Genomic DNA, 70,980 nt, shown 5'->3' on the forward strand with positions numbered 1-70,980 from the left:
TGGTTGCCTTGAGTTATATTTGAAGGATTTGTCCATAGGCATTTCTTGAAGTCCATGTGTTGGTTTCAAGGAGTTTATGTGGTGACCAAGGTGTTATTAAGGAATTATCCAAAGATTGGTCATGTGAGAGTTGAGCTTATTGTAAGCATGTCTTGAAGAAGAAGATTGTGTGATCATTCATGTTTACCTTCAAGACATCATCCAAATGAAGAGAGTTGGAAAGAGTCAAGGTTGATCAAGACTAAGTCAAGAGTGGATCAAGTTGATCAACACACAAAGCGCACAAGATGTATCGAGGGATCAAGCGATCCCATGGTATGGTAAGCATTGTCAATTACGCTTTGTGTACTAACCCATGGTCTTCGTGAGAGTTCTTTGTGGGGTTAGGTTGCGGTGTGCAAGTTCAAGTGAAGCGGGCAAGTTCAAGTAAAGCTTCACGAAGAGATCAAATGCTTGAAGCTTGCCATCCATTGTGGTGACAATTGACTTGTGAAGATGTGACTAAGGGTGGCTCACCCATAGTGGAGTATGGGGGAGCAATCAACTAGTCTTCATCGAGCGAACGCAATCAAGAAAGGTGGTCCATCTTGAGGGAGTCAAGATCGTCATCATCTAGCTCAAGTGGACCATGTGCAAGGCAAAGGTTTGCTCTTGATAGGTTTTCTATTTTACCGGTCTCATGATGGTAGTTGGGAGACCGGGTTATAGGACCGATTGCCGTACTATCAAGGGGGGCTCTCGATGAGTAGCTTGATCGTATCGTTCATAGAGAGCTCAAACCATTGCATCCTTGCATCATCTTTATTGGTTCTTCTCTTTGTTAGTTTTGGAGCTTATGGTCATCTTGATGACAAGCTCGAGTTCGTCGAAAACGGAGTTCACTCGCATCTTCTATGATGTTTTCGATGTTGGAGGTTATGCCGGTTCTTCTCGGTTGGAGCTTTCAATCCTCTATTTGTTAGGCATACCTCCCCTGCCTCCTCTTACTATAACCAGCCGCTGTTTTGATGCTACTCGTCGTCTTGTATCCAACAAGCTTGAGTTTGCTCAATTCGGAGCTCATATGAAGAAGTTTTGGCAGTTCTGTTTTCTCCCTGCGGTAGTACCGCGGTGGCAGCGGTAGTACCGCTTGTAGCGTCAAGCGGTAGTACCGCTCCAGTACCGCTCTACTACCGCCTCGATTTTGGGTCTGCTCTTTTCGTGTTGGGTTCAGCAGTAGTCGTGCGGCAGTAAGGCACGGTAGTACCGCCTATAAGCGGTAGTACCGCTCCGGTCGAGCGGTAGTACCGCTACTGCACTACTGCCACCGTACTCTGCTCTGTCCTGCCGCCTTTTGTCCCGTGTTCTGCTCCTCCAGCAGTAGTACCGCTGGGGTGAGCGGTAGTACCGCTTATCGGCGGTACTACCGCCCCAAGGTTCTTGTTTTGTTGCTCCTTTTCCCTCCTTCTTCCGCCCGAGCGGTAGTACCGCTCGTGTGCGGGCTGAGCACATAACGGTTGGATTTTCCCCTTCCTATAAAAGGGGGTCTTATTCCCCAATGAACCTTATCTCTTGAGCTCGTGTTCTTCCCCCATTGTTAAACTTCTTCGAGCTTGCTAACTCTCAATCCCTCCATGGATTCTTGCTAGTTTTTGAGGGAAAAGAGAGAGGAGATCTAGATCCACATTTCCACCAATCACTTTCTCCTCTATGTGAGGGGAACCCCTTGGATCTAGATCTTCGAGTTCTTGGTGTTCTCCTTCTTGTTCTTCCTCTCATTTTCCTACCTAGCATTAGTTGCTTCGGTGGGATTTGAGAGAGAAGGACTTGGGCACTCCGTGTGCCCTTGCCATTGCATTTGTGCATCGGTTTGAGTTCTCCACGGTGATACGTGGAAGTTACAAGTTGAGAAGCTTATTACTCTTGGGTGCTTGGTACCCGTGAGCTTGTTCCTCTTGGGTGCTTGGGCGCCCTAGATGGTTGGTGGGGTTCGGAGCTCAATCATTGTGGTGTAAAGCTCCGGGCAAGCGTCGGGGTCTCCAATTAGGTTGTGGAGATCGCCCCGAGCAATTTGACGGGTACCGGTGACCACCCCCAAGGGTTGCCAAAGTGTACGGGTTCGGTGACCGCCACCAAGGGTTGCCATTTGTACGGGTTCGGTGACCGCCCTCAAGGGTCCCTTAGTGGAATCACGGCATCTTGCATTATGCGAGGGCATGAGGAGATTACGGTGGCCCTAGTGGCTTCTTGGGGAGCATTGTGCCTCCACACCGCTCCAAACGGAGATTAGCATCCGCAAGAGTGTGAACTTCGGGATACATCGTCGTCTCCGCGTGCCTCGGTTATCTCTTACCCGAGCTCTTTACTTATGCACTTTACTTTGTGATAGCCATATTGTTTCTTGTCATATACCTTGCTATCACTTAGTTGTCTATCTTGCTTAGCATAAGTTGTTGGTGCACATAGGTGAGCCTAGTTGTTGTAGGTTTTGTGCATGACAAATTAACCGCTAGGTTTATTCCGCATTTGTTCAAGCCTAAACCGTAATTATTTTAAAGCGCCTATTCACCCCCTTCTAGGCGACATCCTCGATCTTTCAGAAGCATCAACCAAATGATCAATAAAAGGAAAATGTATCAAACTATGTACTCTACATATCTGCGCGCGCTCAATCTAGTTTCTATGATGTTCATGGTACATGAAATGATTAAATGTCCCTATTCGCCTCTAAATATATATTTGCCAAATCATGGAGTCTAGTAGTTGCCCTGAAACTCTGTAAGGATCAGGCACATGCTAAGGCATGAAGGCCACAACAGGTTGTGGCGGGAAGGATGACATGGATTTCTTTTACCAACAAGAAACTGAAAGATTTATTTATTCATATAAATATAAGTGAGCATCTTATTAAATGAAAAATACTCTTAAGGCAAGTATAACAGTTCATGATGCTCACCCGGTGTGCAGAAAACATAGCAGAGATTGGCCATGTTGTCTTCATTGCCTCATAGGTTATCAATTTTATTTTCCTTGTTTGGTGAAGATAATTGAGGTTTAAAATGATGGGTCACATATGTTATTTCAACAAATTATCCTGTAAAAATACAGTACAACACTAATTTCAGATTTCCACCACAATATTGGCAAACATCACTTGTAGCTTTGGGGTCATCGGTTACCGTATTTTAATTAGATGAACACAGATTAATTCCAAAGGAAGAATATAATGCACTAAAGCTCCTTCATGGTGGTTGACATGCCAAACCAGGTGGACCGATTATTTCGATGGCCATGAAATCATTCTCCATCAAATACTGCAAAAAGGAAGAAGTAAGAACACGAATTTGATTTTTCATGTGTGCCCTTTAGCAATCGGTAATTCTAAATTTCAGTTGATCGTATCGCAAGTATCTATCCGGTTTGTCTGCTACAGGGTATAGGTCGACAAATAATTCTCAAGAACTATTGTGGACTAAATAGCCCTTCTAAAATCCCTGGACCTGCGTGACATCGAATCCATGACAACATACACCAAAAATCCTGCAAACCTGGAAGGTTTGTGGGCACTGCTGAACCAAATCTTCAATTAAGAGAGGAGAACGAAGCAACAAATGACTCCATTAACATATATCCAAGGAGAACACTTGAGAAAATTAACGACTATGTATGCTTAATGCTGAATGAGACATCAATGTGTACACTGCTGAACCAAATCTTGAATTCAGAGAGGAGAATGAAGCAACAAAGCAACTCCATTAGCATATATCCAAGGAGAATACATGAGAAGATTAACGACTCTGTATGCTTGATGCCGAATGAGACATCAATGTGTGCACTGCCTCGAATCAATCATAATCACAACATCCCTCAAGCAGTATGTACATTTGCTAAGTTTTTGTAGCAGCAGAGAATAATAGCATGGATAGGCACGAAGGAAGGCGAAAGGGACATCTATAAGATGGCCAAGATCCGAGAGAGGAAGACGAGGGATATTGGCCAAGTCAAATGCATCAAGGACGGAGCAGACCAACTCTTGATGAAGGACGAGGAGATTAAGCATAGATGGCGGGAGTACTTTGACAAGTTGTTCAATGGGGAGAATGAGAGTTCTACCATTGAACTGGACGACTCCTTTGATGAGACCAGCATGCGTTTTGTGCGGCGAATCCAGGAGTCTGAGGTCAAGGAGGCTTTAAAAAGGATGAAAGGAGGCAAGGCGATGGGCCCTGATTGTATCCCCATTGAGGTGTGGAAAGGTCTCGGGGACATAGCGATAGTATGGCTAACCAAGCTTTTCAACCTCATTTTTCGGGCAAACAAGATGCCAGAAGAATGGAGACGGAGTATATTAGTACCAATCTTCAAGAACAAGGGGGGTGTTCAGAGTTGTACTAATTACCGTGGAATTAAGCTGATGAGCCATACAATGAAGCTATGTGAGAGAGTCATTGAGCACCGCTTAAGAAGAATGACAAGCTTGACCAAAAATCAGTTTGGTTTCATGCCTGGGAGGTTGACCATGGAAGCCATTTTCTTGGTACGACAACTTATGGAGAGATATAGGGAGCAAAGGAAGGACTTGCATATGGTGTTCATTGACTTAGAGAAGGCCTATGATAAGATACCGCGGAATGTCATGTGGTGGGCCTTGGAGAAACACAAAGTCCCAGCAAAGTACATTACCCTCATCAAGGACATGTACGATAATGTTGTTGAAAGAACATGCGGTGCCCCCATGTTTGGTTTTGGTAATTGATGACAATCTCTATGGACTAATGGTTGCCTTGAGTTATATTTGAAGGATTTGTCCATAGGCTTTTCTTGAAGTCCATGTGTTGGTTTCAAGGAGTTTATGTGGTGACCAAGGTGTTGTTAAGGAATTATCCAAAGATTGGTCATGTGAGAGTAGAGCTTATTGCAAGCATGTCTTGAAGAAGAAGATTGTGTGATCATTCATGTTTACCTTCAAGACATCATCCAAATGAAGAGAGTTGGAAAGAGTCAAGGTTGATCAAGACTAAGTCAAGAGTGAATCAAGTTGATCAACACACAAAGCGCACAAGATGTACCGAGAGGGATCAAGCGATCCCATGGTGTGGTAAGCATTGTCGATTACGCTTTGTGTACTAACCCATGATCTTTGTGAGAGTTCTTTGTGGGGTTAGGTTGCGGTGTGCAAGTTCAAGTGAAGCATCATGAAGAGATCAAATGCTTGAAGCTTGCCGTCCATTGTGGCGACAATGGACTTATGAAGATGTTGCGGTGCGCAAGTTCAAGTGAAGCATCATGAAGAGATCAAATGCTTGAAGCTTGCCGTCCATCGTGGTGACAATGGACTAGTGAAGATGTGCGGAAGAGTGGCTCACCCATAGTGGAGTATGGGGGAGCAATCAACTAGTCTTCATCGAGCCAACACAACCAAGAAAGGTGGTCCAACTTGAGGGAGTCAAGATCGTCATCATCTAGCTCAAGTGGACCATGTGCAAGGCAAAGGTTTGCTCTTGATAGGTTTTCTATTTTACCGGTCTCATGATGGTAGTTGGGAGACCGGGTTATAGGATCGATTGCCGTACTATCAAGGGGGGCTCTCGATGAGTAGCTTGATCGTATCGTTCATAGAGAGCTCAAACCATTGCATCCTTGCATCATCTTTGTTGGTTATTGTTTGGTTCTTCTCTTTGTGAGTTTTGGAGCTTATGGTCATCTTGATGACAAGCTCGAGTTCATCGAAAACGGAGTTCACTCGCATCTTCTATGATGTTTTCGATGTTGGAGGTTATGCCGGTTCTTCTCGGTTGGAGGTTTCACTCCTCTATTTTTTTGGCATACCTCCCCTGCCTCTTCTTACTATAACCAGTCGCTGTTTTGATGCTACTCGTCTTTCTCAATCCAACAAGCTTGAGTTTGCTCAATTCGGAGCTCATATGCAGAAGTTATGGCAGTTTTGGTTTCCTAGCGGTAGTACCGCGGCCAGAGCGGCAGTACCGCTTATCACCCCAAGCGGTAGTACCGCTGTCCAAAGCGGTAGTACCGCCTATGGCCATAAGCGGTAGTACGGCTACGGTTCCGCGCTGGTACCGCCTCGATTTTGGGTCTTGCATTTTTCGTGTCGAGTTTTGCAGTAGTTGCACGGCAGTAAGGCGCGGCAGTTCCACCTATAAGCGGTAGTACCGCCCTGATGGGCGGTAGTACCGCCTATAAGCGGTAGTACCGCTCCGGTCGGGCGGTAGTACCGCTACTATTTTTTGGTCCCGTGTTCTGCTCCTCCAGCGGTAGTACCGCTGGGGTGCGCGGTAGTACCGCTTATAAGCGGTACTACCGCCCCAAGGTTCATGTTTGGTTGCTCCTTTTTCCCTGCTTCTTCCGCCAGAGCGGTAGTACCGCTCGTGGAGCGGTAGTACCGCTCGTGTGCGGGCTGAGCACATAACGGTTGGATTTTTCCCCTTCTATAAAAGGGGGTCTTCTTCCCCAATGAACCTTATCCTTTGAGCTCGTGTTCTTCCCCCATTGTTGACCTTTTTCGAGCTTGCTATCTCTCAATTCCTCCATGGATTCTTGCTAGTTTGAGGGAAAAGAGAGAGGAGATCTAGATCCACATTTCCACCAATCACTTTCTCCTCTATGTGAGGGGAACCCATTGGATCTAGATCTTGGAGTTCTTGGTGTTCTCCTTCTTGTTCTTCCTCTCATTTTCCTCCCTAGCATTAGTTGCTTCGGTGGGATTTGAGAGAGAGGGACTTGGGCACTCCGTGTGCCCTTGCCATTGCATTTGGTGCATCGGTTTGAGTTCTCCACGGTGATACGTGGAAGTTACAAGTTGAGAAGCTTATTACTCTTGGGTGCTTGGTGCCCTTGAGCTTGTTCCTCTTGGGTGCTTGGGCGCCCTAGACGGTTGGTGGTGTTCGGAGCTCAATCATTGTGGTGTAAAGCTCCGGGCAAGCGTCGGGGTCTCCAATTAGGTTGTGGAGATCGCCCCGAGCAATTTGACGGGTACCGGTGACCGCCCCCAAGGGTTGCCAAAGTGTACGGGTTCGGTGACCGCCCCCAAGGGTTGCCATTTGTACGGGTTCGGTGACCGCCCTCAAGGGTCCCTTAGTGGAATCACGGCATCCTGCATTGTGCGAGGGCGTGAGGAGATTACGGTGGCCCTAGTGGCTTCTTGGGGAGCATTGTGCCTCCACACCGCTCCAAACGGAGATTAGCATCCGCAAGGGTGTGAACTTCGGGATACATCGTCGTCTCCACGTGCCTCGGTTATCTCTTAACCGAACCCTTTACTTACGCACTTTACTTTGTGATAGCCATATTGTTTCTTGTCATATATCTTGCTATCACTTAGTTGTTTATCTTGCTTAGCATAAGTTGTTGGTGCACATAGGTGAGCCTAGTTGTTGTAGGTTTTGTGCTTGTCAAATTAACCGCTAGGTTTATTCCGCATTTGTTCAAGCCTAAACCGTAATTATTTTAAAGCGCCTATTCACCCCCCCTCTAGGCGACATCCACGATCTTTCAGTTGTGACAAGTGTTCGAACAAGTGATGTCGACACTGATGACCTCCCGATTAAGATAGGACTGCATCAGGGCTCAGCTTTGAGCCCTTATCTTTTTGCATTGGTGATGGATGAGGTCACAAGGGATATACAAGGAGATATCCCATGGTGTATGCTCTTTGCGGATGATGTGGTGCTAGTTGACGATAGTCGGACAGGGGTAAATAGGAAGTTAGAGTTATGGAGACAAACCTTGGAATCGAAAGGGTTTAGGCTTAGTAGAACTAAAACCGAGTACATGATGTGCGGTTTCAGTACTACTAGGTGTGAGGAGGAGGAGGATAGCCTTGATGGCCAGGTGGTACCCCAGAAGGACACCTTTCGGTATTTGGGGTCAATGCTGCAGGAGGATGGGGTATTGATGAAGATGTGAACCATCGAATCAAAGCCGGATGGATGAAGTGGCGCCAAGCTTCTGGCATTCTCTGTGACAAGAGAGTGCCACAAAAGCTAAAAGGCAAGTTCTACAGGACGGCGGTTCGGCCCGCAATGTTGTATGGCGCTGAGTGTTGGCCAACTAAAAGGCGACATGTTCAACAGTTAGGTGTGGCGGAGATGCGTATGTTGAGATGGATGTGTGGCCACATGAGGAAGGATCGAGTCCGGAATGATGATATACGAGATAGAGTTGGGGTAGCACCTATTGAAGAGAAGCTTGTCCAACATCGTCTGAGATGGTTTGGGCATATTCAGCGCAGGCCTCTAGAAGCTCCAGTGCATAGCGGACGGCCAAAGTGTGCGGAGAATGTCAAGAGAGGGCGGGGTAGACCGAATTTGACATGGGAGGAGTCCGTTAAGAGAGACCTGAAGGATTGGAGTATCACCAAAGAGCTGGCTATGGACAGGGGTGCGTGGAAGCTTGCTATCCATATGCCAGAGCCATGAGTTGGTTGCGAGATCTTATGGGTTTCACCTCTAGCCTACCCCAACTTGTTTGGGACTAAAGGCTTTGTTGTTGTTGTTGTAGAGAATAATAGCATGACGTACACTCAAAACTCTACCAGTTCCCATTGCTACCATCCCCAAGGGAATTGTCAAAGATCTACTCATCCCAGATTACTTTGATCCCAGCATTATCAACGAAGCAGACACAGGCAAAATGTTAGATTTCTGGTTTTCTAGCGAACCTCTTTGACCACCAGGGTGCATCCATTTTGCAGACAACTAGGCCGAGCTCTCCCGTCGTCCATCCACGCCCGCCTGTTTCTGATAGTTCCGCACGTCTGCCCTAAAGGATGCCGGTGGCGGCTCTTCCATTTCCCTGAAAGACGTCGCCATCTGTTATCCAGCAGATCCATGGAGAGATGACTTCCATACACCTCCTCAACCAAAGGGGATCTGTGCACAAGAACACAAGCGGGAAGCAAATCAAGACCAAAGGCAACACCAGTTTCCACCGCTCCAGATTCATCAAAATTTCTTACCTTCTAGGAGTACTAATCAGCTGCAGAAGGAATTCCATAGCCGGCAATGGATTCGCCTGAATCGGGCGGCGGCGGCGTCTCCGCAACTCCCACCCACTGAATCCAGCAGGGTAAGGTAGGAGACGACAGTATCACGAATCCTGAGCCACGGATCAGGAAGGAGCCCCACGAGTTGAGCCACAGATCAGGAAGGAGCCCCACGAGTTGAGCCACGGCTCAACTTCGTGCCGTCTACGACCGCCGTTCCTTTGTCTCCGTCCTAGCGATAGCTCAGGTGTATTTCTTCTTTTTCGATACTAACAGACGCTCGCGTATCTCACCCACCTCTTTAATGCATCGCATCCCGAGACACCGCTCAACCGCCCAGATATAGAGCGCAGGTGTGCTTATGTTCAGAAACACCACTTCCGGACGGACGGCGAGTACATTGGCGGCAGTGTTTGACGATTGTTACGTTTTGGCTTGTGAATTTCCCATTACTAGATTCGAGCACTGTAATAGGGAAGCAAATAAGGTTGCCCATGAACTTGCTAAGTTAGCTAAATTTTCTTCAACTTTTGACTGGTTTGAGGAGTCTTTGAGTGAAATTGTATCACTCTTCATAAACGATGTAATTGTTATTGAAAATGAATAAAGATATGTGTTTTTTCGTTAAAAAAAGAAGTTGCATCCCAAGCCAACAAGATGTCTCCTCCTGCTTATCGTCAATGAAACCAGCCAAAGCTGGATCTTTAAAGAAAAAAATAATAATACACAAAGTAAGTGTATCCATCGAAACAAGAACACTGCACAATGCATGACTATGTATAAAAGGAAGCCAAAAACAAAACTGGTACAATATTATTCGGCACCCAGCCAAAAAAAAATTGGTCACAAGAACAATACAACAAAAAATGAAGACAAACTGGAGTGCTACGGTCGCTGTTAAAAACTCGACGCGATATTAGTTTCGAAAAAAAATTTCAACCAAGCATTAAGTAACTAGCCGAAGTATGGTAGTACGTCACTCGTTCCTTCTACAATCAAGGGAGAGAGTACCGAGAGGAAGAAGAAGAGTAATTCAAAGCGCAATTAATCAATTTGATGGAGACGCTGCTGGATGGAGGCCCACGTGCGTCGCCGGAGAGGTGGGCGGGACGACAGCTCGTAGTTACGTACGTACGCGGTGTAGTAGTGACGCGCTCACGCGCACTGCTTCTAGTCGCTGCGGAGCTTGTGCTTGCCGGACGCCTTCTTGTGGGGCTTCTCGGCCTTAGCGTCCGCGTTGCCGGCGGCGGCCTCCGGCTGTGCGTCCGCGTGCCCCTGCGAGACGATGCTTGACACCTGCTCCTGCTTGTTGCCGGCCGCCAAGCCATCCAGGACCTCGGGGTCGACGGAGCTGATCCGTATGACCGAGGGGCCGTCGCTGGACATGGGGTTGTTGAACTCGTTGCATGCCTTCCTGACCTCGCCGTCCTTGCCGGTGATGGCCTTGAGCACGGTGAGCTTCTCCATGGCCTTGCCGAATGCCGACATGAAGTCCTCTTTGGGCTTGTTGAGCATGTCCTTGAGCAGGGGCCCCGTCTTCTCGTCGATGGCGAGGAGGCGGTCGATGGTGAGCGGCATCTTCTCGGCGATGGCGTTGGCGAAGAAGGAGTTGTCAATGACGTTGGGGTTGGACTGGTCCATGTTGACGAAGCCCGTGTCCCGGTTGGGCCCGTCGCAGAGCTTGCTGATGCTGGCGCGATAGCCCGCCTCCATGGGCGAGGTGTCGGGCTCGATGAAGAGGCACCTGACCTTGCCGATGCTGTGGCCGCCGGCGAGCAGCAGCACCATCTCCTCGGCGGTGAAGCCGGCCTTCACGAAGTCGGCCGTGACCTGGGGCACGGGGATGTCCGGGCCGGGCAGGTTGTCGTCGGAATCCTCGCGGTTGGAGACGAGCGAGTCGCGGCGGCCCGTGGGGACCGCGTAGTCCGGGCCGCCGGCGAGTTTCACGGAGTCGCGGGTGGCGAGGGAGATGATGTCGGCGCAGGACACCGTGTTGGGGCACTTGGCCTCCAGCTCCTTCTTGGCCTCGTCGATGATGTCGTAGCCGCGCACCGAGATGTTGGGCCCGGCCTCCTTCTCGGAGCTTTGGTTGGACAGCGGGTCGACGAGGATGGACGCGTCGCACCCCTGACATAACATAACATCCATGCATGCAGAGGCGGCAGCAGATCAACCCACATTTTCTCTCCATCGAGGACGGATTCCAATTAAATCTCTACTAATCAAGAACCAAACGATACGTACATTGGCGAAGCAGTCGTGGAAGAGGAGGCGGAGGAGGCCGGCGGCGGTGCCGGGGTCGTCCTTCATTTTCTTCTCGATGACGCCGGCGACGATCTTCTCGGCGTCCGGGCAGGACTCCTTGTAGAAGTCGGGGGCGAGCTCGGCGGCGGCCAGCGGCGTGGCGGCCGCGAGGAGGACGAGGACCAGGCGACAGGCGTCCATGGTTGGATCCAATGCAAGCAAGGTGCGCGGGTCTGCAGCAAGGGCTTGCGGTGCTGGGGCGCGTCCGGCCCGCGCTTAATACCGGGGCGGTCAACGGAGGAGCCCCGCGCGCCGCGGCCAGGGCGCGCATCAGTGGGTGGCTGTGAATCACTTTCGACTTCCTTGTCTGTGTAATAATAGCAAGAGGCCGTGCCTTCCCTCCGTTTGCTCCTCTCTTCTCCATCACCATCGGCATGCCGCATACATATGCATGTAGTACCAGCTATAGATAAAATCTTGAAAAAGTAGTAATCCGGAAGCAATTATTTTTCTAGACAAAGGACGGATTTTATTGGCTCAAAATGAAGCAGCAAGGGAATACGAGAGAAAGGATTTTATAGCGGGACCTTTTTTTAATACGTCATAAATATTTTTTAAATGTGGCTAAACATTTTTTTAATACACAATGAACATTTCTTAAATACATGATAAATATTTTTATAATACACCACGAATTTTTTTCAAACGGATGAACATTTTAAAAATACATGAATATTTTTTAGTTTCTTTATGCGTGAACATTTTTTTACTACACATGCATATTTTAACACTTTAATTGATTATATATAAATTAATAAGATAAGTTGATTATGTATAACTAGAGTTAAAAAGTTTCATCGATTTCTAACTTATTAGTTATTTTCACAAAAAACAGAGAAATAGAAAAAAAAAGGTGAAATAAAAAAAAGAAAATGCTTTAAATCATCAGGGGGATCGCAGATCCGCGTTCGCTGCCTTATTTGCATGCCACGTGCCCCATGTCCACCACCACTAGTTTTTGCAGTTGGCTCGTTCTTGCAATCTCTTTCATTGCAACAAATGGGTCTAGTGTAGGATCCGGATCCTCAAGAGAAGTCGCCTCTCACGCTCTTCGTGTGCTTCCGTCGAGTAGCCGCATCCCCGCGCTGTTTCGATTGCGAGCTCCCGTCGAGTTGCCGCCTCCCTGCGCTGCTTCGATTGCCGCCACCTGCTAGCACGCCGACAAGCTTCCCTGGCGAGCTGCACGTTGTTGCAAGGCATGCAAGGCAGCAGCGCTCTTCCCAAGCTCCCATCGAGTCGCCGCCTCCCCACGCTCTCCGACTGCCCCGAGCTCCCGTCGAGTCGCCGCCGCGCTGCTCCGACTGCCCCAACCTTCCGTCGAGTCACCGCCTCCTCGCGCTGCTTGCCGCCACTGGCTCTTGTAGCTGACTAGCACGCCGATGAGCTTCTCTGGCGAGCTGCACTGTGTTGCAAGGTGTGCAAGCCCCGACACTTTGGCGCCGGCAAGCACGCTGACAAGCTTCTCTAGTGAGCTTCCTCTACGACGAGCTGCTCGCAACTACCACTAGAATGCCCTCTGCAACATGTTAGATGCTGCAAAAGCTTTTTCTGTAACATGAGCTCTATTGCAAAAATTACTGTAGTAAACAATCAACAAAAATGAACGCTTCGAGGTGATTGCAACAAGCATCCTGTTGCAGAGGGCCTTCTGCAACATCACTTTTGTTCAAAAGGGCGGGTGCCTACGTGGGTAGATCCAACGGCCATTAGCAGGCAGCGGATCTTTTCTCATTATCCGACTATCGCCCAATAATAAGAAAGGAAAGAGAAAATTAAGAAAATAAACGGCCGTACTTGTGCCGGCCCATGAGTGCGCGCGTTAGCAACCTGAGTGTACCGCTCGCAGCGGGTGCCACATAGCAGCTCTCCTCTACGACCCCCTAAAGAAGGCCTCTAGAAACCAAGCCGTCTCCCCCAAAGAGGTCGTGCAAACTGGTTGATGCACGGGGATCGTAATACATCGTTCTTCCACAACGCAGCCATGGCCAGGAAAAAGAGAAATAATATAAAGAAACTTTTAGATGATTCTGGGATTTGGAGAGAAGGTAAGGAGCTGAAGAATCACATTACTGATTATTTTTCAAAACTCTTCACGTCGGAAGTCCAGCATCCGAATCAAGAGGTTTTGTCCCTAGTTCGTAGGAGAGTGACGACTGAAATGAACAATGCTCTTCTTGCCCCTTATACTGCTGAAGATGTTCGCAAGGCGCTGTTTGAGATTGGGGACTTAAAAGCTCCAGGGCCAGATGGACTCCATGCTATCTTCTATAAAAGATTTTGGCCTATGTTAGGGGACGATCTAGTTGAGGAGGTCCTACAAGCCATCAATACGTGTACTATACCAGCTGGTTGGAACGATACGGCGATTGTGATGATCCAAAAGGTTAACACACCGGAAAAAGTAACCCAATTTAGGCCGATCAGCTTATGCAATGTGGTATATAAAATAATTGCAAAGATGGTGGCCCTTCGTTTGAAGGTTCTCCTGCCATATATTATAAGCCCGACTCAGAGTGCTTTTGTGCCTGGCAGACTGATAACGGATAATATATTGGTAGCTTATGAGTGTTTTCACACAATCAAGAATAAAAGAGAAGGTAGAGAGGGCTTGTGTGCTATTAAACTTGATATGCACAAAGCTTATGACAGAGTTGAGTGGCCTTTTTTCAAGGAGATTATGCTGAGACTGGGCTTCCGTCAAGATTGGGTGAAATTAATTATGCAATGCGTCTCAACTATCGAATACAGAGTAAGGATTAACGCGGAGGATAGTGAGAGTTTTCAGCCTACAAGGGGTTTGAGGCAAGGTGACCCATTGTCACCATACCTTTTCTTGTTGTGCACGGAGGGATTGAATGCTCTACTTACACGGGCTGAGGAAATTGGAAATATTTCAGGAGTAAAAGTTTGTAGAGATGCCCCGCCCATCACAAACCTTCTCTTTGCGGATGATTCTTTGATTCTCATGAAAGCCAACCAACACAATGCGGAAGCTCTGAAATCAGTGTTAGATTTATACTGGCAGGCATCGGGACAATTGGTAAGCATTGAAAAATCCAGCATTTTCTTTAGCCCAAACACGAAGGTGGAGATTAGGGAACAATTGTGTACAACGCTGAATATAATGACAGAGGCCCTCAGTGATAAATATTTGGGCTTGCCAGCAAATGTGGGTGTAGATAAAACAGACTGTTTCCAATTTCTGATTGAACGGATTGTCAAGAAAATTAGTGGCTGGAAGGAAAAATTATTGTCTGCCGGGGGAAAGGAGATCCTGCTCAAGGCTGTGATCCAAGCCATACCCACCTATGCAATGTCGGTCTTTAAAATTCCTAAAAAAAATTGTAAAGGAATCATTGACGCGATAGCGCATTTCTGGTGGGGAGACGAGGAGAACCAGAGGAGGATGCACTGGATGGCCTGGTGGAAAATGTGCGTACCTAAAAACCAAGGAGGGATGGATTTCGTGATATTCACTGTTTCAATCTGGCACTGCTCGCCAAACAGGCATGGCTCCTTCTGGATAATCCTGATTCTTTGTGTGCTACAATTCTAAGGGCTAAATACTATCCTGATGGCGATTTGTTAAATTCTAAGCAAAAGAAAGGCTCTTCTTTTACCTGGCAAAGTATTATGGCTGGCATAAATTCTTTGAAACGTGGCTATATTTGGCGTGTGGGGAATGGACAAAATATAAATATTTGAGAAGATGCCTGGATCCCAAATTGTGATACTAGAAAAGTTGTGACACCTAAGGGGGGACAACTATTAACTAAGGTGGGTGATTTGATTGATCCTGTTTCGAATTCTTGAGACGAGGATCTGATTACACAAACAATGTGGCCCATTGATGTTCAACGGATTCTCTCAATTCCAATCTCGCAACATGATATGCCAGATTTCATTGCTTGGAGTTATACGAAAAATGGTATGTTCTCGGTTCGGTCTGCTTATTTTGTGGAGTTGGACCATCAGTATGGAAGTAGACTAAGACATTCTAATGGGATGGGGCGAGTAAGATATGGAAGTTATCGTGTCCGGCAAAAGTCAAAAAATTTACATGGCGTACATTACATGGAACGCTTCCATGTCGGGTTACGCTCGCAAATAGACATATGAAGGTCACGCCCATTTGCCCTACTTGCTCTGAGGGTTCTGAAGATACAAAGCATATGCTTTTCCTTTGCAGTAGAGCAAATGAGGTTTGGACAAGGCTGGGGATGGATGATATCATTGATAAAACTTGTAAGGTTGACCTTGCTGGAGAGGCGGTGCTGGAATACCTACTACTTCTGCCAGAAAAAGATTTGAGGATAATGGATTATCACAATGTGCGTGAAATGATTGCTGTCTCAGCATGGTATCTATGGTGGGAAAGATGGAAGTTAGTGCACAAGGAGACAACTCAGAATGCACTTCAGATTTCAATGGGGATTCTAGCCCTTACGTCAAACTTCGTAAATGCGTCATCCCCCAAGGCTTCTATGAAAAAGGAGGGTTGGTCATGTCCTCCTAAGGGTTTTGTGAAACTTAACGTTGACGCTTCTTTTGACCACGACCTACTTAGGGGCACGATGGGGGCGGTTTTGAGAGATGAAAAAGGTAGGTTTATTGCGGGAGGGAACGGGAAGATCGACAGCGCAGATGTGTTGATGGCGGAAGCCTCAACTCTTAAATTTGGTATAACATTGGCGCAAAGGGCGGGATGTAATCGCCTTATTATTAACTCGGACAACCTGAAGGTGATTGATACCATGAAGAACGGAGGACAGTGCGGCGGTGGCAATATTCAACTATTGTTTTTATTATGCTCGTGACTTCGTTGCTACTAGATTCGAACACTGTAACAGAGAAGCAAATAAAGTAGCTCATGAGCTTCCGAGTTTAGCTAGATTTTCGTTGATTTCTAATTGGTTTGAGGAACCTGTAAATGAAATTGTAATGACCCTCACAAACGATGTACTTTTTATCTTTAATGAGTAAAGTTTTCGTTTTATCTAAAAAAAAAGCCGTCTCCCCCAAATTCTCCATTCAAAAAGGCCAACGCCGGAATCGTCCTTCGACTCCTTCCTCCGCAATCCGCCACAGAGAACACCGGAACCCTCGGGAAGCTTCGAGAAGACGCCCGCGCGGAGCCCCCATGGAGAAGGAGAAGCAGAAGCAGGGTGCCGACGGCGCCCTCCTCCTCGCGCTGCGCTGCTCCAGGGCGTCTCTCCTCCTCTCCTCCCTCCGCCAGCCACCTCCCTCGACGGCGGCGACCCGCCGGACCTCATCCTCCGTGGTAACCCGGAACCCCGCGCCTCCTCCGCTTCCCCGTAGCATGCGCGACGCTTAGCTCTGACGCGTCTTACTCTTACCGTCGCGCTTCCTCTCGTCGCAGGAGTTCGAGCTCCGGAACGCGCGCCTCCTCGACGCCGAGCTCGCGGCGGCGCGGCGCGCGGCTGCCAGAAGCGCGCGGGTGTCCGCCGCTGAGATTCTCTTCGTCGTTGCTCTGGTCCCCCTCCTCATCCTCTTCGTCGCGCTTCTCGCGAGCGCTGCCGCGGAAGCGGTCGCTTGACCCGCGTCGACGACGTCATGAGATTCTGCGGCGACCCAACCCAAAGCCTCTGTGTTAATTCCCCCCTTCCGGGCTCCGTAAGTTGACTCTTGTTGTTCTTCAGCTGAGAAAGGAAGCTGGTATCTCGATTGTGGTACGGGCCTGTATGTAGGGTAGGTGTTCGACCAAATGCATGTTCCTTCGTAGATGCGTGCACAGGGTAAGGCTAAGATTGTAGTGATGACCAGGAGATCAGACGAAATCATAGTGTGGTGAATGGTGCCTGTCTCATTGGGTTGCATTGTTCTACTGTTTTCTGATCGAATTATGCTGATGGAATGGTAGATGCAGGGATATGCCTTGCTGTGTTGCTGCTTGTGTGCCATGATCCATAGATTGTGAAAAGGACACTCACGATGAAATCTCGCGATGGGTGTTATGTTGCTAGTCTATGATTATTCTCTCAAGTGAAAAGTAGATGTGTTTGAGCTTAGTACATTGTGCATCGCATTGTAGCCAGCATCCTCATCAGGATCATGCATTGCTTTGTTTCTCCTTTCAGTCCTTTGTATGAGCAAGGGCGGCCCATGCATTTGCGCGTGTTTTACTTTGAGAAGCTGATAGAAAGGTAGACATGTAAAATTACAGATAAACTTGTGGTCAAAATGCATGAAACTTATTTGCCATTGTTTTTTAATGAACTACTTGCCCCCTGCAAGTTGCTTGTTATTTAACTGTGAAAACTCATCAGATATTTAGTGTTGTATCAAAGTATAGAAAACGATTGTCCCCAATATTTACATCTTCAGTAAATATCTGTTGAAAGTGTTTTTATTTATAGTTGTGAGTTGTTGTTAATGGACTTGGTATGTGGCAAAAGAAAACATAAGCATTGTAATACACGGCTCGTCATACAAAACTATAGAGTTCCATATGCAATATTATTTCAAGAAATACATATTTCTCTCTTCCATTTCTCATGCATTGCTACTTCATTTTGTACCAAGAATTTTGACAAATTTTCAGCAAGAATCAAATATTGACATTGATGTCTTGTACATAAATCATGTATTGTGTTTTTCCATACCCTTGATTTGTGCAATGTCATGCCTAGAGGTGATTCCATGATTGATCCTATTTTTCTGCATGCTCTTTTTTCTCTAGTTAAGTGTTTATGTAGTTTAGCCATGTACGCTAATGTATTATACGTGTATATTTGCTTAGAATTGCTAAAGATTTTCTCACTAAGGCTGAATTTGATACTGATGTGAATTATAATAATCTGGTGTTTTTTTTTTGAAACTGTATAATCTGGTGTTTTCAACCAGCATTTGTCTACTTTCCGTATGACTAGTCCCCTGTCCTGCTTTCGAGGCTGTTTATTTAGTTATAATATACAAGTTCAACACAATGTAGTGTAGCAACACTAAACCAAGCCTAAGGTGATGGCTGAATGTTTTCAAAAGTAGGGTTTTTGTTGTCGATTGTGTAATGCCTTCAACCTACTACTTCCTCTGTTCCTAAATATAAGTCTTTGTAGAGATTCTACTATGAGCCACATACGGATGTATATAGATGCATTTTAAGTGTAGATTCATTCATTTTGCTCCGTATGTAGTCCATACAAAGACTTGTATTTAGGAACGGAGGGAGTAGTTTGTTTATTTTTTGATCTAGTTTTTATACAACTCCACTATGCTATGCATGGATGACACTCTATTTAAAATATAATATCATGAATTTCTTACTGTTGATGGTTTGCATCGACCAACCAACCTTGCTTCTTATTACCATACGCATATATATGTTGATTAATAATTCAGGGTTTTAGACACTTGTGCCACTGCGTGTGCTAGCATCATTTACTGTCTTAAATTTGACATTCCACTGTTGCCACTCTAGCTTTTAACAATGCTTCACAATCTGCCACTCTGTATAGTCAATGCTCCCTTTTGACCAAACGGAGTAGGGAAAAGACCATCTCGCACTCAGTTTTTTGTTTTTCTTTTGCCACTCCAGTTTTCGCCAATTTTTATCTTGCCATTGGAGCAACTTCTGAATGAATTTATTAGTGCTAATTTAGTCTCAGATTTTGGCATGGCTTATTCAAATATGACATCACACAAAATTACATTATTTTTCCTTTTGTATGGTTGCGACTTAACTTGATGCTGTATTTTTCCTTAATATGCAGTATGCAATATGCATAGCCTGGTCAAAGAAATACCCTTATGAAACCGTGATACCCGAAACTGGGCCAAGGCTGATCACTTATTTCCATCATGAGGAACATTTGCGTCATCTTATTGAATTCTTCTGTGCTCCTAAATTGATGTTGGGACAAAAAGGATAGCACAAATTAACCTGGCGTTTTAGAAAAACCATTGTCTTGGTTTCACGGCGCACATCCAATTGCGGCAACCTGAGTGTGAGATGGCCAACTATACGTTTCCCAGCCATCCAAGACAGCAGTATGGTGTCCACTCAAGCACAGTATCAAAGATCCAAAACACAGCAGCACATATTGCACGTACTAAAGGCTCTGCTTCTGATTACTTTTGGTAGCACCTGGATACGTCATACTCCCCCCGTTCCAAATTAGTTGACTCAGATTTGTCTAGATACGGATATACCTAGACTAAAATATGGGAGTATATCCTAAGATCGGCTAAAGTAACAAGAAAAATTTCTAGAGTGATGATATGCATAACACCACAAGTTTTTCTTTACCGATAGCAACGGTCAGGTTTCATTGGATCGGACGATGGTGCCCCTCTTCGAGCACCATAGAAAACCCGAGGTCTGGTTCCGCGGGTCTCTTTTTCTCCAACTATCGCATTCCTAATAGGGATTGGCATCTTTTTTTCTCCCTGATGAGGTGGAGCGAGAAATTTCATATGTACCGATTTCTAGAAGCATTTGTTCTGATACTTTGACATGGGGTCTTTTGTTCACTCTGACGAGCTTCGGGCGAAACCAATTCCCAAGGTGTGGGCGCTGTCGCGAGTTTGCAGAGATGAGAACCATGAAAAGCAAGATCTCGAATAAGAAAACAGAAACCAAGGAAGAGGAAACGGATACTAACATCAAAGGAAGACAACTCTCAAATGGATTTGTTGGTCTATGACGAGCAAGTAGAAGCAACTTGCTTACTCACCTAGGGTCGGTCGGGCTCCGCCTACTACTCCTACTTATCCTTCTCACTCGTCAAACCATAGCTCTAATTGAGTCAAATTCCACAACAATATGCTTTTTTTCCTCTCCATTTTTCACCGTGAAAGCTTCTCTCAATCCCTCCCTACTGCTTTCTTTCCCGGACACAGGTTTACCCGACTCACGAGGACTTGGCTATTCAATAAAGGAGGGAGTCAACGTGAGCCTTAGGGTCCAAGAATATTCCATTGGTGTCAGCTATTAGCGCCCCGCCATGAAATTAAGAACATAAACCCAATAGCCCGGAAGGGAACGTTTTGTCCAAACTCATTTCGTATTCGATAATCCAACCCTACAAGAAAGAGGGTACTAGTTCACGATGGCGGCGGCGATCCCTTGATGAAGCCATTGTCTTAGTTGCTCGCGGTGTCCGTGGTTTGGAATGGGGATGTTGAACGCCGTGTTCGGTATAGGGTGCTACTCGGGACATGGGCATCCGGGGTGCAATGTGCAACATCGTCGACGGTTCCTCCATGACTTCTTCCCTAGGCGTGGTCAGGTCTTACAACCCACTTGCCGACTCCTCTAGACGTTAAGAGTGTGCATTGATCCTCTCGGTTTTGGAGTTGTGGTTGTGTGACGGAGGCGACCCGCATTGGCCGTGACACGGTCTAGGTGAAGAAGCTAGCTTCAAGTCTTAAGAGCTCAAGATCAGCTCGGTTGGCGATGGCCACGACGAGCTCACCAACCTGAGTAACCTCCCGCTCTTGGTCCGATCGAGTTTAGCATCACAGGACGTGTCGTCCCGTCACACGGTACCTATATATACCCCGGCCCCACTAAAGTGCAGCTGCACCAACCGCAATCCCAATTCGCAACGGCCCTAACAGACATACGCACGGGCGCGCGGCCGGCAGCAGGGCAAGTCGGCGACTCGTGCGCCCGCCGGACACCGGCCACGCTGCACCGGCCTAGCTTCAAACGCGTCGTACGTCTACACCCGCGTGCCGACGCAGGCTTCCGCTTTTCTCCCTTCCCACCGCCCCCCGGCGGCCAGACGAGATGACGGACTGCACCGACTCGCCGTCTTGCCGTGCTGGAGCAGGCGCGCCCGTGCTGGAGCGGCCAGACGAGATGAAGGGCACGAACGGCGACGGAGCAGGCGCGCTGTGCCAGTACCAGCACGGCGGCCCCGCCAGGGCACCGCGGCTGGGGCTCGAGATCCGCGAGCCCTTCCTGCGTCTGATCACGTCCATGCGAGCCGCGCTCAACCCCGCCGCCGACGACAGAGGCGCCGGCCCAGAGGGGGAGGGGGCGCCAGCGGGGAAGAATCAGGGCCAGAGACGGCTGAGCCGGGTGGGACTGCGGGCGCTCCAAATCGGCGACAGCAAGGTTCCTGCTCAACTATCTATGCACATCGATAGAATCGCATGCTCTTTCTTGGTTTCTTTGTGTTCCTTTCTTTCTTGGCTATCTTGTTTTGTTGATTGTTATCTTCTATGTACCCACTCCTGGCCATATACAGATCGCTCGAACGGACGAGTTCGACATAGCGGCCAAGTTCCAGTACAAGAAGCCCAAGAAGATCGTGCTCCAGCTGCACCGGGCCGACGCCTTGGTCAAGATCCACATCCTCTGGTCCAACATCCTGGCCATGTCGGCGCGCTTCGACGACGCCAGATTCGACACGCTGAGGATCCAGGTATATATGATGCATCTGCGGCAGGAGTCCGTCTTTGTTTCTCCCTTTTAAACAGAGAGGATCATCATGGTGATGCGACTAACAATGAATGAACCGATCGGTGTTTGTACGTGCAGGTCAAATGCGCGTCCGAGCGGTACAGTGCTATTCAGCCTCCAGCAGCAAGCAGAATGCATCTCCGATGGCAGCGCTGCAACGATGTTATTCCAAGGTAATAATAGTAAGCCATGGTTGATCTTGATTTCTCCATCGTAGGTTTCGATCTGCAGCTACTACTACTAAGTACTAACGCTTCACTTGAACCATTATTGTTCAATCTCCAGGACCTTTTTGCTCTGGTTTGACAAGGGGACGCTGGAGAGGGGCTACGGCAAGATGATGTACGCCGACCCTTCGCTGCTTCTACTGCCGTCGCCCCCTCCGGGACAAGGAGAGGAGGGGGAGGAAGAAGCCCCGTCCCCACCATTCCTCTTTGGCGCGACGCCGAGCACGATGATGATGACAGGCTCAGCAAACACAGGTAAACAGCTAAAATTCTGGTCATTCTCCAAGACTCCCAAGTGATCGGAGGCTGTCTGCTCGGCGCTGTTTTGCTCCTGCCCTTCTTCAGCTGAACCTGAAACAACGCACGGTTTTTCTATGATTTGTAGGGGCCGATCCCGCGACGTATCATGAGTACTGGGGCACCCAGTTGCAGGACGCGATTCAGTCGGCACATATTCGTTCCTTGTACAGATAGCCGTTATTCATTGATATTCATTTTCTTCATTTGTTGTATAGATGCCATACACGGTACATTCAAACAATCAATGGTCTTGTCACATACAATCTTTTGTACAATGTTGAGATTGACATTTATGTCGCGTCATATAAACGAAAACGATGCCCCGGCAAAAGGAATTTGTAAACCTCGGCATTGCCCAATGGTAGTAGATTGTTGGAAATGTAGCGCGATCTCGAAGCAGATTTTGCTACAATTTGGACGATCTGACCTGGGCAATGAGCTCTCTTCTCAAGATCTTGCCTGCGGCTGACTTTGGCACGCTCTCCACGAAGGTGACCCGCCTCAGTCTTTTGTAGTGCGTGACCTGAAATGCAGGTCAGAGTTAAAGCTGGATTAGGATGCAGTTGTGAAAGAACAAAAAAACATTGCTTGTTCAAGTGTGTCTTTTCATGCTAGTGATGGTGACTCGTCCACAAGTGTGCTGCTATTTGAGTTGAGGTCCTGGAGTTTAAGGTAGAGGTACTCTGATGTCGCGATTTAGCAAGGTTTGAAGTCAGCCTCACCTGCTTCGCGATAAACTTCTGGACGTCCGCTTCGGTTAATGAACTGGCAGGTGATCTCACCACATAGGCAATAGGAACTTCCCCAGCTACATCATCAGGGAACCTTGGAAACAAGCAGAGCTCCAAGTCAAGAGATAAGAAACAGCAGACAAAAAGAAGTCCAAACCAACAAGGTTGCAACAATTTATTTTATACTCGAAAGCCACTAGAATCACTTAACGTTTCGGAGGCAACTTACGGGATAACGACGGCATCCAGAATCTCTGGATGAGATAGAAGTAACCCTTCAAGCTCAGCAGGTGCAATCTACCAGTTAAACAAACAAAAGATCAGAGGGGTTTATGTACAGAGGACAAAAGTATGACGTATGTTCGAGCAAGAAAACAAGTGCAAAAGGACGGGTTCCGTCGTGATCCTTAGATTGGATACTAACAAAGCAAGGCTTCAATTCAGACAATAAACAAGAACCTAACTGCTTAAGTTAACATGAATAGGCTTTTGGTAAAATGATAGTAATAAAAAAGGCTTTTTAGTGAACTTTAAGCTCGGTGGGCAATGAAGAATAATTTCCACAAAAAAATGGGAGGCTACAGTTCGCAAAACAAAATATTGTTAAGGTATATGATGAATAATGTCACACAATATTCTTCCCATTGGATCAGGTGTGGTGTTGTCCTATCTAGAGGTATGAATATCAAAGTTTATTAGCCCGTTATAGTGTCTCTATAGCTTTTAGAGAACCCTCCCGCTAAAGCTATGCACTTTTAGCGTTAAATTGAAAATGATGTTAATATCTCGCTATTCCCGCTATAGTAGTAAAGTTGGAGTCATTTAGCGGCGGTAAGCCGCTGCAGCCAGAGGAGGGACGTAAGTGAGTTCCACAAAGCCATCCATCCAACCAACTCTTCCTTCTTGTTATTGAATTAGGACGCCTTATTAATGCCTGGTTTTTTTTCCCGAACATGTGTATGCCAAGTATATGTGATATATAATATATGTTTATTTTTTTTCAAAAATTTCATGATTTAAGACAAACGCTGAGCCTCGCTGTAGCTCCGCTTTAGCATTTCATAGCTTCTAGCTGACCCGCCACTAAATGGCATAGCCCGCTATTTTAAAACTTTGATGAATATGCTTGTGGTGAACTCTGGATAACTCCGATATGTCAGTCATTCACAATATTACACAAACACCCTATTAGTGTAATGGTTGGCTACATATGGAACAAACTTAAGTAGCGGCAAGGGCCCTGCGGAGGCTGGCTAGAACCGTCCTTGAGATAGCGGTCTCTCCATTCACAAATCGAAGACTCTAGCAACCATTAGAAAACTAAATAATACTTTGCAAAAAAAAAATTACCTGGAAACCGTTGTACTTAATCAGCTCTTTTAGTCTATCAACGACAAAAAGCTGGCCTTCATCATCAAAGTATCCAAGATCACCAGTATGCAACCATCCTTGCTTGATGGTAAAATCAGTAGCCTCCACATTGTTGAAATACCCTACAAATAATCAACTCATATAAGGAGAATTTCTGGCCTTCTAATCCCTTCAGGACAGAATACATGAAAATTTAGTGGACTTCTTGTTGGTGAAAATAATGTAGGAATAAAAATAGTAGCTTCTTGATAATCACTAGGGTTTTCACAATTAAAAACTCACTAGGCCTCGATAAACAGTGCAATGTCAATAACAAGTGGAAAAAAACTAATATCATTTTGTAACACAACAATATTATCAATAGCTACAATGCCATTGTAATAACAAATATATCATTTACATTGAGTTTGGCAAGTATGTAATAGTTGATCAAGCAAACTATGTATGTTCTATGAATAAGGGCTTGTTTGGTACCAAAAGGCAGGGAAGAAGAACAAAAACCTAACGCACATGTTCGAGTTTTTACCTTGCATTATTTGTGGTCCCCGGATACAGATTTCTCCTAGTTGACTTGGTGGTAGATGGTTTTGCGTCTCTACGTCGACAACTTTTGCCTCAACTCCAACGACAAGTGTTCCAGTTGACCCGAATTGACGAGCTTGTCCCTTTTCTGGGTATTCAAGCGATATGATCCCACAAGTCTCAGTCATACCATAGCCCTGCCAGAAAAGCACAACACACAATACAACTTGGGATATGAACTACTTAAGCTTGTTTACAGGTATCAGGTATCACCATGAAAGAATAAAGCCAAAATACTCCATATACAGCAAGGAGTGCTGTGTACCAACCGCTAAACCACTTCAACATAGTTTTGAAATTGGGCCAGAGCTTGCTAGCACGAGATTCTCATTCTACACAGTTATCTAAAAATAAACATCTTCATGTATATTTGTAGAAGATACATCTTATTTACGGGAGGGCAGGGTGCATAATTCTATTCCCAGATTGATGGTTCAGATAAATGAACAAATGAATATATAGATATACGTATTACATAATGTATGATACAGAAAGCAAAAAGCTACTAACATGTACTAACTGATAAAAGTAACACTCCAAAACAGATAGTATACTATTATAGAATAAAATGATTCGGAAGGCAAGAGAGGTACTAACGTGTAACTGATAAAGGAATGGTTGACTTTGTCATTTGGTTTAAAAATATACACAGTTGACTTTGGCATCACAGTTGCAACAGCACAGAATTGTTACAAATTAACGACCAGTAACCTGAGATAAAAAAGTTGGAATCCGGTAATAAGGGTATTCGTTTATTTTTGGTTGTGCTGGACGTGTTGGATGTGTTTCTTTTATGCGGTTATATCACCTCAATATATCAACCCAATGAAATGGCCTCTATCTAAAAAAAGAATCTGAATACTCATAAGCGGCAAGTATCCCCACAGCTGATTCTTAGGAGCGGGCGAGCGGCACTGTAGTAGCCCCGTGTAGATTCATTATGCAGACATTACAAGATCCTTTTTTTTTTTACTGTGCGGTGCATTACTTCAGGTTGTACTCGCAGGACAAAATATTGGAATCCACCGTCAAAATCAAGTACTAGGAAATCTAGCTGGTTGCCATATTGCTGTATACTCGCAAGCTCTAATCGCCACAAAGGAGGGAATCACATCAACGGAAACCCTGTCTTAATCACCTGATTATAGCCTTTTCAGGGAAGCGACAAGAGCAGAGAGATTGAGTCCCCACAAAAGCACAACAAAAAGACGCTGAAAAGTCGATCTGGTCCTTCCAATCCAAACAACAGAGTAAACGTACCACTCTCTGTCACTAAAACAGCAGATAAAAAGTGCAGAGCAGCTGGCTGGCTGGTTGGTTGTGCTGGGTGTTACCTGAACGATCTCGGCGTCGGGGAAGTTCCTGGCCACCACCTCCATGACGTCCCTGCCGAGCGGCGCGGCGCCGGAGCCGATGAACTTGAGGGAGCTGAGGTCGTACTTGCCGGCCCGCCCGTGCTTGGCCAGCGCGATCATCACCGGCGGCACGCAGAAGACGTGCGTCACCCGGTGCTGCTGCACGGCCCTCATCACCGAGTCCATGGCGAACCCCGACATGACCACCACGGCGTTGCCCCGCTGCAGCTGCGCGAAGGTGAGGACGGAGAGGCCGAAGATGTGGAACATGGGCAGGAAGCAGAGGAACACGTTGGGCGGCTCCCCGCGCTCGTCCTGGTCCGACGTCACCATCGTCGCCGCCGCGATGAAGTTGCGGTGCGTCAGGACGACGCCCTTGCTCTCCCCCGTCGTGCCCGACGAGTAGAGCAGCCCGGCCGTGTCGCTCTGCTTCGTCGGCGGGCGGCGGTAGGCTGACTCGTCCGCGCCGGACACGAGGTCGGAGTAGAGCGTCACGTCGGCCATCGCCGGAGGGGCGGCGTCATCGAGGAGGATGACGGGCAGGCGGAGGGCGGCGACTTTGGGGAGCAGCTCGGCCACGGTGACGACGAGCTTGACGCGCGCGTCGGACGCCTGCTTGGCGATCTCCCGCGGGGTGTAGAGCGGGTTGGCGGTGCTGGCGACGGCGCCGGCGGCGGTGACCGCGAAGAAGCAGACCGGGTAGAGGACGCAGTTGGGCGCGAGGAGGAGCACGGCGTCGCCGGGGCGGACGCCCGCGCGGGAGGCGAGCGCGACGGCGGTCGTCAGCACCGCGGAGCGGAGGGCGGCGAAGGTGAGCGCGCGGCCCGTGGTGGCGTCGATCAGCGCGGGCGCGGACGGGCACGCGTCGGCGCGGCGCAGGAGGAGGTCGGCGACGGAGAGGCCCGGGTCGGCCGGGATGCGCGCCGGCGGGCGCAGCGAGCGGTACACGCCGTCCGCGCCGTACCCGGCCGCCGGCGCCGCCGCGGTTGTCGTCGCCATCTCGGGGGTGGGGCTGGACTCCTTGTCTGGCCTGTGCGATTGCGGCCGCGAAAGATTTGGCCGCGGCGTCGAGTCCAAATCCGGGCCGCTGGGATATGATGATGGGCGAGGAGAGGAGCGCTGTGGCGTGCTCTGTACTTATTTGTCTCTGTGGTAGTATGTACAGTACGCATGATACGATCGATCTGATTTGGGCACGGCTCGGTTGACAATCACACATGCAAGACTATCATTTTTTTAAGCAACACATGCAAGACTATCTTTTTTTTTTTTATCCTGTTAGCTGGCGAACATTCGCCAGGGAGGGTGGCATATGCGAACGATTTCGTAGCAGTTCTAGTTGTGAGGAAGTGGTGAGGGGTGGCATTTTCTCCAGGCGTCATGACAGTTTCTTCCCGAGAAGGCAATTTTCGTTTAAAAACTGTTGTCGTTTGTTCCTCACAACTTAAACTGACATCAAATGATGTTCGCTTGCCACTCCCCTCCCAGCTGGCGTTCGTGGGGTAACATTACCGGGTTTTTAGGCACCACATGCAGGGCTATTTGTGTCAGTATATTCTCTTGCTCCTTGTAGTTCATAAAACAATTCATGTCTGATTAGATTAACACAAATTAAGAATACTATTAATAGATCATGAAATACATTTTCATATGGTATATATTTGATATTGTAGATATGAAAAAGTTTTCTCGGTAAATTTCATAAAAAATGTGAACCTTGACTTTCGTGAAAGGGTTTGTTTATGTCACATCTAAACTGATGTCCACTCTGTTTGTGGTCTATTTTTTGTTCTAGTTTTTTTTTTGTTTCTTGTTGCTGTATTATGTATTTGTGGGAGTTTAAATGTGACATCTTTAAAAAACATCTAGATGTGAATTACACAAACTGTTCGTGAAAATCACCGCACACATTATTATGCAACAGAGAGAGTACTATGTCAATAAAGGATCAAAGATATGTTTCAGAATTGTGTCAATATAAAAAATATCATATGTTTACGTTAAAATAAGGACATTCTTGGTTTTTAAGACAGAATAGTCTGTGTGGAGATGACATTCAGCTTTACCTCATGCTCTAGCTGTCAGTTTATCTCCATTTGCCATCTGAATTTTGAAAATGACAATTTCCTCCATCAAGTGTCTTCGATGCTCCCATGTCTTCAATCTAGAGGTTTCAATGCTACTGGTTTGCGTTTGTCTCAGGTCGGTGGTGGCCATGACTAATGCACGAGAGCTCGGCATTGGTTGGTCTTTGGTCTGGCTACTAAGATGTTTCAGTTCGTTGCATTGTCTCTTGCCTGCTCATGGATTCATCATATATTTTCAAAGGTTGATCTATTTGGGGATATCCAAAGCTATGCTTATTTTCAACTCTCAAAGCATTTCACCGCCTACTATGCCCTTCCTTGTCTCTGGTTGGTAAATGTTCCGTGCAACGTCCCAATAACAATAATCGTTGTTGTCATGTCAAAAAGAAAATCATAGTGTAGAGTTAAAAAAAATGTCTTATATTATAGGGCGGAGGGAGTAGTTCAGTTCTATATGTTGGTTTCAGTCTCCACGTCTCTTGTGGACCTGGCTGTGATTTCCTTTCGTCTTTTTGATCTTTGATGTTAACGAGTTTTTTTTTTTTTTGAATCTTCTGGTTGGGGAAGTAGTCACAGCCCAAAAGCTACCAGACACAGCTCTACGTAAATTGAGCCAAAGGTGTATGAGAGAGGGAGACAGTGTGTAGTCTGGATGCTCGGAATGACCACATATGGCATAGGAGGTGTCGCTCGACCCCTGTCAGCACTTGAGAATACGGTTGCTGGAGGGGAGCCAGCCTCTAATAAGTTGCCAAACAAAAACCTTGGTGTTTAAGGTTGAGCATACAAAATAAAGGGCCCTGATTGTAACCTTTTCTTATGTTATTCTTGATGCAAACGAGTTGAAATTATGGGGTCTTGCTACATTAACGACAGATATGCATCATGCATGACTCAATGGGGGAATAGTGACGACCCAAAAGCTCCAAGACACGCTCTAGATATATTAAGCAACAGTTGTGCTTCGGCAATTTCCTCAACAACAAAAAAAGGAATTGTGCTTCGGTGAGCAGAGGTGCATGAGAAGAAAATGAGGTCCACGTACTCCGAATGACCACGTAGGACATAAATTGTAGCCCGATCCTTGCGCTTGAAAATATGGGTGCTGTAGGGAGTCAACCTTTGATAAGTTTTCAGAAAAATCCTTGATGTTTTTTTTACAGTTGAAAAATCCTTGATGTTTTAAGGTCGAGCAAAAAAAACATGGGTGCTATAAGTTTTCAGAAAAATCCTTGATGTTTTTTTAAGGTCGAGCAAAAAGAAAAAGAGGCTCTGGTGGTGCTTTTTTGTAATTCCTGATGTAAAAGGAGTCGCAGGCCAAAAAATCTCGCACACATGTTTAGATAAAATTGACTTTGCCAAAAAAAGAAAGATAAATTGACCCAAGGTGGAACAAAATGTGGTATATATCTTCGTCTTCAAGGGGCATATGAACTATTGCCCAACACTTGTCACTTGAACATAATGCTAAAGATTAAAAAAAAATCACCCCCTCCAATTCATATTAATTGTCGTAGCTTTAGTACAATTTTATACAGATCGGAGGGAGTACTATGTTTTATAGTTGAGCATAAATATACTTTGAAAAACAGAGCTGAATATAAATAAATAAATAAAAAGAGCATGAGTGAGAGGTTGGTGTTAACCTCCAATTCTTTTGTAAAAACATGTGGGAGTTTTTAGCCAAAAATAGAAAACATGTGGCGCTCAATCAGTACGATCATGCGTATCCATGCACGTGGCTGGCCTGGGAGCGCGTCGATCGCTGGCGTGTCGCTGCGTCGACGGGCAAAAGGCAAAAGGCAATAGGATGTGTACGCACCAAGGTGAATGGAACAGCTTTGTCCTGGTTTTCCGACGGCGAGGAACGCATGGGAAAGTCGTCTGATGATCGATATTCCAGAGAGACGAATCGTCTATCTATCTGTCCACCGAGACGCGTGGCGTGATATGGAGCCAGCGGTGTGGCGGTTACGTGGGGACGACGATCACCTCCTCACCTCGTCTGGAACTCTGGATCACGTCAGAGACGCCTACGCTTTGACTTTGAGCGCACACGCCGTCCTCCGCGCTCCGCTCCGTTCACAACCTCCACGTTGGCTGACTTTTGTGTATCTATCCCCGCGCTCAGCTTAGATCGTGCTTCGTGTTCATCCATCTTGGATCGACCGAATTCTCGATCGGCATCTTCTCTCAAAGATGTTAAGTCAGCTCTAGTCTTTCCCTCAAAATGCTATGACTCCCAGAAGACGTGCGGTGTGGTATGGGGCCAGCGCTGTGGTGGTTACGTATGGACGACGATCGCATCCTGCTCTCCTGATCTGGATCGCGTCAGAGGCGCCTACGCTTTGAGCCTTTGACTCTGAGCGCGCACGCAGACCATCCTCCGCCCCCGTCGTCGGCTAAATTTCGTGTTTTGACCATTTTTCAAAATTTGATCCAGATATGACCCTGTCTTGCAAAAATTTCGGAATCTGACCCTTTTCTTACCGTTAGGATCCATGACGGTAGGGTATAGCATATACCGCCAAGGTCCCTTGCGGTAGGGTTCTAATCCAGATCTCGATTAACTTCTAGAAAAGGGTCAAAATACGAAAATTTGCCTCCGTTGTCCGTTCCATCAGGCCGCTCAGCTTAGAGCGTCTGCAGGCCGGCCCCCGAAACTAGCCTCAAACGTACGGACGGTCCGTCCGATCACTGACCGGTCATGAAAATCTGATTCAAACGGCGCCTCAACAAGTCTCAAACGTCCGGGCTGGCCGGCTCAAATATGGGGCGCCCGCCACGTCGGACCCGGCCCACACTGGCCCACCCGACCTCAGATATATTTGTCCCCATCCGCTCGTCAGACCAAATCCTAGCCACTTCACACTCCACTCCCCTCCACTCCTTCTGTCACTCAAGCTCACCTAAGGCGATTTCCGACCGTCTCCGGCATGGCGGGCAGCTGATCTGACTCTGACCGGTCTGGATCCGTCGACTGGGGTGTCATCTTGTGCGGGTTGGAGGAGGCAATGGCAGATTGCACTCCACCACTCCCGGGAGGACAACACCCGGCCGATGGAAGGATCTGTCCGGCACGACTCCATAGCGTCGGCTCAACGGGCGCTCGGGTCCTCTGGGCTGGATCACCGCGGTCCCGGTAGCCGGAAAATCTCTCCTTCTCCATGCATCACCAGTCGGGCGGACTATGAGTCTCATCGAGAATGGGCGGTGGGAAGGAGACGATAAGGACTGCCGAGGCCCGTATCGCGGCGGCGGAGGCGGCTGATGCAGCGGCGCGGGCGGCCGCAGAGGAGGAAGCCATCCACGCCCACATTGTGAAGAAAGGGCAACGACGGAACACGCGGTCCCTCGCCCCAGAGCAGAATTGGGCGGTCTGTTCCATGGCCGGACTGGCACAGAAGGAGGAGAGCGACGGCAAGGACAACTCCGGCGACGAGCAGATCCAACTCGATCTCTACCGCATCTTCGACCGGTACTTCCGCGAGAAGGACGGCAAAGGCGCCGGGAAGGGCAAGGGTGGCCGTGGATGATCATGATCTTCACCGTAGCCAAACATGCTAAATTTTGGTAGTCCGATGGCATGTTAATAGTGATGGAGTAGCTAGATAACGTGTGTGACGTAGTTGCATGGATTTGAGATATAATAATAGAGATGTCCGGTTGTGAAAAAGCAAATTTAAGGTTTGGCCGATCAGTGTCCACGGACGCGTCAGTAGGTATTTGAAGGGCCGAATTTGCAAAGTTCAGCCGTAGATGCTCTTAGATCGTGCTTCGTGTACATCGATCTTGGATCGGCCGAATGCTCCTCGATCGGCATCTTCTCTGACGGATGTTAAGTCAGCTCCAGTCCTTCCCTCAAAATGCTAGTATAACTCCCTGAAATTTCTGGTTTGGAGAGTTTAATACTACTCCTTCTGTTATGAATTATAAGATGTTCTAACTTATTCTGAATCGAATGTACATGTACAGTTCATATATGGTTTGCATTAAAATATTGAAAGCGCCTTATAATTCAGAACAGAGATGATAACTAGTACGTGCTGTATTTCTCTCAAATGTTGTAACTCATAACACCCCCTCCCTGCCCAAATTTGAGCAGCCCTCAAGTTCTTCATAAACCTTTCCCATCTGAAAAATGGCGCCAACAATTGCTGACTGGCTTGACTCTGCCGCCGCTCCACCCATTCGTCTCCCGCCCACTTGAGTCCATTCTCTAGATGCACAAGCTGAACTTCTCAATCAAATTTGAGAGGTTAAGCTTCAGTGGCGAAGCCACATGTAAGCTGGGTAGTCAATTGACTACCCAGCTTTTTGATAAAATCAATGTATACATGTATTACAAGTTTTAGAGTGGTTGGACTTTTTTAGAACCGTTCGTTGATGTCGATCTAACGGCAGACAAATACGAAGTACTGGGTAGTACTCCGATGAAAGTACGCGAAAGTACTAAAACGAGTGGGGCCGGTACTCGTGACAAGGTGGGGACGCGTTTTAATATAGGGGCAGTTTAGTCCTAGGAAAATTTGCACGCGCCGCCCCTCTCGTCGAATGCAAAACCGCCGCCATGGTGCTACACCTTCCACAATTACTCATCGACGGCCATCTCCGCCCTCTCCTCCAAGTCCACCGCAGTCATCTCCTCCTTCTCGCTGCTGCAACTTCTCTCCACTCAGGCAACCCCCACCCACCCCCACCCCCTCTTCCATCGAAGCAAGAATCGGCAGATCGAGCTGATGGCCGGCGGCGAGAACACCGACTTCGTGCAGATCGCCGGCGGCGACCAGGTCAAGTTGGCCAGGTTGAGGGAGATCCGTTCTTGGTTTGACAACACAAGGCAGATGAGCTGGACGGCAATGGCCACTCTCAAGAATTTGACGAAGAAGGAGAGGGCAAAGCTTTGCCCCCCGCCCGCACAACCGATTCACAAGATCGAGATCCTCCTCTGGGCGATGGAGCAGGCCAATTCGTCCAGCAAGTGGACCAGGCGGAGGTGGTGGGCGTTCAGATCCAGGGTAGAGCATCCACTGGATCAGGAACCCACCGTGCACGAGGTGCCGTTGCAGATTGTGCAGCCTCCAACCGAGTCATCGGAGACTCCGAAGCACAAGATGAGGAGGACAGTGGTCCCGACCTCGCTTCCCCGCCGTTCTCCATGCTTCCCTCGCCGCTCTCCTCGTCTGAACGGCGGCGGTAGCTATGTTTAGAGTAAGCTTCCCCACTCCTCATCTTCCTACTGCTCGTGCTTACATCGTGGTGATACTGATCGTAATAGCTCAGAGAGGGAATGCTATATGGCATTTTAATCTCAATGAATTGCATGAATATTTGAGTACATGGATTTGGAGGATGATTATGATGTATGTGAACCCTAGGCATCATATGAACCCTAGGAAAAATTAGTAATGTTCTAGTGGTAGACACTGAAATATTTCGGTACACACCGGTAGGCACTGAAATATTTGGGTACTGCCCTAGGCAAAATTTGTAATGTTGTAGTGGTGGACACTGAAATATTTTGGTACACACCGGTAGGCACTGAAATATTTCGGTACTGCCCTAAGCAAAATTTGTAATGTTGTAGTGGTGGACACTGAAATATTTTGGTACACACCAGTAGGCACTGAAATATTTCGGTACTGCCCTAGGCAAAATTTGTAATGTTGTAGTGGTAGACACTGAAATATTTCGGTACACACCGGTAGGCAATGAAATATTTTGTTACTACAATTTCAGTACACACCGATGCACACTGAATTATTTTAGTACTGCAGTTTCAGTACACACCGGTACACACTGAAATATTTCAGTACTGCAAATTCTATACAAAGTTGGCATTTTGTCATTTATTTGTGAATTAATCCATGCATCATATGTCCTAACTTTGTACATGAGTTTGGGTCAATTTCATGTCTATTTATTGTTAAAATTATTGTCATGCCATGAAACACAAGACAAGTCACTGACCCAAGCTTGCAAAGATGCCATATCAATGTTGCCGATATGAATATGCATGTTTTCACCAAGTGTTGTGTCTGAATTAGAACTGAGCATTTTTTCTTGATGGTATCCATGGATCTAGAACTCCTATGAATTTGCTCATGTTGGATGTTTTGTTCTCCATCATTTGTTCTAGCATTCCGTGCGATTAGATGCCATGACAAGACCCCTGGCAAATTTATTTTCTTGCCTCCAACATCCCAGGTGTGTTTTGCAGGAAAAAACCTGGAGTTCACCAGGCTGGCTGAAGTTGTGAGGCTGGGAGGCTGATGGTGCTGCTACTGGCTGATCCTTCTTCTTTCAGCTTTTGTTCGTCCTTTCTCAAGCCGTTGGACCAGGGCTACTTCCCTATGTACTGTTAATGTATTAAGTAGTTCCTTCGAATTTGTAGTATTAGTTAGTTTGAATGTGGAAGTACCTTAATTTTTAGGAACGAAATGTTGCTTTGTATGACCAAGGGTTTGATACCTTAATCTTTGGATAATTAATTATGTGAACTGTTGGATGTGGCGTTGTGACGCCCCCGATTTGACCGTGTGATGACTAAAGTCGGGTCGGCTCGTAGGAGTACCCGCAAGTGGCTCTTTGTGGCGGAGCGACAGGGCAGGTTGAGACCGCCTAGGTGAGAGGTGGGCCTGGCCCTGGTCGACGTTCGCGGTTACTTAACACGCTTAATGAGATCTTGGTATTTGATCTGAGTCTGGCCATTTGGTCTATACGCACTAGCCATCTACGCGGGAGTAGTTATGGGTATCCCGGCGTCGTGGTATCAGCTGAAGCCTTCGTGACGTCAGCGACTGAGTGGCGCGCGCCGTGTTGGACCGCTTTGACGTAACCGCCGTGATCGTGTGGGTTGCTAGGTCTGCTCGCGGCCGCGTTCGCAACGTGCAGGTGTGCATAGGGCGATGGGCCCAGACCCCTGCGCGCATAGGGTTAGACCGGCGTGTTGACCTCTCGGTTGAGCCTAGGTGGGGCTGCGACGTGTTGATCTTACGAGGCCGGGCATGACCCAGAAAAGTGTGTCCGGCCAAATGGGATCGAGCGTGTTGGGTTATGTGGTGCACTCCTGCAGGGAAGTTTATCTATTCGAATAGCCGTGTCCCTCGGTAAAAGGACGACCCGGAGTTGTACCTTGACCTTATGACAACTAGAACCGGGTACTGAATAAAATACACCCTTCCAAGTGCCAGATACAACCCGGTGATCGCTCTCTAACAGGGCGACGAGGAGGGGATCGCCGGGTAGGATTATGCTATGCGATGCTACTTGGAGGACTTCAATCTACTCTCTTCTACATGTGCAAGATGGAGATTACCAGAAGCGTAGTCTTCGACAGGGCTAGCTATCCCCCTTTTATTCTGGCATTCTGCAGTTCAGTCCACTGATATGCCCCTTTACACATATACCCATGCATATGTAGTGTAGCTCCTTGCTTGCGAGTACTTTGGATGAGTACTCACGGTTGCTTCTCTCCCTCTTTTCCCCTTTTCCTTTCTATCTGGTTGTCGCAACCAGATGCTGGAGTCCAGGAGCCAGACGCCACCGTTGACGACGACTCCTACGATACTGGAGGTGCCTACTACTACGTGCAGGCCGCTGACGACGACCAGGAGTAGTTAGGAGGATCCCAGGCAGGAGGCCTGCGCCTCGTTCGATCTGTATCCCTGTTTGTGCTAGCCTTCTTAAGGCAAACTTGTTTAACTTATGTCTGTACTCAGATATTGTTGCTTCCGCTGACTCGTCTGTGATCGAGCACTTGTATTCGAGCCCTCGAGGCCCCTGGCTTGTATTATGATGCTTGTATGACTTATTTATGTTTTAGAGTTGTGTTGTGATATCTTCCTGTGAGTCCCTGACCTTGATCGTACACATTTGCGTGCATGATTAGTGTACGGTCAAATCGGGGGCGTCACAGGCGCACAACGAAACGCCTCTACCATTGATACTAGTTCAACATGTCGGTCCAATTAGAGACCAACCACTACCATATAGAACAGTTAGCATTTCATACAACAACCTGGCACGTACAAAATATCACACGGTGGAATATCCAGCGAGTAGACCACTAAATACCGAAAACATCACAACATGTCAGAAGTGTTTTAAGCATTTTATCGTTGCAAAAACCTTAGAAAATCCATACAAATGCCGACAACCTTAGCAAACTAGTCATGATTGCTTTTCATGTTGATACAAAGATGTAGAAAAATATTGGGTCCGTTTACAACCTTAGCAAACTTGCTTCTCATGTTTACATCACGGCCGCTGGGTGAAGGAGGAGAAAAGCCCACCTACCTAACATGAGTTTTCTCACACACCACGGCCTGCATACGACTACAAACCCAGTGATATGAGCCACGATGCAGGCCCGTGGGTGGTTACAGAATGGAACACCAACAGCACGAGCCCCACGACCCCCACGATCACGATAACGACGAGCGCCTCCCTCACGCGACGAACCGCCTCCCCCAGAACTCAAAAAGGCACCTTCTCCTCCATTCCTCCCTCATTATGCGAACCACGTCCATCTACTCCACAAACTACAACCACCGTCTCTGTCTCAAAACCGCCGTCGCTGGAGAAGGGCAATGGCGGAGGAGCCGTCTACCAAGCGTCACTGTGGCAAGATGTCCGACCAGAGCATCAAGGAAGAGCAGAGCATCAAGGAAGACGACGTTCAGGTCCCCGGTGAGAAGCGCGACTACACCACCAAACTTGACAAGGTGGAACTCCACGACAAAGAGACGCTGGAGGTCGTCTGCACCAGCAATCCAGACACTACCGACGAAATGCTCACGAGGCTCTTCATGAAAGCCGTCGGCATGTATCCTAGATTCGTCGGCGTTGATGTGGAGTATACCAGGGATGACGAACCTCCGCAGTTCGCAGCAGTTCTGCAGTTATGCGTGGATGAACTCTGCCTGGTCTACCACATCGCTGCGGCCACAAAATGGTGAGCCATCCTACTCATATACCCTAGTTTCTCAACTACATGTACTAGTGTAGATTGTGAAGTGGACGCACTAGTGTGGTTTCTCAAGTACATGCACTGGCATAGATTTTTACCCTGATGCACTGGATTAGTATCTTAAAATCTTGCACCAGATTAATCACCAAACTTGATATACTAGTGTAGTTTCTGATCTTGATGCATTAGTGTTGTGTCTACCGCTGTGGATGCATTAGTGTTATTTTCTGAAGTTGATGCACTGGACTAGATGTATTAGTGTTGTGTCTACTAGTGTAGTTTCTGATATACTAGTGTAGTTTCTGATATTGATGCATTAGTGTTGTGTCTACCGGTGTGGATGCACTGGACTAGATGTATTAAAAGTTGTTTCTGAAGTTGATGTAGTGAAGTAGTTTGCTATAGTGTTATTTTCAACTGTATGATCCAAAAAGAGAAATAACATCATGTACGTCATGCATTCATCACTCGTATTGTTTGGTTCTAGCACTAGCATTGTCACACTTTGCCACAATTTTTTGCCAAGTTTGCCTAAGGTTAGTTCATCAAAATGAGGGCCACAAGTTGGCAAGCCTAAGGGAATCTTGCCACACTTTTTGTGTGTATGCCATGTGGGACCCAAGTGTGGCTTGCCTAAGGTGTGGCTTGAACCAAACACACACCTAAGTTGGTCAAACCTGCCTAACCTTAGGTGTGGCAATCTTTGGCAAACTTAGTCACAAACCAAGCAACTCCTAAATCTTCAAAATTACTACTAATCTTCAATATGTCTCTCCCCTTGAAGGCCCAAGCGCCTCAAGAGCTTCCTCCAGGAGAAGAAGTTGTTCACCTTTGCCGGTTTCAGCATTCATAATGACAAACAGATGCTGAAGATGTCTGGTTTGGAGATCAACCCCGAAAAGTACATCGACATTCAGAAAAACTATAGAGTTCCATATGCCGGCAGAAAGAAGCAGTACGACTCCTTGGCTGATGTTGCAGCCAGCGTCATCCACCCATTTTACCAAAACATGAAGAAGAAGATCAACAGGACCGAAGACCATAAACTGTGGGGGATCAGCCCGCTGCCAGACTACCTCATCGAGTACGCAGCGAAGGATGCGTACGCCACCTACAAGGCTTGGAAGATAATAGACAACATCAAATCAGGTGTGGAAATTTCAGAAGCACAGGAGGCTGACCCCTACTACCACTGCCACTACGCGGCATGAAGAGAGATCAAAGTCTGCCTTCAAGTTGCTAGCGCAGTGTCCTTTTATGATATCTATGTTTCTTTGTTGTTCGGTGTGTCTGAACTTATGTCCTATGGTGTGTCTGAACTTATGCTGTGCGGTGGTTGATCTGCCGTTTATCTTAAGAGTTTGCTGCTACTCTGGTTTAGTGTTCCAAGTTGTTAATACTATTTTGGTGATGCATGATAAGCCTTGTACAATGCTTGATGCGTACGGTGGTGCTTAGAAAAATAAACAGGGTTTTCTGAAGCACCGGTGCCTATTTCTACAGGAGAGACGCCTAGTTAAGCGTCTACCCTGTACAAATAAGCACCTGTGCTTAAGAAAAGCTTCGTATTTTGTTTATGCATTATTTCAAATTCATAGTAGCTTGTGAATGGAACTTTGTGGCAGCCAGCCTCTACCATTGATACTAGTTCAACATGTCGGTCCAATTAGGCCTTGTACAATGCAGGGTGCTTAGGAGAGGTGCTTAGAGAAATAAACCAGGTTTTCCTTAAGCACCGGTGCTTATTTGTACAAGGTAGACGCTTAACTAGGCGTCTCTCCTGTAGAAATAGGCACTAGTGCTTCAGAAAAAACCGCTTTATTTTTCTAAGCACATCCCTAAGCACCTTGCATTGTACAAGGTCTTAGAGACCAGCCTCTACCATATATAACAGTTACCATGTCACACTACAGTCTATAAAACATCACATAGTGGAATAATCATAGCTAGTAGAGCATTAGTTACCAGTTAATAATAGTTGCAATCCATCACAAGCAATAGTACCTAGATATGAGTAGATATAGGTACGGTAATACACGACAAGTACTCGCAAACAAGAGCTAACATAACAAGTTCTAAATGAGGTGGATGGTGATCATCATCCTCAAGTCATGGCGACTGGTGTTCGCAACAGTGAGTAGGATGGCCTGTCCTACCCGAAGATTCTTGCCATGAAGGAACTTCTTCCACCCTGCCCTTCTCAAGACAGTGCGACCGTCCGTGTCCACTGCATAGGCACAGCTGGTGATGGAGTCCGTTCTGGTAAGGCGTAGTCCAGCAGCCATGCCTTCTTCGTCCGGGTCCATGCCACAGCTATCAAGTAACCTCTTAGGTAATTTCTGAAAACAGTTGACATGATATATGATCATGTCACGTGCAATTATCAACAAAGCATACACTTCAAGACACATATATCATTGGATTCAACACTGAGCATATATATCATCACATCACTACACTTACGCCAAGCATCAAATTACTACAGTAATTAGGCATATCATTAGATTACTGCGTACACTAAGCATATCATCGCATATTACTACACTACATGCATGTCATAAAATTCTTCACTAAATGAATTCTAAACTAGGCCTCTCATCACAGTACTACAACATGCATATCATATGAACTACTACACTAACTAAGCATGCATATCATGTAATTACCACACTAAGTAACATACCATGATATGCCGTTTAACATTCGTCCTTGTGAGGCGGGTCACGAATGGCTTCCCTAGGTAGTCTTCACGTAGCGGAAGCATGTCCCAGAGGTTGCTGATTTCCTCGTCGCCCAGTCTGAGTCCTTGGGCATACAGGTATTCAACAAGTGGGTTCTCATCATCATCTGAATCGTCATCATCTGAATCAGCACCATCTTCCTCCTCATGAACTTTATCCTCACTATCCGGAATCAAATTTAGATAGATAACAGAAATCCTGGGCCTATCTCTTCTGAAGGAGAAGCTGATCAATTCACCCCCACTAAGACACATGCGGGCGATGAAACGATCCCAATCATCTCCTCCTATCTGGGTTATCTTTCGCCCCTTCTCGACCTGCATAGTGTATGGGCCCCCAAGAGCGTCGAAGGTCACGGTGTCTTCGATGAGCTCATTGAATGGCAATCTCACATTGCATGGTACGATCTGTGTAAGATAAAAACAAATAACAGACACAATACATTAGTGGAAATAGCAAAAAAAGAATATACTATCAGAAGGTTCATATAAATTGTTACCGCTGCAACAACAAAAGAAGGCTGGAAGTAGATGCCAAACAGCGTGGCAGTAGAAAGGCTGGTCCGGCACCGTGAGTTGTAGCGTCCGCATGGTGCTTCCTCCATTCTACACAGAACATGTTGAACTCTAAGTTGAATTGTACATAGTACAATACAAAGATCATACATATAATAAATCATAGTGATAACCTATACTGGCAATGGCCAATCAATCTATTTACTATCATCTACGTAATAAAGCAATGCCAATGACAATGGCAATGCCCGTCTCATCTAAACCTGGGAATAGTTCGGCATCCAAACTAAAACCAGTCCAATCCACGGCACACATCAAAACCAAACCAATCCAGATATTTTCATTTAGAATCTAGACCAAAACCGAACTATACATGCTCGTCATCCAACCCAGTCCAAACCGTTTTCAACTTTTGGATTGAATCCAAAGGTTCAAACCGTGGACAAAGCCATATGCGAGGGCACGTCATGAATCTAGATCAGACATGACATCGAGAGATCCGACGAGCTCCGGCCGGCAACAGCCAATCGGCTCAGATCCGCCTCCGTAGGGAGACGCGGTTGGGGAAGGGAAGAAGAGGGGAGATCTCACGTACTTGCCGGAGTTGGCGGCGGCCGCGCACCGGCAGCGAAGAGAGGGGTCGTCGGGAGATGGCGGCGGCGGCGGCGCTGGTCGAGAAGGGGAGAAAGAAAGATGTGGAGTGGTCGAGACGGGGAGAAAGAAAAATGTGGTACATGTGGTGGCGTGGTTGTGTGGATGACAAGGGGACCCACTTGTGAGACCGATAGCAATTGATGGCAAACCGCAGGAGGTGCACGACCGCGTGCACGACCGCCACGTCCCCACGTGGAATGGGGACGGCCGGGTGGGTGTGTCAAGTCAAATTGGCACCCGCGGCTTCTCGGTAACTCCAACAGGCAGGAGCAGTGCATTTCTTCCCCAAATCGGGTAGAAAACCCTCGTCCTCTCCCGAACCTAACCACCCTCTCTTCCTTCCTCACCACCTCACCACCCTCTCCTCCTTCCTCACCACCCTCCTCCCTTCCTACGCCTCCCTCCTCCTGTCTTCGACCGACGATGAAACGCGGGCGTGAAGATGCGGCATGAGCCGGAGGCAACCATCGGAGCAGAGCAGTCTGCTGCCGTGGCTGCAGCCGTGGGTTGAGCGGCTGAGTCCGCCGTAGCGGTGAAAGCTGGCGGTGCAGCGACCGTTGTGCCTGCTCCCGCTGCCATCGCAGCCGTGGAGGCACCCGTCGGCGAGCAGAAGGTCGGGGAAGATCTGGAGGAGGAGGAGATGAGAAGGCTTAAGCGCAAGGTGCATGACGAAATCGAAGAGCTCTACGAGGAGAACGCCATAAAGGAGTTCGACGTAGATTGCAGGAAGGGCAGCGACTTCGACGAGGATGCCATCGACGAGCTATCTGAGGTAGTACTCTGTTTTTTGCTCTGTTTTTTTATGACATTGGGGTTTTTCTTGTTAACTAGATGAGCATCAATTTCACTTGGGCGTGCTAGTTGTACATATGTAGGATTGTAGGGATTTAGCATAGATCTTCATGTTGGATCTGGATTTTTAAATCTGATTCCAGCAGATACTCTGTTTTTTTCATGGCATTGAGGTTTTTCTTGTTAACTAGATGAGCATCAAATTCATTAGGGCGTGCTAGTTGTACGTATGTAGGATTGTAGGGATGTAGCATAGATCTTCATGTTGGATGTGGAATTTTAAATCTGATTCACATTCTGATTCCAGCAGATACTCTGTTTTTTTTTCATGGCATTGGGGTTTGTCTTGTTAACTAGATGAGCATAAGTTTCACAAGGGATACATTAATGAAAGAAGTGGGGTAATGAACCCAAATACAAGAAAATGTTCATGGCAGGGATACATTAATGAAAAAAGTGGGTTAAACAATGGATATATGGCAGGATTCTCCATTGGCTTCCCCAGGACAGTGACAAAATGCTGCAGTTCCTGATTCATTTTAGTTTATGTAGATGAATTAATTTGCACACATGTTCATAGATGATCAGTTTGCACACATGTTCATAGATGATCCATTTGCAAATTCTGTACAGATTTCCATTTTGCAAAGGAAGTGATTGCTCCCTTAATAATTATGGGCTGACACAAAATCAAAACATTTCATGTAGCCAATTTTCCCCAGTATATTATCTAGATGATCACAGCCACATCTCTCATCAATATGAGCAGTGAGACACCCCATAGCTCCTTTACCAATTTCCTTCTGAAACTTATCAGGGTCTAACAATGTTGGAGAAGCAGTATTGCCGCTGTCAGAAAGAATAATGGTTTCTTCATTCCAGTAGATAGAACAAACCCCCCTTGTGTGAAACATGGAGGAGTATAATGAAGCCATTTTTTGATTCCAATCAGAATTACACCTGTAACAAGTATCAAATATCATTAAACCAAGCCAGTTCATGAAGTCTTTCATGTGTTAATTATGTAATACTTGTGCACTAATCTATAAATGCAACTATTCCACCGTCCATATTTATGCATGTCAATTTCTTTGGCTCAATTATGTATGTGCACATACGCCTTATTTCTAGCAAATAGATAGTTGCCATGTTACACATGTGTACTTTCAAAACATTGTAATTAAGGCAATGTACCATAATAGATTAGCTGAGTTCTTCTATGTGTACTAATTCACTAATTCACAGGAGGATGACGACGACGTGGACTACGGCATGGACAGCAGGCACAGCAAGAGCCGCTACACCCTGAGGCATCTGATTGCTGGCAAGATCAAGTACCGTTTCTTTGGCAAGATTGGGTGCCCTTTCTGTTGCAAGGTGATCGGTGGCGGCATAGATGGCATGATCCAGCATGCCTTCAGCACTGGCAATGGATATGGTAAGAACCATAAGGCCAGTACTCTGGCTAAACATGCGGCCTACGCACGCTTCCTCGAGATTGTCAAAGTCAATGAGCCCTACAACCTCCATTGAAGAAGGGAGAGAACTGATGTGCTGCTAGAGTGCTGCTGCTGCCCCAGGACCGCCGTGTCCTCTTATGTTATCTATGTTTCTTTGTTGTTCGACTCTAAAACTGATGTCCTATGGTGTGTCTGAACCTATGCCGTTTATCTCAAGAGTTTGCTGCTACTCTGGTTTAGTGTTCCAAGTTGTTAATACTATTTTGGTGATGCATGTTAAGCCTTGTACAATGCTAGATGCTTAGGGTGGTGCTTAGAAAAATAAATAGGGTTTTTCTGAAGCACCGGTGCCTATTTCTACAGGAGAGACGCCTAGTTATGCGTCTACCCTGTACAAATAAGCACCTGTGCTTAAGAAAAGCCTGGTTTATGACTATGGTAGTTATAGCTTGGCATGATTATGTTTAGTGTATAACTCAGCATGATTATAGCTTCACAAAATTAAAGCATGCAAATGATTGCCGATTCCACCTATTGCCAAATCAAGCTTTGTACTGATGATGCATTAGATATTGCTATAAGTAGAGGATGCTCATGATTGCCAAAAGTACCTATTTCCACTTTCTGATAAGAACCAAACGTGTATGAAATGATGCTAAAAGTAGAGCATGAGCATGAGCATTTATCAATTGATGATCAATTGATGCTACCTATTTGTGTTTGAATGGGCTCAATAAAGCTGGTGCTGGTTTATGCTCTCTGCGTGACCGTGATGGTAACGAAGACACTTGGTTGGCTATGGTCTTGCTGTCAAATTTAAGTTTCAGTTCTTTAAGACTCTTTGTTTTTGCTGCTTCCTCGGGATCGACTAGCTTTCTCGGGCGTCCACGTGCTCTCTTCCTTTTTGGGGAGTTGGGGGCACCACTTTTGGGGGAGTTGGGTGCACCGGTATCCTTCTGGGAGTTGGATGTGTCGGGTTCGTTGGAACCATCAGGATTGTTGACTAATTGTACGTCGTCTTCTGAACCATCAGGTAGAACTGCTTGCTGGGCATCGTACACCTCCTTCTGTATAAGAGAGAGTGCTGCGTTAGTTCTAATCATGAGACTTATGAAATAAATGATATATTCTTGATGTAGCACTAACCGTTATGGGGAACTTATATGATTCGAGACGAAGCGCGTTGCAATTTGAATGCAGTAAGGTTGTACATATTTTCCACCTGAAAATATCTATCCTTGCCTATATTTGATAACCGACACTTACGTCAGCATAGCTTTCAAGCTAAACAAAGTACAAATGTAAATTAGGCATTCAATTACCTGGTTCAAAATATCGGTCATTTCATCCCCGTTCCATGACAACATGTACTGCAGTGTCCAAACCGCACAGGAAGTCCTGCGATGTTTAGTTAAAGATCAGTAATCTTATTCGTGTAGGCAAATAATAATTTATGAGGCCATGCGTACCCATCGGTCTGTTGTGGTATGTTCTCATAGCGTTTTTTGGTCCATTCGGCAAAATTGATGTTCTTAGCTGGTGATATCAACCCATTCTTGACAGCTTCGTCGATGCAGAACTGAATCGAGTCCACCTAGGGTACGACGAGTTATACATAGGGTTACGGTACTTTGGGAGCTCATGTGCCATGCGGATCAAAAGAGGCAGCAAGAGAACACTTACAAGAGAATCTTCCTTGGTCTTCTCGCAATGATAATTCATGGAGTTCAGAGTCTGAATTTCTTTTTTGTCAAAATTAAACATCATTAGCATCCAATGGTTTTGGTGTACATCCAGTGGGACATGCACCTGCAGTAAAATTTGGGTTGGGTTGAGAACCGAAATTTGTCGTGTACAGTGTGTACATAAACTATGAAAGTGAGGAAAACATGTACCTTTCGGCGCCCTACAAATTTTTCTGCTACACGAGCTAACCATGAGGCTGCACGTCCAACAGGAACCACCCCCTTCATTTGTAACAGCTTTTCGGTTTCTTGAGGGGATATGATTGAGGTAGTATCATTCTCAATTTGGCTAATGCGAGCATATGCCATAATAACCTGCCAAATTTTCAATCATACAATAATAAGAAAGTTGTTGCAGTAATGATGTAGACTAGAGTATAATGGGCTTACATCACCATAAATGTATTTGTCGTCCAAATTTCGCTTCAGTTTTTCTGCTGTGAGGGTAATGTCTCCGATTCTAGCTATTTCAACAGGGTCGTATGTTCCGTGGATGTAAACAGCTGTCTCTATGTCCTCATCCGTGAACTTGTAATCATTACCAAAGACAGGCTTCATCGGAGTTAATTGTGGTTTCTCATTGTTTTTCGTCACATGTCTTGCACTTGGTGTAGTCGAAGTCCCTGCCGTGAATTGGCTAGCCCTAGGAGTTCCTGTCAGGGATGAATTGCACACATTGACTTGATCCTACAAAGAACAAAGGTAGTTCATCATTAGTTTGTTACTTTTAGATATTAACGTGTTGGGCCATAAAGATCACCTGCATGCCTCCTTTCTGTGACACTGATTGTCGGTTGCTTGTAAATTCGTATTTTAATTCCTGTAACAATGCAAACAATAATGAACATGAAGGAACATATTCATACAAAATACAAAATGCACAGTATGACATACATGTAGTTCCCTCCTTAAGTCTTTAATTTCGTCCTCGGCCTTCGACAACCTAGGATTAGTGCCAGTTTTAGTCTTCATGTCGATCAAGTCTTCACCTAGCGTCTGGTATTTGACATCAAATCTGTGCTCAATTTCCATTAACTTCCTGCCTACCTTCTTTTCATGATCAGCTAAGCGTGCATTCATGGCTTCAACTACCATGTCAATCTGTGTAAACAAAATAAAACCCCGTTGATAACAATAGCTAAATGAATGAGGTTCCATGACACCTATTTGTGATATTGCAAAAACAAATAGTCTTTGGAGTACATACTTGCTGGCTACTAAATTGATGTCCTTGTGATGGTGCTCGATACGAATCATGTTGATGCACATGTTCATCATTTTTTCTTGGAAAATTATTAGAATTCTCAGACGGTCGTTGAGGAGCACAAATTTCCATGATAGCCTTTTTTTATAAAATATAATGAACCATTAGTACCAAATAAAAAATCGGATATAGAAAGTTCAATTGTAGATAGGTACCAGCCCGTTATGAAGACCTCCTTTGTCGTAAGCATCGCTTCTTAAAGTAGCCGTCATTTCGTCCCATCGTGCGATCAATGGAGGGGGTCTAGAAGCATACATCAATCGGCCACTACGCATGTGCTCCCAGTACCAATACTACACAATAAATTAGTTCATCACCATACAGATATGCAACAGAACAATAATTAAAGGACATTAAGTAGTGATCTAGCACTAACCTGGAGCAGAATTAGATTTCCTTGTAGATTTACGTGATCTCGATTTCTAAACTTGTGAACGGACTTGAAGAAGTGATTAAGTGTGAAACATCCCCAGTTAAATTTCCGAAGGTTTTGAAGATCTGTAACAAGGTTGAGAAATTCCGAGTCCACATAATGTTGTGCTGTTGGTGCTAGAACAGTACCAATTGCGTACAGAATGAACCGTCTCAGGAAATCGCCGTCTGGGGCTTTGGAAGCTCGGATCGCCGTTTCAAGGTCAGAAATCAAAATTTGCCCATTGTTTGCATAGGCGATAAACAATTCTATGTCGGTTTGCATTTCCAGATGTGGCTCTATATCCTCCCCTTCTATCGGAATGCCAAATATACACTGCACGTCCTCTTTTGTTATAGGAATTGGCGTTTTTCCGATGGTAATGGATTGGGTGTCCATATCTATGCTCTTGGCTAGTCTAACCAACATTATGCGCCGTAGAGTCACTTCATGCATCTGGGTTAGACCGCCAAGAGTGGTTTCTGAGATGATGTACTTTTTGTGGTCTGGTGACAACAGTTTCATGGTTTTTCCGAACCTTGTCTGTGAGCATACTAACTTCATATGACCATGCTTTTCGCCGAGTTCCTGTTACATGCCATTAAATTATACTGAGTACAGATGAATTATGTGTACGAAACGATTGTACACAAACAGTCAATTACTTACTGCATCGGTAATTTCGGAGATGGGCTTTTCTCCATTATGAAGGTTCGTATCTGAAACTGACATTGCTGGCTCATATGCAATGATAAAATCCGGCTCAATTAATCTGAACAAAATTGGAAAATGTATAACAAAATTAGCAGCGAATTAATTTTAACAAAATTAACTGGGTCATTTAACATATGATCCACTTATGGGTTTAAGCACAAAACCTATTTGGGTGCAAAACCTATGAGGGTTCAACTACTAAAGGAGCGTCCGACAATGATTATAAAGAGTTACGATCAGGTAATACCTTCTCTCGGAGACGGTGCCGCCGAGTAGATGGCGGCGGTTAGTGCGTCGCAAACTATAAGTGTCGGTATAGCGCGGTCGACGGCGCAAAGGAAAAACGGCGCATTCACGCGAGGAGGAGGCGGCGAGAAGAACACTGACGTCCGACCCCTCAGATCACGTTGGCGGTGGGCGGCGAGTGGTGGCCGCCGACTCCTGTATTCCGTGGGCGACCGGCGTCTCCGAACTGATCTTGCAGCGGTCGTGGGAGGTGCGGACGGCCCGGGTGGTTAGAATGCGGAGCTGTAATCGCGGGATTTAGGGAGGGGTGGGCCGCGTGAGTTATGTGAGATTTGGATAAATGATATAAAAAAATAGGAAAATCTTGTCAACTCGTTTAGGGGTTTAGGGGTTTAGGGTTATTAGGGTTTAGGGGTTTAGGGGTTCAGGGTTTAGGGTTTAGTGGGGGGGGTTAGGGTTATCAGGGTTCAGGGTTTAGGGTTTAGTGGGGGGGGGGTAGGGTTATCAGGGTCTAGGGTTTAGTGTTAACATGCAAGCCCGGAAATGCGCGTGTCAGAGATCGTACTTGCGTGTACATGTACTAATGATCCCAAACTTTCTTAATGGCATCCCATGACCACATAGAGAATGCATGCATAATGGTTTCCATGTGGGGCAAAATTTTGAATGTTTTTACGGTTTAGTGGGGGGGTTAGGGTTATCAGGGTTTAGGGTTTAAGGGTTTTAGGGTCGACGGAACTATGTTTGTCTTACAGTGGACGTAGCACACACACCGGACATTGGTGGAGCGTTGGTCTACAATGGATTCCCTCCGGTAGCATCGATCCGGTCCGTTGACTGGCTCGGCCGACAAACTTCGTGTTGGGGATCGTAGCAGAATTTTAAAATTTTCCTACGCTCACCAAGATCCATCTATGGAGTATACTAGCAACGAGGGGAAAGGAGTGCATCTACATACCCTTGTAGATCGCGAGCGGAAGCGTTCCAAAGAACGTGGTTGATGGAGTCGTACTCGCCGTGATCCAAATCACCGATGACCGAGTGCCAAACGGACGGCACCTCCGCGTTCAACACACGTACGGTCCAGCGACGTCTCCTCCTTCTTGATCCAGCAAGGGGGAAGGAGAGGTTGATGGAGATCCAGCAGCACGACGGCGTGGTGGTGGATGTAGCGGGATCTCGGCAGGGCTTCGCCGAGCTTCTACGAGAGGGAGAGGTGTAGCAGGGGAGGAGGGAGGCGCCCAAGGCTGTAATGTTGCTGCCCTCCCTCCCCCCCCCCTTTATATAGGCCCCCTGGGAGGGGGGCGCCGGCCTAGAACCCATCTGGAGGGGGGGGCGGCGGCCAGGGGGGTAACTTACCCCCCAAGTCAAGTGGGGCGCCCCCCCCCCCCACCCTAGGGTTTCCAACCCTAGGCGCAGGGGGGAGGCCCATGGGGGGCGCCCCAGCCCACTAAGGGCTGGTTCCCTTCCCACTTCATCCCATGGGGCCCTCCGGGATAGGTGGCCCCACCCGGTGGACCCCCGGGACCCTTCCGGTGGTCCCGGTACAATACCGATAACCCCCAAAACTTTCCCGGTGGCCGAAACTGGACTTCCTATATATAATTCTTCACCTCCGGACCATTCCGGAACTCCTCGTGACGTCCGGGATCTTATCCGGGACTCCGAACAACTTTCGGGTTTCCGCATACTCATATCTCTACAACCCTAGCGTCACCGAACCTCAAGTGTGTAGACCCTACGGGTTCGGGAGACATGCAGACATGACCGAGACGCCTCTCCGGTCAATAACCAACAGCGGGATCTGGATACCCATGTTGGCTCCCACATGTTCCACGACGATCTCATCGGATGAACCACGATGTCGAGGATTCAATCAATCCCGTATACAATTCCCTTTGTCAATCGGTATGTTACTTGCCCGAGATTCGATCGTCGGTATCCCAATACCTTGTTCAATCTCGTTACCGGCAAGTCTCTTTACTCGTACCGCAATGCATGATCCCGTGACTAACGCCTTAGTCACATTGAGCTCATTATGATGATGCATCACCGAGTGGGCCCAGAGATACCTCTCCGTCATACGGAGTGACAAATCCCAGTCTCGATCCGTGCCAACCCAACAGACACTTTCGGAGATACCCGCAGTGTACCTTTATAGTCACCCAGTTACGTTGTGACGTTTGGCACACCCAAAGTACTCCTACGGTATCCGGGAGTTGCACGATCTCATGGTCTAAGGAGAAGATACTTGACATTGGAAAAGCTCTAGCAAACGAACTACACGATCTTTGAGCTATGCTTAGGATTGGGTCTTGTCCATCACATCATTCTCCTAATGATGTGATCCCGTTATCAATGACATCCAATGTCCATAGTTAGGAAACCATGACTATCTGTTGATCAACGAGCTAGTCAACTAGAGGCTTACTAGAGACACGTTGTGGTCTATGTATTCACACATGTATTACGATTTCCGGATAACACAATTATAGCATGAACAATAGACAATTATCATGAACAAAGAAATATAATAATAACCATTTATTATTGCCTCTAGGGCATATTTCCAACAGTCTCCCACTTGCACTAGAGTCAATAATCTAGTTACATTGTGATGAATCGAACACCCATTGCGTCCTGGTGTTGATCATGTTTTGCCCTAGGGAGAGGTTTAGTCAACGGATCTGCTACATTCAGGTCCGTATGTCACCATTATTTCCATTGCAGCCTGTCCATCATCCTGCATTTTGGCAAGAACAAGCTAGAGTTGTACACACCCTGATTTAATGCTCAAAACATCGGTCTATATCTCAAGGGGACATTGTAAAATAATTGTTTTCAAAAATTTCTTTCATAGACATGTTGCACACATGATCTCTTCGACAAACAAAACTAGGTTTCCAAGTTTTTGTATTTTTTTGAATTTTTTTGAATTTATAATGCCCTCTAGACTGACTGTTGAAAACATCGGTCTATGCCTCAAGGGGGCATTGTAAAATAATTTTTTTCAAAAATTTCTTTCATAGACATGTTTGGCACATGTGTGTCACCATGTACAAGAAATTTTGGGTGATTTGGAGGCGGTGGAAAAATTCACCTTTTTTCAAAAACTGGCTTAAGTTACCAAATGGTCCCTCCGGAATGCGGGCATTTTTTCGACCATCTCCAAATCACCTCAATTTTGGCACACATGATCTCTTGCACAAACAATGCTAGGTTTCCAAGTTTTTGTATTTTTTTGAATTTATAATGCCCTCTAGACTGACTACTGAAAACATCGGTCTATGCCTCAAGGGGGCATTGTAAAATAATTTTTTTCAAAAATTTATTTCATAGACATGTTTGGCACATGTGTGTCACCATGTACAAGAAAATTTGGGTGATTTGGAGGTGGTGGAAAAATTCACCTTTTTCAAAAACTGGCTTGAGACCAAATGGTCCCTCCGGAATGCTGGCATTTTTTCGACCACCTCCAAATGACCTCAATTTTGGCACACATGATCTCTTGCACAAACAATGCTAGGTTTCCAAGGTTTTGTATTTTTTTGAATTTTTTTGAATTTATAATGCCCTCTAGACTGACTGCTGAAAACATCGGTCTATGCCTCAAGGGGGCATTGTAAAATAATTTTTTTCAAAAATTTCTTTCATAGACATGGTTGGCACATGTGTGTCACCATGTACAAGAAAATTTGGGTGATTTGGAGGTGGTGGAAAAATTCACCTTTTTTCAAAAACTGGCTTAAGTTAGACCAAATGGTCCCTCCGGAATGCGGGCATTTTTTCGACCACCTCCAAATCATCTCAATTTTGGCACACATGATCTCTTGCACAAACAATGCTAGGTTTCCAAGGTTTTGTATTTTTTTGAATTTTTTTGAATTTATAATGCCCTCTAGACTGACTGCTGAAAACATCGGTCTATGCCTCAAGGGGGCATTGTAAAATAATTTTTTTCAAAAATTTCTTTCATAGACATGTTTGGCACATGTGTGTCACCATGTACAAGAAAATTTGGGTGATTTGGAGGTTGTGGAAAAATTCACCTTTTTTCAAAAACTGGCTTAAGTTAGACCAAATGGTCCCTCCGGAATGCGGGCATTTTTTCGACCACCTCCAAATCACCTCAATTTTGGCACACATGATCTCTAGCACAAACAATGCTAGGTTTCCAAGGTTTTGTATTTTTTTGAATTTTTTATGCCCTGGGCAATGTCAGTTCGAAACACTCTAGGGATACTTCCTCAACCAATGATGCGACCCAAGGACCTTCATGCAAAAACCAGGCACCTGCATGCAAGAGTCGGGGACCTGCATGTGAATAGTGATTCATCAAGGCCTTGACAGCTGCTGGCACAACGGCTGCCGCCCGATTTGCATGCAGCGAAGATGAACGTGCATGGAGGTTTCTCAAATATTTCCAAGCACACCCCACTGGGCCCCGCTTATTTAAAAAATACGTCAGTCATTAATGATCTCTAAATGAAGAATATGCATGATGATTATGAATATGCATGACAACCATAGTAAGGGTGAAGAATCATATTCATCCTACAATGAGGACCAACGCTTGCTAAAATCACCTCGATGAAGGTATTTAAGCAGGTAAAGGAGCTGGTCGAGGGGCGAGGTGGGACTATTTTTAGTTACACGAGAACAACGCGCGAGATCGTACGTGATGAGGGCCGTCCGGAGCTGCAACCTCGGATGGGCCGGTGTTTGGGTCGACGTAGGAAAACGGCCTGCCATGCATGAGCCATGCAGACCGTGGGATCGCGCGGGAGATCCGTCTGGCGGCCGTGCGTGCGTGCAGAAATACATCACAAAAATTATTCTACTCGACAATAACAAGTGCTCCATGCTAGCCCTTATTCCTGTTCGAAATACATCATCATTCTTAAAGTTGGACATCAAATGATACACACAGAAAATGGAAACGAAAGATGTCGAACTAATACAGTAACATGGCAGTACAACCGCACTTCACTAAATTACTGTCACGATGAAATAGAATGTAAAGACCACGTCACACAAAGCTGAATGGCACACGACTTTCTCTGGCTCATCGTCGGTTCATGCTGTATGTAGACATCACAGTTCAGCCTCGAGATCCTACATAGAAGAATAGAATAAATCACATGGACATCAATTATGAGTAAAACACATGCAAAAAATAAATATGAACATATTTCGTACCTCTAGAAATTTAGCGCATTTACGTCGATTGTGACCAGGATTCTTGCAATAGCCACAGATATTCTGTGATCTTGACTTCTTTGTCTTTGCCTGCAGCCTTTTCTTCGGTGCACCTCGGCCTGGCACATGCACGGGATCCAGAACCTTATCAACTTTCTCCGAGTGCGGCATCAACGGGCCAAACCTAATGTTGTTATGCTGAGCATTAGTTGACTCCTTGCTGTCAGCTTGTTCAAAACTTGATTGCTTGCCATGATGTTGTGCTTGCAAAAGCATAATTAGACGGTGATAGTCCTCATCAGAGTGGCATGCCTTGAAACTTGCGGCGTGACTACAATTCCGCAACTCGCGGTACCTCTGCAGGCTTACCGAATAGTCATACATCTGGTTTTTTCTGGTAGGTGTGTATGCACATTTTGCATTCATAGTCCACCTAGTGGGAACGCAACAACTGGGCAGAATTGTTTGTTTTAAAATCCCCAATATGTAAAAAATATGGGAACATGGTGTGCCTGCGCATTCCAGCTTACGGCAAGAACAACTCACCCTGTGCAAAAGACCTCCTTGCTCTTCAATGCGCACTCCAAACTTTTTATCCATTCTTTCCTGCTTGGACACAACATAAGTAGAATCTTCTGATCCATCTAGTATCTCTCTGATCTGACATTTGCTGACAGCATCTATGCTCCATAAGACCATCTTAAAGACACTAGGTGTGAAAACTGTTGCGGCGTGTTTCTCAAGCGGCGAAGCATTTTCCTCTGTAAATGGAACGGACTGCAAGGCTTCGACGTCATGGAGAGCTTCGTTAATCCGTCGCGACGCAAGGCAACGCTCATAGTGCTCTAGCATTTCAAACAACGACATCTTACCCTCAAGATGCGTATGTAGCACAGAGTTCAAGCTCTCACTCCTCTGATTGCTGCTCAATCCTAGGAAACAATGCCCCTCAAGATATGGAGCACACCACAACTTTCTCATTTGATACATCTGATGCAGCCAAGACTCCTCACTGGTTACTTTATTCCGTTGTAAGAAGTATATCCATACTTTATTCCGTTGTAAGAAGTATATCCATTCTATCTCATGCTCTTCAATGGAAGAAGTATCATAAATGAAAGATCTGAATTCCTCCTTTACGTCGTCATCATGCAGATGGCGTACAATGTTCTGCTGAATGTGCCATATACATAGTCTATGGTTTGAGTCTGGCCAGACCACCCTAATTGCTCTCTGCATTGCAAGGTCCCCATCTGTGATCACAGATATCGGATGCTTCTGTGCCATGCAATCAGAAAAGGTCCGCAACATCCACTCGTATGCCTGCCTTGTTTCATGAGAAATTATACCACAGCCAAAAATGACAGTGCTCCGGTGGTGATTCAACCCGACAAACGGCACGAATGGCAGATTGTATTTGTTGGTTCTGTATGTGCTATCAAAAACAATGACGTCTCCGAAAGCCTCGTAGTCAAGTCGCGATTGACTATCAGCCCAGAACAGTCCCTTCAGATGGCCATGCTCGTCTACCAAGTACTTGAAGAAAAAATCCACATCTCGCTCTCGCCTCGCCATCATGTGCATGATCACCGTATTAGCATCACCGGCACTGATTGTCTCCTGCTTATTAGCATGGCAGAAATTATAAATGTCCCTCTTTATGCATCCAACCTTATCAAATCCACTGTATTGAAAGCACAAAATATCCATAATACGGTATTTGCGGATCCCACATTTTTCCATGTCCGCAATGTCCGCTTTCTGCTCATCGCTAATTCTTCTGTGCGAACGCAGCAGACAAGAAAGATCCCGTGGGGCTAGAGGATGGCTGTGCTCATCGATGAAATCCTTGACAAACCACCGACCGGTTTCCTCCTGTCTCGTAAAGACCAATTTAGCATTACACCCAACACGAGTTAAACTTCGTGGCCTCCTCTTTCTATCTTCCATCTTTCTTTTCATGCGCTTCTCTTCGCGAAACCCTTGACGACTACACACAATTTTCCTTAAAATTATGTATTTGTTGGATCCATCCCACTCAACGTAGCTTTTCCTCACACTAAAACCTTTTTCAAGAGCATATTTGTTGTAGAATTCATAGCCTTCAGCCTCACTATCAAACATCTTGCTGACAACATTTAGATACTCGAACAATCTCTCATCACTTGCATACGCCATGTCTTCCTGCATATGACATGTGAGGGAAACCGATCATCAACATCTTTTTGTTTATCAATGTTGCAGGTGTAAAATAGCTCATAGGCAAAGACAAGTGCATGGAAAAGACTTTGCTCGTTTGACATGTGAGGGAAACCAATCATCAACGCCCAACAAGTAGTATCTCATCTTCCTTTAAACTATATTTCATGCACTATGCAAACCTAAAGTGATGATGACTTTAATAAACTAAATTAACTCAACTATGGAACCAGTATCTCATCTTCCTTTAGTATATCTCATCTCAAACGTCAAGTATGTCACTTTTTTTCTGCGGTACCAAAGGAAGTAAGCAATGCCCTCAACATCTTAGTTAAACTAACATGATGCGATTAGCTCAAGAGAAACTATGCCACGATGAAGCTTTCCATTCGTTGTTCTAGTCCGTACAAATCTCGCATACTGCTAAATTACCCGGATCTTGTGGGGTTGAGGTTGTACTGCATGCACGGTGGAGGGGCGCAACGGCCAAGAGAACGAGCAGAACGCCAAGCCGAATTCATACCTTAAGGATGGTACGCGCGAAGAGATGGGATCGCCCGCCGCCGTCGCCGCCGATTCAGCCGGCGCAGATCCGGCCTTCTTCTTCTTCGGTGACGGCGTGGGGGCTGGGGTTGGTTGGGTGGAGGACGAGGACGATGAATTTATTCCTCTCACCAGGCAGGTCGAGGATGGAGAAGGTCAGGAGCGGCGAGCGACGACGAATACATCGGAGGAGGATTCTGAACTGGATCGAGTAGTCATGGATCTGGTCCTCAGGTGATCGGTTCAAGAAAAGATATTTCCCCCTGAACCATTATGCCCTTATCGCAATTAACATATTAAATTTAATCAATTAAAATTCCCCGCAAGATCGGACGGCTAATAAAAATCAGACGTGATCAGACATGTAAGTACTGCTAAGTACTCCAAGTACTAACCCAATCACCGTAAAACAGCTCATACATGTATACATCTTGCAAAAAAAATAGGAATTCATATATCTGACTACACAATTTAAAATTGACTACACAACATTGAACTTCTGGCACCGCCACTGTTAAGCTTTAAGGGGTCGTTCGAGAAGTTAAAATTTAATGCAAGAGATAGGGGTGCTCTAAGCATGCATGCTGATCAGTGAGACGATTTCCTTCATCCCTGTATCAAGAGAGAGACTCGTACCAAGCTCGACGAGCACGTTTGCGTTGTGTTTACATCAATCCCCATTACTGCCGGTTGGGAGTTCTGATTAATGATTATTTCCTTTTTGCTATAATAAAGCTCATAAAAAATGGTTGGGACGTTCTGATTAATACTAACTCTTTCCTTTTGCTGTAATAAATCTCGTAAAAATTGGTTGGGACGTTCTGACTGCTGATTAATGGATCAATTTAATAAAACTGTGAAAGGCACAACTGTATTCCCTGATCATAGAAAGTTCGCACGTTGCAGGACGTATCACTCTCCATTTGAGTTACTAGTTTTGAAGACCAAGTGACTCAAAGACTCAAGAGCCATGTGCCCCACAGTCTGTCGCCCAATCCCCGGCCAGGTCAACTATCTAACAGGAAATCGTTGCTGGCTTTAGTCGATCGGTAGGTCGCAGAGCATCAGGGGAACCAACCGTTGATATTGAATATGCTGCAAAATTAAGGACCTGAACATGATCAGGTTTTGCTGCTGCAAAATTTCTCTTAAGCTTCTGTCTTAGCTTGTTTGCTGTGCATGATCAGGTTTGCACTCTTGCCGTACTCTGTTGCTAGTCTTCTTGGTCCCTCGCAGCCATGTTCTGAACTCTGCAAGGGCTTCATTTTAAGGCCGGGCAAACGCCTCCGTTATAAAAGCTTGTTTGCTGGCTGGCCTTAGGGCATCTTCAATGGTAACTTATAATTTTCCTCCCGCGCGGATACGGATGAGGGAGGACGTCGTCCAACCGTAGCTGCATACATTTCACATGCTTAACAAACCAAACGAAATTCATGTAAACCGGACAACATTCATCAAAGTTCGGATAGAAAATAGCATAAATTAAGCACACATACCATGCAAATTAAGTCTAGTACAACAAGGCTTCAAATTCGACTACATTTAATCAGATGTCCAACAAGTTTTTATCAACTGATCATGTCGTCCCACACATATTGTCCCTTTAGGTTCATCCAACAGTGTGCGCGTAAAAATGCGTCCCTCTGTCCTGTGGTACACCACGGCAGTGCATGCAAGCTACATATAATGTGTAGACCAACATTGTGTGAATGAATCAATCAACATGTTGAGCAAGATGATGTAAAACTTATGATCTCGTCATTTGCCACGTGCAATGGCCACCTTGCCTCGAGCTGACGAACCACGTCGCAAGACTTGGTGACACTGATCTGAATAGCTACGACAATGACTTCAGTTGTGTGGTTGAATGATGTACATGTCATAGGGCGCAATGTGCTTTCGTGCGTGAAACTTTTCATGCACTTGCTCCCAAAAGGGTTCCCCTCTGCTCCTGCCTACGAAATCTGCGGATACGGCCAGCCACAAATTGCACAACAACTCATCCTCCATGGTCGAGTAGCTCGTCATCCTTCGAACTCTAAAAGAACGACATAGCATTTGGAAATAAGCTCAATGGCATTTGACCGAATACCTGTAGGGCACGGTCCGCCATGGAGGTTGTCGACAGGGGGCGGAGTGTACCTGGGTACAAACGGCTCCGGGGTGGAAAGCTCCATCGTAACGGCGAGCGGGTGCGTCGGTGCTGGTTGCGGACTTCTGGCAATGCTTCTGTGGCGACCGCAGACGCACAACGGCAGCGGCGGAGGTGGAAGGTGCGGATGCAAAACAAGGGGAGAAGGGGCAAAGTGGAAGAAAATGGGACCAGGAGGAGAGACTGGGTGGGCCGGGGGTGTCGGAGTCCTACGTTTCGGGTGTCCGGACTCCCGCAAATCTCTCCCCACTTTCTCTCCAATTTATGGGAGAAATCGCGTCCGGACCGTCTCGCTTACCGCTACAGGCCTGCGTTGCATAGCTTCCGCGGCCCGGACAGTGCGGGCTGGACGGATGCGCCGCGTTGGAGATGCCCTTAGTAGGCGACAAGTGCGTTTGCTGAACTTTAATCCGATGGACGGAACCTTGCACCTGGATGTTACTTTGGACGCGTTTGGTAGCCTGCATTAGGCCCAGCCAGGCCCGCACGGGATGTTTTTTGGCTGTTTGGTTACCTGGATCGCATTGGAAAGTTGGCCTGCACGGAACTCAAAGCATCTCTCAGCCTGCATCTGGAGGAACGCTCAAATCGGACGTTTCTACCGGGCCAGACTGAGGCGAACACCCTGGAGCGCACATGGTGGGCCCTCTTGCACGAGAGAATGCGAGCGTTATACACCGTGTACCTTGTTTCTTCTTCCACCTCCGGTAAGCTCCTTCTCTAATCTCCTTTCTTAGGTCCCTTCTAATCCACACAACGGTGCATCAATTTGAGATAAGCTCTACATGAAAAAGATGTGATCGATGTTATGGTTCCATTTTTTGTGATTAGTTCGTAGTGTTTAATTTTGTGTTCATGTTTGGAGCTATTTTGGATGAATTTTGTCAAATTCTTCGCGCATGGTCGATCGTTTGAATTTTCCTTTGATCAGTAGCTTCATCTTACAGTTTCACACGACTTTCATGTTGCACATTTTCTATTTCGACGATCGTAGATGATTAAATCTGACTCCTTCCTCGTGAAAGGTATATACGCATATGTGTGATATGTGTTAATGACACTCGTTAAGCTCGGTCTCCTCTCCTGTGTCCTCCTACACCGGCGTCACCGGCGGTGTCGGCGTGTTGCTCCTCTCGGTCTCCTCTATCGTGTGATGTTGCACTAGAGCCACCACCGATGTTGTTCCTCTCAACCTCCTCCCCCATGTCCTGCTACACTGAAGCCATCACTGGCGTCGTTCCTCTCAGCCTCCTCGTTCGCGTCCTAATGCACTAGCGATATCGCCATCATGGTTCTCTCCCGCGTGTTTTTGCATTGGCGCCACAACCGGCGTCGTTACTCTCAACCTCCACTCCCATGTCCTACTACACTCGCGCGGTCGTTGTTCCTCTCGGTCTCCTCTGTCATGTCCTGCTACACTGAAGCCTGTTGGAAATATGCCCTAGAGGCAATAATAAATAGGTTATTATTATATTTCCTTGTTCATGATAATCGTTTATTATCCATGCTAGAATTGTATTGATAGGAAACTCAGATACATGTGTGGATACATAGACAACACCATGTCCCTAGTAAGCCTCTAGTTGACTGGCTCGTTGATCAATAGATGGTTACGGTTTCCTGACCATGGACATTGGATGTCGTTGATAACGGGATCACATCATTAGGAGAATGATGTGATGGACAAGACCCCAATCCTAAGCCTAGCACAAGATCGTGTAGTTCGTTTGCTCAGAGCTTTTCTAATGTCAAGTATCATTTCCTTAGACCATGAGATTATGCAACTCCCGGATACCGTAGGAATGCTTTGGGTGTACCAAACGTCACAACGTAACTGGGTGGCTATAAAGGTGCACTACAGGTATCTCCGAAAGTGTCTGTTGGGTTGGCACGAATCGAGACTGGGATTTGTCACTCCGTGTAAACGGAGAGGTATCTCTGGGCCCACTCGGTAGGACATCATCATAATGTGCACAATGTGACCAAGGAGTTGATCATGGGATGATGTGAGTTACGGAACGAGTAAAGAGACTTGCCGGTAACGAGATTGAACAACGTATCGGGATACCGACGATCGAATCTCGGGCAAGTAACATATCGATAGACAAAGGGAATTGTACACGGGATTGATTGAATCCCCGACATCGTGGTTCATCCGATGAGATCATCGTGGAACATGTGGGAGCCAACATGGGTATCCAGATCCCGCTGTTGGTTATTGACCGGAGAACGTCTCGGTCATGTCTGCATGGTTCCCGAACCCGTAGGGTCTACACACTTAAGGTTCGATGACGCTAGGGTTATAGGGAAAGTATGTACGTGGTTACCGAATGTTGTTCGGAGTCCCGGATGAGATCCCGGACGTCACGAGGAGTTCCGGAATGGTCCGGAGGTAAAGATTTATATATGGGAAGTCCTGTTTTGGTCACCGGAAAAGTTTCGGGTGATATCGGTAATGTACCGGGACCACCGGGAGGGTCCCGGGGGTCCACCAAGTGGGGCCACCAGCCCCAGAAGGCTGCGTGGGCCAAGTGTGGGAGGGGACCAGCCCCAGGTGGGCTGGTGCGCCCCCCCACCAAGGCCCAAGGCGCATGGGAGAGTGTGAGGGGGCAAACCCTAGGTCCAGATGGGCCTTAGGGCCCATCTAGTGGGGCGCCCCCCCCCCCTCTCCTCCCCTTGGCCGCCCCCTTGATGGGATCTAGGGCTGGCCGCCAGCCCTTGGGGGTGGAAACCCTAGAGGGGGCGCAGCCCCTCCCCCCCTATATATAGTTGAGGTTTGGGCTGCCCAAGACACACGAGAACGTCTCTCTTTCGGCGCAGCCCTACCCCTCTCCCTCCTCCTCCTCTCCCGTGGTGCTTGGCGAAGCCCTGCGGGATTGCCACGCTCCTCCACCACCACCACATCGTCGTGTTGCTGCTGGATGGAGTCTTCCCCAACCTCTCCCTCTCTCCTTGCTGGATCAAGGCGTGGGAGACGTCACCGGGCTGCACGTGTGTTGAACGCGGAGGCACCGTTCTTCGGTGCTTAGATCGGAATCAACCGCGATCTGAATCGCTACGAGTACGACTCCTTCATCCGCGTTCTTGCAACCTTCCGCATCGCGATCTACAATGGTATGTAGATGCACTCCCCTTCCCCTCGTTGCTAGATTACTCCATAGATTGATCTTGGTGATGCGTAGAAAATTTTGAATTTCTGCTACGTTCATAACCCAACAAAGCCATCGCCGACGTCGTTCCTCTCGGCCTCCTCGCTCGCATCCTACTACAATGTCGCCGTCGTCATCGTCTTTCTTTTCGACCTCCTCCTCTGCGTCCTACTACACTAACGTCGTTGTCATCATTGTTCTTTTTGGCCTACTCCTCCATGTCCTACTACACTGACTATGCCATGGCGGGCACACTGCATTTTTTCACCATCATCCTCTGCCTCAACGCCTTACTATTCGTTACTCCACACAAACATTCTCTGCGGCGACGGCGCTAGCAAATAGCTCACCGTGTCGCCGATGAGATCGCTCGCCCGCGACTCCGTGCTCGTCGTGTCGGACGCGGCGCCGCGACCACAACCCACCGCTGTCGCCAAGGCACTCTAGTGTAACACTGTGTGTTATGGGTAGCTATTAAGTCTTAATCATATTTCGTGCAAGCAACCAAACAACATGCACTCATCTGACCACATACAATGTGAGCAACCAAACACGATGCGTAGAGGCATCATTGTGGTGCAGGGAGAGCACATGCAGGCAACCAATCAAAATGCATATGTTGGTTTTTTGCCTGCATTTGCTCAACCAGGCCCAACTGGGACAAGTATGCAAATGAGCAAAAAAACAATGAAGATAACCAAATGTAACCTTTAGAGCTAATCCAAAGGGCCGACCCAAACGGACGGCGATTTTGTCCGCTTTTTGTCCGTTTGGGTCGGCCAGGCGGACACGGACGTCCACTTCCGCGTTTGGGTCGGCGCATGCGCCCAACGCTGGCCCGACCCATTTTGACGGCGCTAGAAAAAAAAGAACGCATGCATATTAAAAAAAACATTAATTAAACATTAAAGCCGGCCACGAAGGCCGGCGAGAGTCCACGCGTCCACATTTGCATTTAAGAAAAATAAAAACAACCTAAACTACGAGGCGGCGCGCTGCCCTAGGCGTCGTCGTCGTCGTCCTCGGGGTCCGTGAGGTCGATGAGCGTCGGTGCCGGACCGGCCCAGGGGAACGCCATGTTCCAGAGCGCGTGCATGTCGGGCGCGGGCAGTGCCGCCACGGGCTGTGTCGCGGCCTGGGCTGCCGCGGCCTGGCGCGCCTCCTCCTCGGCCTTGCGCTGCTCGTCCTCGGCGTCGCGCTCGAGCATCTCGAGGTACTCGCCATCACAGCGCCAGTGCTCGAGGTACGCCGCCTCTTGCGCCGGCGTCGCCCCCACCCAGACCGGCGGCGCACGGACCCACTCGCGCACTACTCCCGTCCAGGAGTAGCGCTCGATGGGGGACGGCTCCGGCTCGGGCTTGACGCGGCATCGGGGAAGGGACGGCGGGGCCACCGGCGGCAGCACGCAGTCGCCCGCCGCGGAGAGGGCAATGGCCTGCGCCATTGCCGCCTCGTACCGAGCCTCCTCTTCCTCCACCGCCTCCGTCCTGCGCCGCTCGTCCTGCGCCGCTCTTCCGGTAGACGGCCGCAAGGGCCGCCGGGTCCTCCTTGCGGACGACGAGCGGCGGCGGCGGCACGCTGCGGTCGACCTCACGCACGTCCCATCGCCTCGCCTCCTCGTGCTCGAAGGCGAACCACCTCGCCCAGTTGGGCGAGTTGGTTGCGTAGGCGGGGTCGTTGCGCTGCTCCGGCGTCAGCAGCGCCCGCCGGCGCCGCACCTCCTCCGCGTGAGCCCTAGCCGACCGCGGCGCCGCCGGCACTGGGATCCTATCCGGATCCAGATGCCAGTCGTGCGGCAGTGTGGCGTCGGGGTACGAGGGGAGGCACGCGGTGCTGCCAGTGCCACTCCGCCTGGTGCACTGGCACGTTCACGCGCTGCCTCTGCCGGCGAGGCGCCGGCACCGGCGGAGGCGGGAGGGACTGCGAGGGGAAAGGGATGGCGGGGGCCTTGCCCTTGGCCTTGCTGCTGCTGGCACCGGAGAAGAGCCCCATCTCGCTGTGGTGGTGCTGGCTAGGGTTTGCCGGCGACGGGGGAGCAGAGCTTGCTATATGTGGACGGCGATTTTGGATGAGGACGGCCCTGCCGCACGGTTGGCTTAAAAAAGGACGACCGCCGTCGCTGACGCGTGGGCCCGTGGTCATAAATTAAGATGACCGCGTGGGTAGCGGGTAGTTGGATGGCGCCAGATGGGGACGCGACCGACACCGAGAAAGCACGCGTGGCGTGTCCGCGCCGACGTATTTGGAGCGCAAATTTGGGCCGCAAATGCGTCGGCGCGGACGCGAGTTGGGCCGTCACTTTTGTCCGCACCGACTCAAACGAACGCAGACGGATAAAATGGGTCACCCCATTGGAATTGCTATTACGTTTTTGCTGTTCCCTTATCTATGATAGTGGAACCCGATCCTATCTTGGGATCGCATCGCATGGGGAAAAAATGATGTGCACGACAGCACGAGAGGAAGCAGGTCATAGACGAAGAAGTTTCTTTGCTGGTTGCGCGCAACGACACGAACACGGTTGTTGGATGCTGACACAATGTGTGCAGCCAGTTACAGGCAGAGTAAAGGATCAGCCTCCGCTTTGACTTTGAGCGCACACGTACACCATCCTCCTCGCCTCCGTTCACCACGTCGACGGTGGTTTTCTCCACCTTTCTTCGCTTAGCTGAATAGATCGTGCACGTTGGATCGGTCCTTGACCTTCCGGCTGTAGTTTCTCGAGCATATACATGTGTGTGTGCGCCCATCAAAGAGATTATTTCCCTGTTATGAGAGAGACCCTTACCAAGCTAGCTCGCCATTGTTGCCGGTGGGACGGATTGTTACAGGATTGATCGGTCGTTTGGGGGGAGAGGGACACTTACCTAGCTCGATCAGCACATTAGCGTTGCGTTTATCTATCTATCGCCATTGTTGCTGGTGGGACGTTGTACAAAAGTTCGTTTCTTGTTGGAATCTACTTTTCACAAGATCCTTTTTTGCCGTACACAAGGTAAAAACGAATAAGAAGATGAGTATCCTTGAAAAAAATGTACTAAGATGAATAAACTGTGTTAACTTATGAGCTGACTGTCAAATTTTACAGGTCCAATCCAAAGCTCATTAATTTAACGAAATTGTCAACCTGAAAAATAATAACGAAATTGTTGATATATTTTGAAGAAGTACTCCCTCCGTTTCTTTTTAGTCTGCATATATTTTTTGTCTGAAGTCAAAGTATCTCTATTTTGACTGAACTTGTGGAAAAAAATATCAACATTTACAAGGCCAAAGGAATATCTTTACAAGGCAAGTCGCTTTTTTTCCCCTCTCGCTAGGGTTGCACCTCTCGGCTGCGGCGACGCAAAACGTTGAGTCCCCCGTCCTCCGCCGCCGTCCTCCCTCCTGGTACGCGCTCGGGCTGACTCTGCGGCGTCCTCGCGGCGCTGCCCGGCCTTGGCTGCTACCTCCTGGGATCGGGCGGTTGGAGTTCTCACCCTGCTCCCGCGTGGACTAGGGTTAGGTTTTCCTTGCCATGGCGTCAGTTGATGCAGATTCGGTTGTAGGAGACGATGATCTTCAGGAGATGATGAAACAGCTGGGAATTGAGGATACGGATCTGAGTGATGTGATCTATGAGGAGGTGTGCCCGGAGCCGGTGGCTGATTCGATTCGCTGGCTGGCAATCGGGCGTGTGCACACTACAAAGGAGTTTGGCGACTTCTGGTTTTACAAGAACATGCGCAGTGCATGGGATCTCGCACAAGATGTCAGGTTCAGATCATTAGGGGATGGGCTATACACGATGCAATTATCATGTCTTGGCGATTGGGACAAGGTGATGGAGGGTGGCCCTTGGACCTTCCGTGGCAATCCTGTTCTAATGGCGGCTTATGATGGATTCACAAGACCCTCTTCCATTGATCTAAACAGTTTTAAAATATGGATGCAAATCATAGACCTGCCGGATGGTTTTGAGCCCCTGGTCACAACTCTTGCGGGAACAGCAAGGGAGTTCTACTCCCTGGACAACAGAGGACGAGATGTGGCTGGCAATTTTTACCGTGTAAGAATTGTTCTTGATGTTCGGCATAAATTAAAGAACCACGTTTCTGTTGTGAGAAAGAAGAAGAGGCATATATTCAGAGTCAAGTACGAGCGCCTTCCGGACTGGTGTGCTCTATGCGGCATGATCGGCCATCTCCATACTGAACATGGTGATGGAGTGCATCCAGTTTCGGCTCTGTTCTTCAAGGATCTTCAAGCTACATGGGGGGCGGCAACACGTGCAAATCGTAACACGGATGATGACCCTGGTACTAATTCTTCTAAGGTAAATGATGGGAAAGTGATGGAGGTTGATGCTAGTAAAAAGGATGGTGCAGATATAGACCTAGATGCAAGCAGGAAAAGGGGGCTGGCCGGGTTTGGGCAGAATGTTACTACGCCTAGTAGTGTCAAGGGCCAGCTCCTTCTGCCTACGCCGGCGAGTGTGCCTGCTAGCCCATCCGCAAAACAGGAGCAAAAGAGGTTGAGGTCAGATCAGAATGCAAACAAATCAAAAACATTGTCCACTACGGCGGGTTCCCAGGCGGAACGCCGCCAGGACAAATGAATCTCCTGAGTTGGAACTGTCGGGGAGGGGGGAACTCCCGGACAGTTCGTGATTTAGCGACTATGGTTCAGTCGCATTCCCCCACCATGGTGTTTCTATGTGAAACTCGGCAATCAAAAAATCGTATGAAAAGATATCGAGCTCGTTTGGGACTTCAAGGTTTTGATGCAGTAGACAGTATTGGTAATATTGGTGGCTTGGCACTGTTTTGGCACGAATCGCTGTCTGTTGAGGTGGTTTTCTCGAATCAGCGATGCATTGATGCACAGGTTAAGGCAGGAGCAGATGATCCACCTTGACGCCTAACTTGTGTTTATGGAGAACCAAGGGTAGAAGATCGACACAATATGTGGTCTCTGTTGGAAAATTTGGGTGCTCAGTCTGATCTCCCCTGGCTTGTGGTTGGTGATTTTAATGAATGCATGTGGGATTTTGAACACTTCTCGATGACACCACGACCAGCGGGGCAAATGCAAGCTTTTAGAGATGTTTTAGAAACAAGCCAGCTGGCTGATTTGGGCTTTGTGGGTGTTCCCTACACCTATGATAACAAGAGGTCAGGTAATGCAAATGTTAAAGTTCGCTTGGATAGGGCAGTGGCTAACCCAGCATGGAGGAATCAATTTGATTACTCGCTGGTCCAGCACCTTACCTCTCCTTGTTCGGATCATGCACCTCTTTACGTAGCTACTGAGTTACTGGAGGATCAGCAGTACAAACCGAGGATTAGGCGTTATGAAGTTATGTGGGAACGGGAGCCGGCTTTACAGGAAGTCATTGCGAATGCATGGGAGGCTGCTGGTCAAAAAGGTTCTCTGGGTGATGTACATGGGGCTCCACGTGAAACAATGCGTAAACTTTGTCAATGGAGTAAAACAAAGTTTGGTAGCGTTGTTAGAGATATAGAAAAAACACGTACTCAACTAGAAGAACTTATGTTAATAAACGCCGACAGAATGGAAATACGAAGAGTTACAGATAAAATGAACGAACTGTTGTATAGAGAGGAACTTATGTGGATGCAGCGCTCGCGTATTACTTGGCTGAAGGACGGCGATCGCAATACAAAAAAAATTCACGCCAAGGCTGTTTGGCGAGCCAGGAAAAATCGAATAAAGAAACTTGAAGACATCAATGGTGTTATCCACACTGACAGTAAAGAGATGGGTGCAGCAGCGACTATATATTTTGAGGATATTTTCACGGCTGAAAGTAATCTGGACTCTTCTCCTATCATTGATCTTATTGCACCTTTGGTAGGTGAGGAAACAAATGATATATTGTGTGGAGAGTTCATTGAAAAAAAAATATCTGATGCACTCTTCCAGATTGGCCCCCTAAAGGCACCGGGTCCTGATGGATTCCCGGCACGATTTTTTCAGAGGAACTGGTCTACTCTCAAGGAAAGTGTTATAGGCGCTGTGAAGGAATTTTTTCGCACGGGAGTAATGCCACCAGAGGTAAATGATACAGTGATTGTCATGATTCCTAAAATTCAAAACCCAGTGAAGGTTACTGATTTTCGCCCTATAAGCTTATGTAATGTTATTTACAAAGTAGTTTCAAAGTGCTTGGTTAATAGGCTTAGACCTGTTTTGGATGATATTATTTCCCCCTATCAAAGTGCTTTCATCCCAGGGCGTATGATTACTGATAATGCATTGATAGCTTTTGAATGTATCCATCACATCAAGCAAGAGAAGGATCTGACAAGGAGTTATTGTGCATACAAACTTGACCTCTCAAAGGCATATGATCGGGTAGATTGGTCTTACCTTAAGAAAATGATGCAAAAGCTTGGCTTCGCTCACAAATGGGTTAACTAGATAATGACTTGTGTGACCTCAGTGAGATACTCCGTAAAATTTAATGGAGCCATCTTGGATTCGTTTGCACCGACGCATGGTCTTCGGCAAGGTGATCCGCTATCCCCATATTTGTTTATGTTTGTTGCTGATGGTCTGTCTGCTCTGATAAATCAAGGTATTGTACTTGGTAATATTTCTCCATTGAGAATAACAAGAAGGGCCCCTAGTATATCTCATTTGCTATTTGCTGATGACACTCTGCTCTTCTTCAAAGCTTCTGACCAACAAGCCACACATGTTAAAAACATCCTAGATGCTTATGGTCATGCTACAGGACAACTAATTAATCCTGCTAAGTGCTCTATTTTATTTGGTAACTCCTGCCCTAAGAACAACATGGACTCGGTCAAGGATGCTCTTCAAGTCCTGACTGTTGGGTTTGAGGAAAAGTATCTTGGTCTTCCAACCCCGGATGGCAGAATGACAAAGGGTAAATTTCAGAATCTCCAAGTAAAACTTACGAAGAGATTGTTCTCTTTTGATGGCCACCCAACTCAAGCTGGTAAGGAGGTACTAATTAAATCTGTTGCACAGGCAATTCCAAACTATTTAATGAGTGTCTTTAAGCTCCCCTTTGAAGTTTGTGATGATTTGAACCGCATGGTCAGAAATTATTTCTGGGGTGCGGAGAAGGGGAAGAGGAAAACACATTGGTATGCATGGAACAAAATGACAAGGCCAAAGTGTCAAGGTGGTTTGGGCTTTAGAGATTTCAGATTGTTTAATCAAGCTTTGTTAGCACGACAGGCTTGGCGTCTCCTAACCCATCCTGATGGTCTCTGTGCTAGGCTACTGAAGGCAAAATACTACCCTAATGGGAGATTGGAAGACACTGTGTTCACAGGTAATCCATCACCTACTTGGCAAGCTGTTTGCCATGGCCTGGAACTGTTAAAGAAGGGTATAGTTTGGAGGATTGCAAATGGTCAAAATGTTAGAATTTGGCGTGATAGATGGATTGTTCGGGATCCTACTGGTGGGCTTATATCTCCAAAAGGTCGATGTAGATTTAAGTGGGTTTCTGAGCTTATGGACCACAATGGGAATTGGGACAATACGAAATTGCAGCAATTCTTTCTCCCAGTTGACATTTGTGAGATCCAGAAAATTCGGCCTTCTCATCGCTTGGGTGAGGATTTCATTGCCTGGGCTCCTGAAAAATCGGGTGTTTTTAGTGTGCGAAGTGCTTACCGTCTGGCCTCGGATGATCTTCATAATGGGCTCATGGTCACTTCGAGCAACCGGCCGGATGGACGCCGTGAGGGCTGGAAGGCTCTATGGTCTTGTCCGGCTCCCCCGAAAGTATTGAGTTTTGCATGGCGCCTTGCAAATAATTCCCTTGCTACTTGGAGTAACAAGTTGAAACGGAATCTGGAGACATGCTCGCTATGCCCTATTTGTGGTGCTAATGAAGAAGACACGTTCCATACATTCTGTTCATGCACGAACGCAAGAGCTCTATGGAGAGCCATGGCTGCTGAATGGTTCTTGCCGGATGTATCTTCGATCAAGTCAACTGGGCCTGATTGGTTTATTCAGTATATCTGCGAGGTTGATGAGTCTACACGAGTTCGACTGGTGATGCTCTTCTGGCGAATTTGGTATGTTAGAAACGAGCTCGTGCATTTTAAACCCGCCCCTCCTTTGGATGTCTCTGTCAGATTCTTATCAAGCTACCTATCATCGCTACAATCCATTGCAACACGTTCTGGTGATGTTCATGTGAAAGGGAAAGCCCCACTTCAATACTGTTTCCCTCTTACAGCTCACGCATGCAATAATGCTTTCACTAATCTTGTTTCTTGGATACCCCCGGCCACTGGGCATGTAAAGCTAAATACAGATGGATCTGTTTTGAATGGAGTTGGAGGAACTGGTATGCTGCTCCGTGACCACACCGGCGCCATCATCTTCAGCTCTTGTAGACACCTTTTTTCTTGTGATGATATTTTGGAGGCTGAGATCTTAGCAATCCGGGAGGGACTCATGCTCGCTCTGCAGTGGAGCAGTCTACCAATTTATATTGAAAGCGACAGTTTGGAAGCAGTGAACATGGTGAAAAGTAGAGATACAAATAGATCAAAATATGCCTTTCTTATTATAGAGAGATTAAAGATAGTATGTCCGAACGTAGTTCTTGTATTACTCATATCCATCGTAGTTGTAATAATTCTAGTCATGTTTTGGCCAATTTTGGGAGGACTCAAGGCCGAATTGCTATATGGCTTGGGTCAGGACCAGATGCCGTTTTGGACGCTGTTAAGCATGATTGTAACCGTGTTTGATTGAGTAATACAAGAATTATTCCGGAAAAAAAAAAGGCAAGTCGCGTCCTGTATATCCCGCAATACCAACAAATTAGTTATCTTCTGGCCGAAAGACTAACACTAAATTAGTTCTACGCTCTAGCCCGCAAACCCGCCCGCTCTGCATCCAACGCTTTACGTACTTATCATCTTGTTGTTAGTATTTGCGATTGCTTTGTATGCGAGTATGCCTTTTTTTAATTTTTTGCTCGGCACAAAATTGCATATGTATATATAGTTCTTCTCCTACACGTTGAGTTTTACTGGCACACTTGTCATGGTGTCGAACTGTTGATGAACTTTTTCTCTTGAGAGGGGTGAACTGTTCCATCGCAAAAAGAAAAGAGGGGGTGAACTGCTGATGAACTCAATTAAAGTCTCCTTGACCGACAATGACACCGCACTTATCTATGAGTAAGTAACGTGCATCGTGACCGCCGGGCGTTGCTCCACGCCTTCACGTGTTGCGGCTGGCGCAGGGCCTGCCCACGTCGTAGCGATCGAGAGAGTCGAGTCAAACCAATGATTTTGACATGATTGTTTGCTAATGAATCCGTGTCTCTAAAATGCCTTCTTTCGAGGTTTCTTCGACAACCAATTTGCTTTTAGAGCTTCTCAAATATCATACATTCAAGAGGTAAATACGCTAGTGGTGCTTTAACTTGTCATAGATGTTCATTTTAGTGCCTGAACTTGAAAAATACACCGAACTGGTTCTAAAACTTGGCACGAACGTGCAAATACGGTACTAATCTCATCCGTAGACGTAAAGTGCATCCACATGGCACCGAATATGGATGATGTGGCACTGACATGGTGTGGGGTCCAACTGTAGCTAGGAAACAAAATTATTACTTGAGTACTAGATACGACTCTATGACTAGTGGGCCCACCTGTCAGTACATTAGAAAAATTAATATGAAGAATGAAAAAGTTCGACAAACAGGAATCGAGCAAGCAACCGGATGACTACCAGCTAGTTGCGCTAGCCACTATACCAAACATGTACTTATTACAAAATAAGGCCACTCAATTTATATGTATTTTAACTAAAAGTCTTGTACCCATAATTTGGCTGCAGACAGTG

The 70,980-nt window shown here is 46.9% G+C and overlaps 5 protein-coding genes across 5 annotated transcripts; 3 read left to right on the plus strand and 2 right to left on the minus strand.

The window, feature by feature from the left end:
• Nucleotides 1-9,766: 9,766 nt before the first annotated feature.
• On the minus strand, nt 9,767-11,456 carry LOC123493342 (peroxidase 44-like). Its single transcript, XM_045227944.2, has 2 exons — nt 11,225-11,456; nt 9,767-11,107 (listed from the first exon to the last, which is right to left on the minus strand). The coding sequence occupies exons 1-2, from the start codon at nt 11,423-11,425 to the stop codon at nt 10,151-10,153; spliced, it is 1,158 nt and encodes a 385-aa protein (XP_045083879.1). The 5' UTR covers nt 11,426-11,456; the 3' UTR covers nt 9,767-10,150.
• Nucleotides 11,457-16,322: 4,866 nt separating this feature from the next.
• Nucleotides 16,323-17,190, plus strand: LOC123493473 (uncharacterized). Its single transcript, XM_045227946.2, has 2 exons — nt 16,323-16,565; nt 16,665-17,190. Exons 1-2 carry the CDS (start codon nt 16,425-16,427, stop codon nt 16,839-16,841), a joined length of 318 nt encoding a protein of 105 aa, XP_045083881.1. The 5' UTR covers nt 16,323-16,424; the 3' UTR covers nt 16,842-17,190.
• A 3,827-nt stretch (nt 17,191-21,017) lies between these two features.
• Nucleotides 21,018-22,401, plus strand: LOC109754553 (uncharacterized). Its single transcript, XM_020313461.4, has 4 exons — nt 21,018-21,365; nt 21,499-21,675; nt 21,792-21,886; nt 21,999-22,401. Exons 1-4 carry the CDS (start codon nt 21,036-21,038, stop codon nt 22,237-22,239), a joined length of 843 nt encoding a protein of 280 aa, XP_020169050.2. The 5' UTR covers nt 21,018-21,035; the 3' UTR covers nt 22,240-22,401.
• A 16-nt stretch (nt 22,402-22,417) lies between these two features.
• Nucleotides 22,418-27,474, minus strand: LOC109754527 (4-coumarate--CoA ligase-like 1). The gene is made up of 6 exons (XM_020313434.4): nt 26,259-27,474; nt 24,869-25,061; nt 24,322-24,464; nt 23,201-23,268; nt 22,963-23,065; nt 22,418-22,763 (listed from the first exon to the last, which is right to left on the minus strand). Exons 1-6 carry the CDS (start codon nt 27,276-27,278, stop codon nt 22,647-22,649), a joined length of 1,644 nt encoding a protein of 547 aa, XP_020169023.1. The 5' UTR covers nt 27,279-27,474; the 3' UTR covers nt 22,418-22,646.
• A 9,483-nt stretch (nt 27,475-36,957) lies between these two features.
• On the plus strand, nt 36,958-38,548 carry LOC141021952 (uncharacterized). The gene is made up of 2 exons (XM_073497813.1): nt 36,958-37,322; nt 38,122-38,548. Exons 1-2 carry the CDS (start codon nt 36,958-36,960, stop codon nt 38,546-38,548), a joined length of 792 nt encoding a protein of 263 aa, XP_073353914.1.
• The last annotated feature ends 32,432 nt before the right edge of the window (nt 38,549-70,980 follow it).

This window comes from Aegilops tauschii, chromosome 4, assembly GCF_002575655.3.
Source record: "Aegilops tauschii subsp. strangulata cultivar AL8/78 chromosome 4, Aet v6.0, whole genome shotgun sequence".
NCBI lineage: Eukaryota > Viridiplantae > Streptophyta > Magnoliopsida > Poales > Poaceae > Aegilops > Aegilops tauschii.

Bases quoted from the DNA above. Each gene is read 5' to 3' on its own strand.
- LOC109754527 (XM_020313434.4), bottom strand. From the start codon at position 27,278: ATGGCGACGACAACCGCGGCGGCGCCGGCGGCCGGGTACGGCGCGGAC. The intron at 24,465-24,868 runs GTAAAAACTCGA...GATTATTTGTAG, and splicing joins GGGACCACAAATAATGCAAG to GGTATTTCAACAATGTGGAG. The intron at 23,269-24,321 runs GTAATTTTTTTT...TTTAACTGGTAG, and splicing joins TTAAGTACAACGGTTTCCAG to ATTGCACCTGCTGAGCTTGA.
- LOC123493342 (XM_045227944.2), bottom strand. From the start codon at position 11,425: ATGGACGCCTGTCGCCTGGTCCTCGTCCTCCTCGCGGCCGCCACGCCG. The intron at 11,108-11,224 runs GTACGTATCGTT...ATGTTATGTCAG, and splicing joins TCCACGACTGCTTCGCCAAT to GGGTGCGACGCGTCCATCCT.
- LOC109754553 (XM_020313461.4), top strand. From the start codon at position 21,036: ATGACGGACTGCACCGACTCGCCGTCTTGCCGTGCTGGAGCAGGCGCG. The intron at 21,366-21,498 runs GTTCCTGCTCAA...GGCCATATACAG, and splicing joins TCCAAATCGGCGACAGCAAG to ATCGCTCGAACGGACGAGTT. The intron at 21,676-21,791 runs GTATATATGATG...TTGTACGTGCAG, and splicing joins TCGACACGCTGAGGATCCAG to GTCAAATGCGCGTCCGAGCG.
- LOC141021952 (XM_073497813.1), top strand. From the start codon at position 36,958: ATGGCGGAGGAGCCGTCTACCAAGCGTCACTGTGGCAAGATGTCCGAC. The intron at 37,323-38,121 runs GTGAGCCATCCT...CTCCCCTTGAAG, and splicing joins ATCGCTGCGGCCACAAAATG to GCCCAAGCGCCTCAAGAGCT.
- LOC123493473 (XM_045227946.2), top strand. From the start codon at position 16,425: ATGGAGAAGGAGAAGCAGAAGCAGGGTGCCGACGGCGCCCTCCTCCTC. The intron at 16,566-16,664 runs GTAACCCGGAAC...CTCTCGTCGCAG, and splicing joins GCCGGACCTCATCCTCCGTG to GAGTTCGAGCTCCGGAACGC.